The sequence below is a fragment of the Electrona antarctica genome, assembly GCF_951216825.1.
Source record: "Electrona antarctica genome assembly, chromosome: 3".
In the NCBI taxonomy this organism is placed as follows: domain Eukaryota; kingdom Metazoa; phylum Chordata; class Actinopteri; order Myctophiformes; family Myctophidae; genus Electrona; species Electrona antarctica.
In genome coordinates, this window is record NC_136808.1 from 29,231,798 (window position 1) to 29,303,886 (window position 72,089).

At 42.7% G+C, this 72,089-nt stretch overlaps 3 protein-coding genes across 11 annotated transcripts; all 3 read left to right on the forward strand.

Annotated features, from left to right (window-relative positions):
- The first annotated feature begins 8,367 nt into the window (after positions 1-8,367).
- On the forward strand, positions 8,368-20,887 carry cops2 (COP9 signalosome subunit 2). The gene is made up of 13 exons (XM_079497887.1): positions 8,368-8,580; positions 9,306-9,419; positions 9,584-9,661; positions 9,761-9,886; positions 9,965-10,054; positions 10,208-10,285; positions 10,804-10,978; positions 14,839-15,017; positions 15,308-15,360; positions 17,015-17,112; positions 17,203-17,285; positions 17,759-17,817; positions 20,262-20,887. The coding sequence occupies exons 1-13, from the start codon at positions 8,527-8,529 to the stop codon at positions 20,404-20,406; spliced, it is 1,332 nt and encodes a 443-aa protein (XP_079354013.1). The 5' UTR covers positions 8,368-8,526; the 3' UTR covers positions 20,407-20,887.
- A 3,796-nt stretch (positions 20,888-24,683) lies between these two features.
- Positions 24,684-47,586, forward strand: secisbp2l (SECIS binding protein 2-like). 9 transcript variants are annotated; one of them, XM_079497335.1, is made up of 18 exons: positions 24,684-24,927; positions 30,440-30,639; positions 34,331-34,688; positions 34,793-34,940; positions 36,051-36,274; positions 37,211-37,235; positions 37,889-38,004; positions 38,242-38,370; positions 39,084-39,194; positions 39,308-39,475; positions 39,600-39,741; positions 39,957-40,117; positions 40,247-40,379; positions 40,521-40,683; positions 43,148-43,368; positions 43,641-43,795; positions 44,196-44,484; positions 44,751-47,586. In XM_079497335.1, exons 1-18 carry the CDS (start codon positions 24,907-24,909, stop codon positions 45,386-45,388), a joined length of 3,402 nt encoding a protein of 1,133 aa, XP_079353461.1. In that variant the 5' UTR covers positions 24,684-24,906; the 3' UTR covers positions 45,389-47,586. The 9 variants fall into 9 exon arrangements, with proteins under 9 accessions (XP_079353461.1, XP_079353466.1, XP_079353462.1 ...); XM_079497340.1 differs by having other exon boundaries at positions 44,265-44,484; XM_079497336.1 differs by having other exon boundaries at positions 34,796-34,940.
- Positions 47,587-56,865: 9,279 nt separating this feature from the next.
- LOC306919728 (SHC-transforming protein 1-like) lies at positions 56,866-71,142 on the forward strand (the record flags this gene model as incomplete). The annotated part of the gene is made up of 13 exons (XM_079496282.1): positions 56,866-56,914; positions 56,989-57,545; positions 58,982-59,052; positions 60,200-60,263; positions 62,034-62,153; positions 62,711-62,764; positions 63,855-63,906; positions 64,303-64,429; positions 64,732-64,903; positions 66,681-66,753; positions 68,818-69,163; positions 69,598-69,745; positions 71,014-71,142. 13 exons carry the CDS (start codon positions 56,866-56,868, stop codon positions 71,140-71,142), a joined length of 1,962 nt encoding a protein of 653 aa, XP_079352408.1.
- Positions 71,143-72,089: the final 947 nt, after the last annotated feature.

Below are 72,089 nucleotides of genomic sequence, written 5' to 3' on the forward strand. Positions count from 1 at the left end.
TTTTCCATGGCAAGGTTCTGTATCTTTGTCCAGATGGCATGAGCTTAAAACAGCAATACAGAGGATGATCAGTGTCATTTGATATTGAAAGTGCTAGCCGTGTGACGGTCTTATTGTTCATTTCAGAAAGTGTCTTGGAAGCAATATAGTAATACTGAGAAGTTTGTTTCTGTTAGGCATGGACAGTATGGTGTAGATTGTAGAAACATGCAGAACAGTACAACAGAACAGGTTGAATAATGTACTAAAAGGCACATGAAGTCATTTGAAGAATGACATTGTGGCATATGGGCTGTGACCTGCATCTGCTTTTATTTTCATTGACAAAATTGAGCAAAAACGCACTGTGATGCTGTTAGTCGTTTCAGCATCAGGGAGAAATCACAACAGTGAACGGGATAGGGGTGGTCTCATGTTCTGTGTTGCATGCTATGCTTTAAAGCTTTGTCTCTAGCTGGACATAATAGTAGACATCCTACTATACACTAAATGCACCACGTCTCTGTACGTGTGTGTGTGTGTGTGTGTGTGTGTGTGTGTGTGTGTGTGTGTGTGTGTGTGTGTGTGTGTGTGTGTGTGTGTGTGTGTTGCGTGCGTGCGTGCGTGCGTGCGTGCGTACGTGTGTACGTCTGTAATCTACGTAACTCGAGAACCGTTTGCCCCGCCGACTTTTCAAATTTGGCACACATGTTCCACACCACAACAGGGAGTGCAGTGCCCGGCGTCGAGTCAGATACACACGGTTGTCCAGAACCACCACAAAAGGCTCTGGTCAGGCTCTGGCAATGGACCTAATGAGCCTAAGTCCCCTCACCTGTAGATTCCATGACGTCACATTGAACTTAGGCAACACACTTCATATTTGGGCATGCCTGACACAGAACTCCATATATAAGAATAAAGGGACACAGAGTGACATATACAGAAATCTCCATATGGGCATAAAAGGGACACAGACAGATGGGTGGAACGGGTACTCTGACACAGGTACAACGCATAGCCGGGTGGGGCATGGAACTCCATCTTCCATTGTTATCGACTCGGTGCTCTACAGCCGGGAACCGGTCTAGTAAATTATACAAGGCACTAAAGAAGAACGCACTTTGCTAAGACGTTTTGGTGTTTCTCATTGCCTCCTATTGAATACCCTCTCAGTAAAAATAATTGAATCTCAGTATCCACATGGGAACAGTGTGGTTCCAAAGTGGTCCCACCCACACCTATTCACCTATTTCCTGTCATATGACATTCATCAGGGTAAATATGCCCATATATTGGAATGCCTATAAATGGGCATATGGATGACAACTGGATATCCAAACTACTCAATGGCAGGCACCACACTTGAGTCCTTGTCACTCGCACACCGAGTTTGAAGTTGGCCGATCCCATATATGCACATACACATACAGTACACATACACGTATGGGCATAGCGGTCGGATCTGTGGCTCTGGACAACCGAATTTCTGTATCTGTCAGTCCTTGTCCCTTTCATGCCCATATGGAGATCGCTGTTGTCATCAATACATACATGCCCATATATCGGCATGCCTCCTTTTGTGCCCATAATGTGGAGCTGACTGATTTGTTTGCGCCTGATCATGATGCCATCCCAGCAAGCACGGTCAGGACCTGGACGAATTAGTGACGTCTCTATTGTGGCCAGATCAAGTCAAACCAAGACTAGTCAGATCTGGCCCAGAATATCACCTGATTTCAACCAACATAAATTCTGCCCACTAAGACGGATGTCCCTGGATGAATCAGAGAGTCCGATCGAGTCCAGATCAACCTAAGTCATATCACAACTAGTCAGATCTGGCCCAGAATAAGCTATATTATTTCAACTGGTGAAGACGTCCTGGAAATGACGTAAAGATCATCCCCATATGGGCTGTGATCTGGCCTAGTCCTGAACGTCCTGAACGTCACCGGAGGAGGTTGTCATAACGTCGTCATGACGTAATTTGGCTTGCTGGGATATTTTGGTCGTACCTGCATTTATATGGTTATGGCTGGGTCATAGTGACATCACTGACATGCCATGCATGTGACGATGTGGTCCGTCCGTCCGCACGCCCACCCGCCGGTCCTCCCTCCAGTGGGAGATCCTCAGTAGCAGGTGAGGCTCAGTAGGGTACAACAGAAGTGGCAAACAGTTGGAGGAATTAATTGGCATAACAACTAAATTTGGAGAAAAAAGGGAGACAAAATAAATGGCTACTATAAAAAATGTACATAGAGACACACGCGGCCACGCTGCTCAACAGTGCACTTTAGGTCACCCAGCGGTATTGCAGCTGTTCGTACTCAAACAGACATACATAGTTGTTCATTGGAGACGGTGTGCACCGCTCAAAAACACTGTAGGCTTCTGGGCTCTATAGAGCTACTCTGCTACATTAGGCTCCCTTTGACCTTTGACCTCCACCCCACTGGGAAACACAATCCTAGATGAGCCTCCGTTGAAGCCACCTGGATTGAAACCTGGTTCTCCTGCATGACAAATCAAGCATCTACTGCTGCTCAGCTGAAGGGGATCCTCCTTGGCAAAGAGCAGTGGTGGAAAAAGTATACTGACATTTTTACTCAAGTAAAAGTATCAATCCCCCTAAATGCCCTGACTATACCCCACCAAACATGATGGAAAACAATTAAATGGCTTTATTGGCTTATATTTAAAACTATTTGAAACACTATGCTACTAACTATAGCTACAACTGTCGTACCACCAAACCAACACCATTTCATCATCCAAAAAATAAAAAGCTCAGTCAGACCGCTCTCCGCACGTAGGGGGTTTGGGGAGATAACCCCCCCCCCCTATTGGCCTCTGAGATGTGGTGGAGTAGAAGGAAATGTACAGAAAATTGGAAATCCTCCAGTAAAGTAGAAATGCCTCAAAATTTTACTTAAATACAGTAGGCTAGCTTGAGTAAATATACTCAAGTTACTTTACACTACTGCAAAAAGGAGGATATAGTAGTAGGCTTCTGGGCATCAGGCATACAGTAGGCATCAGTAGACTTCTGCTATACACTCACAGTTGTGTGGGGAATTTGAGTTTTATGTACTTTGTGTCACAGGAGTAAATTGTTTTTTTTGTTATATCAAAACAGTTGCCCTATTCCAAATGCCATCTGTACATTGGGTAAAACAACAATAACCCACTTCACCAAACTGAACACTGACCAAGCAATAAGCCATCCACAGTTGTGTGATAAATAATTTGGGATATATTTACCTGAGACAAAAGGTTTCAGATCTTCAAATCTGGATGCGTAATGTTCTCTGTGAAGTTGGGGTTAGAAGCTCTCTTTGAATTTCTATTTTTACATATATCTTCTAGGTTATCATTTACTAGATGACTAGTAACTGGACCAGAGCCTACCCAACGTCTCCACCCATCATTTCAGTCTATGCCTACCCACGTTTAGAATGACAAAGGCTGACTGACAACCTCTGTCTATAATACACACATGAGTCATTCCATGAAACCGGTACGATTTGGACTTTTTTTTGTTGAAATTTTGACCGAAAGGTTTTACTTTTCTGAATACCCCACAATATTAAGGGCATCTTTAGCTATCAGAAAAAAACATAATTTCCCATCTCAGGCATTCAATAATTTTTTTAATGTATTTTTATATGGGATAATATGATAACGGGGTTGAAAATTATAACGGGGTTGTGACAACCCCGTTATACACGGGGTTGTGATTTTTTACTGAAGATGGCCACTACACTACCTTTGGTGATTAAGAGGAGACAACATGGCATGCATTGGATTAAAAAATCAGATATATTGTTGAAATAACAAACATAAATTTCACAAATAATTGTTTTCTATCTTTATTCCATGTAACGGAGTTGAGCTGTTATGCTTTACGACCACATGTGAGAGTATAAATTACTCTAAAACATTGTAAAATAAGGTGTGAGATTGCCTCTTTCTGTAGCATGTTATTCAGAAGACTTGTAGAATGCCACTTCCTGTAGTGTGATGTCACTAAAGGGCCAGTTAATTATTGTTATGGAGGGGAGAATGGCTTGTGTAACGGGGTTGAGTGCGATTGGGGGACAGAGCTATATAATGCTATTTTAATGATGAATCATCTATTTATTCAAAAACTAAACATGACCAGCAATAAAGTACCGATAGATGTATATGTGAATGGCATAATTTATGGATTTTTGTACATTTTTAATAGTCATATCTCAAGTCCACTTTCATCGAAAAGGCCATTGGGGACATGAAAAAATGGACAAAATAGGGGGTGTCTACTGAAAGAAAACAAGATCATTTCTGATATGAAGATAAAGTCCATGTAATTTTTACACAATATTAAAGGGAACATTTAAATTGATTAAAAAAGCTTTTAAAAATATTTTTTGGTGACTCAATCGATAAAATACACCTTAAAAGGTAAGAGGGACTGCAAATCGTACCGGTTTCGTGGAATGACTCACATACTTTCCAGATACCCAAACACACACAAACCCAAACTCCAACCCCCCACACACCCCACTCAAAGCACATACCACACACATACTGTACCACATTGTGCTAGCGTGCGATGCAGAGAGGGTGCGTGTGGACTTGGCTGTAGCATGAGTTTCAGCTCTTGGAGTGGTTATTTGATGAGCAATAACAGCCCCACTAGACAAAAGCTGTTGTATAAAATCAAGACACGCTTCTATGTACCTTGTAAAAACAAAAGAGAAAAGCAATAAGCAAATAAAATGTCTAGTCACGCATCGTGCACAGCTTGAGGAGTACAGAGTGCTTGTGATGACCTCAGGGGTAAATTGTACGAGGTCAATGATGTGCGTGGCTTTTGCAAAGTGTATGTTTGGCACACATGAGCACGATTACCGCAGATGTGCATGGTATAGTGTTTACATGCAGTACATTTTGGTATGCATGTCTGTGTGCATGTACGTAAGTATAATGATCTTGTTGGCACAGGAACGCAGAGTTAGGGCCCTTACCGTGAGTTCTTTTATGGTGACGGCCATTTAGGAAAAGCGTAAAAGCAAGCAGCCTGCTGAGAGAGAAAGGTGCACAGGCCTTCTCTGCCAGATGCCACGCTGGAGGTGCATTAAAGCCTCAGCTCATGTTTAAAGAACTGTCAGAAACAAGATTACATGAATTCTATTGTGGCCGTTGGGTACCCCATAAAACAGTTTTTGGCAACCAAAAATTAAACGGCTGATATAACCCATTGTATATATTAATGCCAGGGGACTATTACCAGTGTAAAGGCTTTATCAAATGAATTGTCAGAGATTGTTTGAGAAGAGAAGGCCTGCTGTGAGATGTTTATAACGCTTCTCACTAATTAAGGTTAGTAGGTTTACACTGAGAAATAGTCAACACTGAGAAATAGTTTGAGTTTATCAGACTTACGTTGTCCTCCCTGAGTAGGTTTGATAAATGAAAAGGTTTTTGGACCAGAATCAGGTCCTGAGGTAGACTTAGAGATGGTGGGCCGGGGTGTCCTTCTTTTCTCTTGACTTCCCACAGCTAGTGCTTTCCCACCAAGGTTATTACAGTTTTTAAATAAAGCGGGTTAACTAGTTAAATGTAAAATTGGGTAGTCGGGGCGAGATTCAAGAAGTTCGGATTGCAGATCTATAAGTTCAGAAGCTTATTTTCACATTTCTTTGGATACTGACAAAGATTAAAACTAAGGACATTTTCTCTATATGATTTTAGTTAGTTTTAATTATTTTGTAAACACACAATACAGTTTCAGTTAGTTGTTTTTTTCTTTTTGTAAAGCCTGGTTTTTATTTATATTTTGGTTCCGTTGTTTTGCCCTGCTTCCCACCGTGCTGCTTGCCTCATGCTGTCTTTTGAGTGTCTGATTATGTGTTGACAGCGGCTCAGTCTGTAGTGATAACACTAAGTGCACGCTAAGCGTGACGCCTTTTAATTTGAGGAACATCTGTGCAGGTGTTGTGATGACACAAAAGCAAATGACAAGCGAGCCTTATCTCTTTGTCCCAGATTCACAGCTCTTCTCTACTATAGCTGAGGGCAGCGGTGGCCGAACGGTTTGCGGAGCGGTCTTGATACCGGAAGGTCGCCAGCTCGAATCCCCGGACCGGCACATTCAAATTACCACCGCTGAAGTGCCCTTGAGCAAGGCATTGAACCCCTACCATGAAATGTTCTATGAGCAGGGTGTGGCTGTAAACAAGCATCTTGAGCTTAGTCCACTTCCCTGGGTAAACAAAGAACTTTGCTTTGCTTTGCTTTGCTCCTGTTGATGCAAACCCAATACATACTGTATGACAGAAATGCTGACAGATATCACACATGTTAGATTTTAATGTACAGTATTTGTATGTGCACACACATTCACAGTATTCTTCTTATCATTTTGTTAATTTAACTGTTGTTACTAAAAGAGAGCTGAGCCAGAAGGCAAAGCTCTCTGTTTACCAAGCAATCTCCGTACCTACTTTCACTTATGGCCATAAAGTGTGCTACACAAAGTATGCTACACATTGGAAAGAATAAGGTTGCGAATACAAGCGGACAAATTTTGTTTTCATCCGACGGGTGGCTGGCATAGCCCTTAGAGATAGGGTGAGAAGTTCAGTCACGCAAGAGAGACTCGAAGTAGACCCACTGCTTCTTCGCTTGGTAAGGAGCCAGCTTAGGTGCTTCGGGCATAGTATAAGCATGCCTCCCAAGTCCTCGCTCGCTCGGGAGGCATGCTTACTATGCCCTCGCTGGAATGCCTCTGGATCCCCCAGGAGGAAGTTGTTAATGTTGCTCTAGACAGGGAAGTCTGGAGCTCTCTGCTGGGACTGCTGCCCCCGCGACCCGACTCCGGATAAGTGGTTGAAGATGCATGGATGGATGGATGGATGGAATATTCAGTACAGTATAATATTAACAAAAGATGTCTGCTGACCTTCCACTTGACTAAATGTAAGGCCTTGAACTCTGGGTTAAACTTTCAGAAAGTTAAATAGATGTCAATACATTTATTTCAGGTGTATAATAGATTATGTGACTCATGTCTGTGTAGGCTACACTAAAGCATATCACAGTACTCTGCTGTCTTAATTCACACATTAAATTATATATTTAACGACAGTGCACTTGTGACATTGATATACTCTTAATCGCTAAAATACTGATCTGTTTTGCTTACACACAAACACATACAGCACTGTACACAAACAAGAACATGGGTTACTAATGACATATGTAGTTATTATTATTACATTATGTTATCAATCAATCTTTGAGTACCTAAGTTCCCTCTTCCTTGGAGTTGGATTCGCTGCTGGATATTATAAATATTATGGCCAAACTGACTGCACAAGATGAAAAATTGAAATAAAAACAAAGTTAAAAAAAGAGATAAGGAGTTTAAGTGTATTACTCAGACTCATCTGGGTTTCGCAATAACATTATGACACATGTCTTAATGTGATTGTGTAATTTCAAATCAGTCTATAAAGAAATGCGAACCCCGTCACAGGGCCTGATGTGGAATGAGGACATCAGACCCCGTGGAGTGAGTGCGAGAGTTTGATGTTGCCAATGCCCCCCCCCTCTTGGTGTGGCAGCCAAGGCTGTTAAAAAGGCAGTCACGAAACACAACTATAACACGAACCTGATACACAGAGCTGACTGAAATCTCAAATACACCGGCTATTATCACGCTATATCTGTGTTTAAAAACTGTAGCTATATTTGCAGTTCAGTTGCTAAGAGAGAAAAAGACCTTGCCAAATTTTGATTTTGCTCATTACGTCTGAGCTGTTGACATTCCTGTGAACAAATTCTTAAACTGCAATAAAATGCACCTTTTATGGTAATGCACTAATGATAGGGTTGGGGTTTGAGTGAGTGAGTGAGTGTGTGTGTGTGTGTGTGTGTGTGTGTGTGTGTGTGTGTGTGTGTGTGTGTGTGTGTGTGTGTGTGTGTGTGTGTGTGTGTGTGTGTGTGTGCGTGCGTGCGTGCGTGCGTGCGTGAGACTGACTGCCTGTATGCATTGTTTCCACCCTTATTTTATGTACCGGTAATTTAGTCATGTAAATGTCATGTAGACAGTGCAAATCAAAATGATGAGAAACTATCCAAAGTTTTGGCAGAGGAGAAAAGAAAAAAAGAAATGCTACTAAAGTTCCATTAGAGCAAAGCACATAGTTAATTTTCGTGTAGTACAAATAATAGGCTAATACGGCAGTGCACTTCTTTAGATTTACAAGAACATTGTATGTGATATTGGCCTCTCTCTGGCCACAGCAGGTACAAATCAGTATTTCTTTTTTTGCGGCAAGAGTAGAGATGGCTGCAGGTGTATTTATTCACGAGTTCATTTGAGGCTATCAAACAGTGCCATCTATGGGCAAAACAATGTCATTGTAACTTGCTCCACACGGTGTCCACCTCCACCACACACATCAGTATAGCAGCAGCACAACATTAGTCTAGGCTGGTGACTTTTCCTAGGCTAGGCTGGAGCTTGGGTAGGAAGCAAGGAGAACCATCGAGATGTCTGACATGGAAGACGATTTTATGTGCGACGATGAAGAGGACTATGATCTGGTAACAATAATCGCACATAGCTGGGCTTATTTTTTTGTTCGCTTAGGCAGAAGGAGTGCTGTCTCACAGGTCGCTAGGTAGCGAGCAGGCTAATGTGAGCTAGCTCGCTAACGGTAGATGTTGAAGGTAGAAGGGCACCTAACGTGTGATCAGGCTCACTCTGGATATTGTACTAACGTGCTAAACCGTCAGTCGGATTTAGCTGCAGAGCAGCCGGGATAGTTCACATGCTAGATGTTTTGTTAATATTGGGAAATATTAACCATGCTCGTTGGCTAACTGGGCTAGGCTAGGCCTAGCTGTGTTTATGAGCAACATAGTAGCCGGCTAATGGTAGCTGGCAAGTGGCAACACTGAACACAAGATTGTGTGCACATCTCAATGACTATATTTAGGCCAGGTGGTGGAAGTCGGGCATCAAGGCAAACATCAAGGAAGAGAGAGAACAATAATGAATTGCATTTTTATAGCGCTTTTCCAAGTTATCAAAGCGCTTTACAATGGTTCATTCATTCATACATTGGGAGGAAGTAAGTCTCGGAGCTCTAGAAACTACTAGTGTTCTTTCTCTTCCTTGAACTTGAAGTGGCAACACTGAGCATGATGTTCGCAGATGTCAACTTGTCAAGGAAACTGTCAGCGTTATACGTGTGTGTGTTGTGTGTAACTTCAGTTCTACTTCTAACTACCGGTAGCTAATATGCAGTGCGTATGTGTCAATGTAGGAATACTCAGAGGACAGCAATTCTGAACCCAATGTGGACCTAGAGAACCAGTACTATAACTCCAAAGCGCTCAAGGAGGATGACCCCAAAGGAGCACTCAACAGTTTTCAAAAGGTATAACTATTATCATTAACATTTGGGCCGAAGATGAGCACCACTCTTCCTAATAACAGTTTACACACACACTGTCATTTTAAAGAGGACATTACTAACTCAAGTCATATTTTCAGTCTGCAGATGTTTAATGCTGACTTATGAGTGTGTTGTTGTGCCCACAGGTGTTGGACCTAGAAGGAGAGAAAGGAGAATGGGGATTCAAAGCACTCAAACAGATGATCAAAATCAACTTCAAGCTGGTATGCTGTGTAATACACTCCATCTCCTGCTGCTGACTACACGATCCAATTAGGTGACAATCATTGAAAATTTGTTTTCTGTGTGCCTCAACCTTGCAGACCAACTTTCCAGAAATGATGAACAGATACAAGCAATTGCTGACGTATATCAGAAGTGCTGTCACCAGGAACTACTCAGAGAAGTCCATCAACTCCATTTTGGACTACATCTCCACCTCCAAACAGGTACAGGTAACTCAAATTACGTCTTGTTTAACCGTTTTTAGAATGCCTGTGTGTTTCTCATGTATTCTTTGTCATTAGATGGACTTACTACAGGAGTTCTATGAAACTACTCTGGAGGCCTTGAAAGATGCAAAGAATGACAGATTATGGTTTAAAACGAACACAAAGGTATGTGGAGTGTGATTGCACCATGTATTGTTTGGGTAAACAGATGCTAAGGGATGTCATGTGAGTGTGATTGCACCATGTATTGTTTGGCTAAACAGATGCTAAGGGATGTCATTTTTAATTTTACATCTATTGTCTGCTGCTGCTCTGTAGTTGGGGAAACTGTACTTGGAGAGGGAGGAGTATGGAAAACTACAGAAGATACTCCGACAACTGCACCAGTCGTGTCAGGTAAATACACAAATTTGCCATTTTTATATTTTTTAACTATTAACTTATTTTACTATTTATTTATTGTTATTAATATTATTATAGCTACATATAATACTAACAATAAATAGCTCAGATTTATATAGTGCTTTTCTAAGCACCCAAAGTCGCTTTACATAAAGAAAAGGAAGGAACCAACTTTATTAAGAAAAACCGTGTACTGTGTACCGTAATTTGTAGTATCCAATTTTTCCAATTATCCAATTCATTATTAATTGGATCATAAATAATATAATAATTTGATAATTCATTAACAATTTATTAATTCATTAATTATTGCTCCTTTTATTGAGAGACTTGAATAAATGAAATGAGTTACTCTGGCCCAGATTATCCTTAGGTAATAGGCATCCACTAACACAAATACTCTCCTAATCACTCCTAAACATACACATTTAAAAAGACAATCTTGTCTCTATTGAGCATATGTTGGAAAGGTTCTGACAGTATGGAAAATGGTAATTCTGTGTTGAATGTAGACCGACGATGGAGAGGATGACCTGAAGAAAGGCACTCAGCTCTTAGAGATATACGCTTTGGAGATCCAGATGTACACTGCACAGAAGAATAACAAGAAACTGAAGGCCCTGTACGAGCAGTCTCTTCACATCAAGTCAGCGATCCCTCACCCGCTCATCATGGGAGTCATCAGAGGTATAATGGTGTCTCCATATACAGTATATCGTCCTCGTCAGGCGCGGAGCCAGGAATTCTTTATGAGTAAGGCATAGGCAATACGAGATAGGCAATACGAGATAGGTCGACGCAGATTGATAGACAGAAGTTACCGAAATACAATGTATATTTATGTTGTAACTTGTAGCTGTAGCTTATATTGTTATAGGCTGCAATAGTTGGATGATTGGTAAATGATTAACCATGACAATAATGACAACATACACTTTTATTTTGTACTTTGAACCACAAGCACTGGACCAGTCAGATATAATGGAGCCTACATGAGAGAAAAAGGGGAAGAAGCGTCATAATATAATAGCAACATAATCTGCCTGCCTATTAATAATAATAATAATAAATTTGTATAGCACCTTTCATGACATGAAATGCAGCTCAAAGTGCTTTACACAAAAAAGAAAAGAAAGGCAGGGCATAAACAATACAGTGAGGACATGAATAACATTTTTTTTAAAAGACAAATAAATCAATTAAAAGCAAGGGTGTAAAAGTGGGTCTTGAGCTGAGCTTTAAAAATGTCTACAGAGGCTGCCTGTCGAAGGTACAGTGGGAGTTTGTTCCACGCCGTCGGCCCGTAGAAGCAAAAAGCTGCTTCCCCGTATTTTTTTAGTTGCCATTTTTTTAGGCAAAGCGAGCAGGCCAGCAGTGGAAGACCTTAGGGGGCGGTTTGGGACATATTTCGGCAGTCATGTAGGTAGGAAGGTGCGAGACCATTGAGAGCTTTATAAACAAGTAAAAGAATTGTAAAATCAATCCTAAAAACAACCGGAAGCCAGTGCAATGAGGCCAAGACTGGAGTAATATGTTCTCTCATCTTAGTTCTAGTTAAGACTCTGGCTGCTGCATTTTGGACAAGTTGTAATCTGTCAGTTGATTTCTTAGGCAATCCAGAAAAAAGTGCATTGCAGTAATCAAGCCGAGAAAAAACAAAGGCGTGGATTAGCGTTTTTGCATCGTCCAGTGATCGTCTAGTTCTCTTACAAATGTCAGTGTCAAAACAGTCTCGTTTGATTTTTTTCGGCCTTGCGTAGCGGCTTGGCGGCGGCTTATAGGCGATATAATTAAAAAATAATAAATAATAATTACTTTTGTCGGAGGGGAGGCAGAAACGTAGCCTCGTGTATGATTGGATGTCAAGCCATGCTATACTAGTGTATGAGTTTGGCAGAGAAGCAGCACTTGTTGCCTGACAGCGCTACCTCCTTTGTGTTTCTCATGATTTCAATCCTCTTCTTAAAAACATTTATTTGTGTGTGTTGAGAACATGGCACACATGCTAGGATGCTGTAGTGGTCGCATTATTTTAACAACCGGCTTTGTGGATAAAAAGCTGTGTTGCTAGTTGAGATTTCAGCTCCTTCACCTCAGTCGGCTGGAAAAGTCTTAATTGATTTATGTTTTGTCAGAAAGTGTCGTACCAAGTGCACTTTTCCAAGTGCACTTTTCACTTTCTTTGCCATCGCTGCACAGTTGTGACAGATGAGACAAATGCATTTTCCATTCAGCATAATGAAAAAAACACATCTTCCTATTCTGGGTGGAAATGGTCTTCTGTCCCTTGATGTCTCTTCCCGAATTCATTCTCAACACTAGTCTTATCTTGAAAAGTAGTTTTTTAGTAATTTCTACTTATAATAAAGTGATTCCCTGGCGTGATTACTATAAGCTACAGTAATTACAGTATACAACAAACACTATTAGAAATTGTGGCCTGGGCCGTGGCTCAGCAGTCCAGGCACCTTGGCTGGTAATCCAGTCTGGCAGTGTGCTGCGGGTTCGACTCCCGATCCTGACGGCCTTCACTGCATGTCACCACCCCATCTCTATCCCAATTTCCTGTCAGCCTACTGTCTATCCCTCCATAAAAAATATAAAATAAAGGCGAAAGCCACAAAAAAAACATTGGTCAAAGTCCAATTGGTCATGTATATTTTCGGCTTTGGGTCGGGTGACCGGACTAGGCATTAATTAATATATGAATTAATTTGTAGCGTATTCCACAGGCACGCGCCATAGTCTCTTGCTGCTGCTGGCTGTACAGGCTGCTACACAGTGCTCCCCCGTCCACCACAGGGTGCAAACACACAGCGGATTATTATTGAGTGAGCAAAATTCGAGCCACGGCAGCACTTCAGCCGTTCCTTTGGCTATATCTAATAATAATAATAATGGATTTTATTTGTAACGCACTTTACATTCCATGGAATCTCAAAGTGCTACAGCAAAATAAAAGCAGAAGAAACAACACACCATTAAAAACATCTAATAAAACAGGAACATTTAAAACATAAGGAACATTTAAAACATAAGGGTAAGGCTATAAAAATGCTTTGGTAAAAAGGAAAGTTTTTAGTCCTCTCTTAAAAGTGTCAACCGACTGTGGGGCTCTCAGGTGGGCGGGGAGAGCGTTCCACAGTTCGGGGGCGACCCCCCTACCTCAAGTTCCTTGAGGTAGGGGGGGGCATTGCCGTGGATGCACTGGTGGGTTAGCAGGGAAATCTTATATTCAGTCCGGAATGAGATGGGGAGCCTAGGATGGAACTTGACGCGACTTGTAGCTTATGTCTGCTCGTGCCCAAGCAGCTTGATAGTGTCATGTGTGACAGTCACGCAGCAGCGGTGGTACACATATTCGGAGACTTGACCGACACAAACCACGATACATACATTGATTAGATACAGTTTCTGTGGAGAGGTTTTCTTGAAGTCAATGTGCTTTTGCACGAAAGGATTACACCCACTGGTAAAGTCCAACAACACTTCTGAGGACTTTTTCTGTTTGTTCGACATGCTGCTGTTTGTCTCCATCTGACCGTCTTGCTCAAAGTTTGCAGGCATACTGATTTAAGACTAGTGGGCGTACCCACCCCACTCACTCATGAAGGTGGCGTGAGGTCACCACAGCTGCTTGTATGCACACACAGCTGAGCCAAATGAAGACAGACGCGACCCATTTGCGGAACCGCTAATGCAAATTCGATGGAACCGGCTCTGGATCCGCAATCTCGGAACCGAGTGAAACGGAACCGGTTCCGAGTCCCAACCCTAGTCACACCTCCATATATGGCCACGCCTCCTGACATCACGCCTCCTGACACATCAAACCCTGTACACTCAAGACACTGCCCCTGCTGCCACCATTAGATCTCTATATATGGAGCAGACCTGTTCTGACATTGCATAATTGATCTGACCTCATCAAACCCTGTACACTGAAGACATGGTCCATATATGGCCAGACCTCATAAACCCTGTACACTCAAGACACTGCCCCCACTGCCACCCTTAGATCTCCAGATATGGAGCTGACCTGTTCTGACATTCCATATGTTGATCTGACCTCATCAAACCCTGTACATTCAAGACACACTCCATATATGGCCAGTACATAATTCATTCCATATGTTGATCTGACCCCCCATGCCAAAGCGCCAGCGCTCGCCCAGCAGTCTGCCGTCACCCAGGCGGATGCGTGCACGCAACCTCGCCCTTTATGGTGTCTTACTGGTGTACTACTACAACCCCAAGTACTTTTTTTTTTTGTGGCTTTCGCCTTTATTTTTTATTTTTTATGGAGGGACAGACAGGAAATGGGGAGAGAGATGGTGGGAAGACATGCAGTAAAGGCCGTCGGGATCAGGAGTCGAACCCGCGGCACACTGCCAGACTGGATTACCAGCCAAGGTGCCTGGACCACTGAGCCATGGCCCAGGCCACCCCAAGTACTTCTAGTAAACATTTGTATAATGTAGTCTTTATGTGGTACTGTGTTATATCATTTGTATAGTTACTTGAATGAGCTGTTCTTTTTGGCACAGAATGTGGTGGGAAGATGCACCTGAGGGAGGGCGAGTTTGAGAAGGCTCACACAGACTTCTTTGAGGCCTTTAAAAACTACGATGAGTCGGGGAGCCCACGGAGAACCACTTGCCTCAAGTACCTGGTCCTTGCCAACATGCTGATGAAGTCAGGAATCAACCCCTTTGACTCTCAGGAGGTATGTACTGTAGACGGTAGACACTTGAATTTGGAAACAAAGCAGTACTTACTGAAATGTTAGTACTTACTGAAATGTTTTCCTTTGGAAGCCATTCCCGAGATCCCGAGATTAATTTAATAATGCACAGGTAGCCAGGGACGGGATCCTGAGATTTGATAAATTAGCCTTAATCCAGAGTTTAAAAAAATATTTATCTTATTTTAGCTTCGGTCAGAATGCATCTTCTGCCATTGAGATTGTTTGGGCACACTTCCTATACCATAACCTTTCTCACTCTTCTTTCAAAGGCCAAACCCTATAAAAATGACCCAGAGATCCTAGCAATGACGAATTTAGTAAGGTAAGTTACAAGTGTGTTTTCACGATTCAAGTTACTATGGTTATCAGTTGGACCTTATGATTGTGTGACTAAGTAGTTCAGCATCTTGTATCTTGTGATTTGTCAGGCTTCTCCTTGTCTACTGCTTCCACTTTCGATACTCTGATGTCCGGAATTTCCATATGCATAATGTCCCTCTCCAGTATTTTTGCTGTAGTTCATATTGTATCGTTGCTGTCCGGAGGAAACCTCATAACTCCATTTTTTAGGTTTTTGATTTCATTCCATAAATCAGTGCTATTGAACACGATTTACGTCTGTGTGTTGTTTCGAACATATTGAACCAGGGGAAAGTAGTAAAAAAAAGCACCCTCAAACTGTCTGCTAAAACGGCTAACTCCACCACCTCTCTCCTTCTCATGCAAGTAATTGACAATATCTAAAGTCATAACACCAACTTTGATGTGGCAGTATTGCATCGTTTAAAAAAATATAAGGTTTTATTAATTTCCTTAAACTTATATTTTTCATTTCCTGTAAAATGAACATTTTGGAGTTATGTTTCCTCTGGACAGCAGAGATATTGTATAATGCACTGGCTTTAAAAGTACAGGTTGACAGTGTAGTCAATTGGAAGAGAGAAAAATGCACACAAGAAAGAAAATAAAATATTGATCATTATTATTACATACTGTAAACTACATCTCCCATTGTAATTGGAGATGTAGTCTTTGTCATTTTTTAAGCCTGAGAAGTTTAGTCTAGTAGACGGCCCTTTATTTTCAAACTCTTTGGATAAATTAGTACCTTTCATCGTCAGTTGATGATTCATATCATATGAATGAAATTACCAGACTCATGTGTTTACTTTAGGGACACATTTCTTACATGACGTGATGTTGAAAACACGTATGGGACTTAGAATGGGGAAAACAACTCTAACCCAGAGGGGTGATGTCAGACTTTGTTACCCTATTACTGTCAGCATGAGCTGCTGCTCACTCGTTTCTCTTCTCATGCTCTGATTTGTTCAAGCTTAACAGCCAAACGGAGAGCTCTCTCCTCATATAACCTTGCGTATTCAGGTTTTCTGTAACTGTGGGAAAAGCCTGGTTTCCAATACAGTTTAACCAGAGCCTCTGAGTCTGCCTAAAACTAACTCCAAAACTGTATTTAGTAATTTCCACCCACACATGCAAGCACGCACACAGATTGCTTCCGTATCCACCGATTTGTAGAATTTTGCTAAAAGTGACATACTATTGCCCTCACTGACATACCAACTTAGAATCAACAGTTCGAATAGACTGCCTGCTATAGTATTGCTGAATGTAATTATGTTTACAAACCACAAACATCTACGTGGCTTGGCAAGAATATTACGGGGGAAAGCAGGAAGCAAAATTAGCTGGAGGGCGGTTTTAAATGAAAAAACAGGCATTGTCTGCAATTGCTTTATTTCCTTGCATGCATTTTTAGCTTTATTGTTTTTAATTATATAAACAAATGACTGAGAACACAACTCAACACTGTAGAAGAATAGGGTGTTTACATAGTTGACTTGCATTTGGAAATGTGGCGTGGAAACTTGTCTGGATGAGAAAGTTTGTTGTGGGTTGTGAGAACACAGTGTATATAGAGTATAACAATATAACACTTTTTTTTGTACTCTCAGTGCGTACCAGAATAATGACATCACTGAATTTGAGAAAATCTTAAAAACAAATCACAGTAACATAATGGATGACCCTTTCATCAGAGAGCACATAGAGGGTGAGTGAAGTAGTGAACGTGACTTCAGTCCATATTGACGATGATCATTGTGTGTGTGCTACTGAAACTAATACATGTCTTGGTTTTCAGAACTCCTCCGGAACATTAGAACCCAAGTACTTATCAAACTCATCAAACCATACACAAGAATACACATCCCATTTATCTCCAAGGTGAGCCTAGATGACATACCCTCAAGTTCCTGACACACTGAAAGCGGCATTGACGCCAGCGAGTTTGACTGTTCACGTCGTCTATTTAATCAAAACTGGTTTCTAGAACCAGTCAGTTTGCAATGCAAGTTTAGAATAAAAAGAGGTAACACATTTTGGATGGTGTGCCACGCATAAATGCTTCTGTCCAAAATAGAACTGAGCTCTGAAAGGCACGTCTACTCGACGCCTCCAGTATTGCAACAGCCACGGTAAACAATGGACACATTTGATAACACAATCATCTTGGTGCTTTCAGTGTGTCGGGGCCTTTATATCCTTTGGTAGTCATTTGCGTTAGTATTCATAAATATATAAATGTATACACTATATACATATTTGTTTTAATTATTATTTTACATAATACGTTTTGTATTTCGAAATTAGATTTATTACTATTATGAGATGCATTGTTTTTCTCCCTGCTATTTCAGGAGCTAAACATTGATGTATGCGATGTGGAGAGTTTGCTGGTGCAGTGCATATTGGACAAGTAGGTTGCTACACTCACAAATCCACTGTGAAGCTCATAACAACAACAATAAGTTCCATTATCATAAATAGTGTCAGTTCCTCTTAGTGTGTGCCCCTTGGTCTACAGTCAAACCAGGAGGCATGAGTCTGCAATTTAGTTTAGATTTTCTTTTATTTAGTGGCATTTAGTATGTAGGATCTGGTGTGATTATCTACATTATTAGTCTACCATATTTTGAGATGTTATGGTAACGGGAATTACATTGTGATTACAAACACATAATGCCATTGTTTAATATGTTTTGACGGTTGTAGGAGTGAATAAAGGGTCAACTAATGACATTCATTATGAAAAACATAGAAAAATGTGACAATTAAGAATGGGTGGAGGTTAACTGTATATGAAAGTAATTCACTATCAGGACTGATTAACCAAGTATTATATTTATAATTCTTCCTCATACAATACCGTGCTGCTCTAGGCTAGCAGTACTGCATGCTCATTCTGTTCAAATTGTCTGCCAGTTCTCAGATTGGATGCACCTTAATTGTTTGTAGAAGCGCTTGGTTCTAATATGCTGCTTTTTCTACCAAAGTGAGGAAATGTAGTCGATGCACCAGGCTTTAGGTCTCTGATAGGGTATGAACTAGGGTTGGTGCACTAATGTTTTTTGTAATCAATTACACAACTAATCTAAAATTAACTCTGTAAATAGCCAAAACATCTCCAGAAGAAATGATTGTGAGACATAAAAGCTATTTGGAAATCATCATCATAACCTTTATTTCAACTCTGAGTACAATTGAGGGGCAGGCCCTCATTTTCAATGTAGCCGAGATACAGAATACAATCAACAGGAATATAGATATACAGCAATATTAAATACATGAATCAGAAGACAGAAAATACTCAAACTAAATCAGATAGGCCTGAAAATGAATTAAAACTGTTACAATCTTGAACAAAAGTGCTGGAAACCATTTCCCTGATTGACCCAAGTAAGGCTGATTTTTAAAGACTTGTGGAGCTCTTTCCAATACATACAGAGAAAGAGAGAATGCTGCTTTGCCTAGCTCTGTGTGAGCAAAGCTAGGCAAAGCAGCACGCTTATTATATAATATTCAAAAGCCCACACATTGTGTCTGTCCTTGTCCCTTTATGGCCCGACCCTGTACATCATTTTATGATATAATATTCATCATATTGGTCGGATCAGCGGCAACCACATCTCTCTATATGCATATATATTATGTCAGTTGCGCAACATAAAAATCAGTGATGCAGTTTGTACGTCCAACGGCTTGTGACATGCACTGCATTGTTAGATCTATAAATATGTTGCATGCTGCAGTTAACCACAGACAAACACCAACATTCACAAGTGTACATATTTATCAGGAACTCGATTATTTTAGTTGTGTTAAACCTTTAACACAACTAGAACTGCACTCTGTCGAGTGCCTACTTGCTTGTAGGCACTCGACAAGCAGAGCGTGCAAGTGCTGTAGACCGCTATAAACTTTCAAATCTTAGTCTCACATATTGAATTATTAGATTTACCTATTTGCTACGTACCTTGCTTCTGAAGGAAAAAAAGTAGTATTTTTAAGTATGGTAAAATCATCGTTACGTCACCGTCAACTATACCCTGTTATTGGTACATATATTCATCACGTCATATGCTCATATGTCCATATATGTGTACATCTATATGTATGTATATGTAGTTTTCTGAGTGGTTGGTGGTATAATGTGATCGGCTGGGTGGTTTGATGCGTATGTACTTGACACTGAAACGTATCATCATTACGTCACCATCGTCAAACCAATTATACCCTGGCATTGGTACATAATCTTCATCACGATTCACGGAAAACATACCTGCACGGTCAGCTTCCGTATGTCCGTATGACATCATATCACGTGCATTCTAAGGGACATTGGTACATATCTTCATCACGTCATGGGACATATGCTTCGTAGCATGACAAAAACACACATGCACGGTCAGCTTGGGGCCAGCATATGACGTCATAACATGTGCTGGCCCCAAACACGCTCATCGTAGCACGTGATTGAAAACATGACTTGCACCCTCTGCTTGCGCAAGTAATTAAACCCGGAAAAGCATCTATTAATCACTTGACGAATTATTTTATACTTTGGGTAATCAAATAGCATAAACAATCCCATAGCGCGGCACAAAGAGCTTGTAGATCTGCTACTTTTGAAAATTTGAACATAATATTATGTGCAAATCTTTGAATTTATATATTTTTAAAGCATTTATAACTCAAATATTTTGGGGGGTCCTTCACATGAAAAGGTTTTGAGCAACCTTGGTTTTTCAGAAAACTGTTAGGATTAGAAGATTTGTAGAATCGGCTTCAGAATGTTGTTGTAATGTCACTGTTTCTCCTCTGTTCTGATGACTCCCCTCTCCTTTCTGTACTTTGTTGCAGTACAATCCATGGGCGCATCGACCAGGTTAACCAGCTACTAGAACTGGACTATCAGAAGAGAGGAGGAGCTCGCTACACTGCTTTAGACAAATGGACAAACCAGCTGAACTCACTCAACCAAGCTATTGTCAGCAAACTCACATGATAGATATTGAAAATAGATGTGGGAAATGGCATGTTTGAATGCATCCATACAAATATATTACTGTGCTTCTCCATGTAGATCTTAAGAGACATGTGGCACAGACTTTGAGAGTCACGTCAAAGAAAAAACTTCCACACCTGATAAGAATAATCTTTTAAAAGTTTGTTGTTTTGTCTGAGCAGAAGAAAACGTTCTGTTCATGATCTAGCAGATTTGGAAAAAAATACGTTTCGTATACAGCACCCAGTTGCTTCAGTTGTTTTTTGGGGGGAAAAAAATCCAAACTGCGTATAAAATATTTTACAGAGTATTTGATGTACATTGTTAATTTGTTGGTAATAAACACGACTTCTCCAGCACAGATGTTTTGATTAGCCACAGTGTTTGAACTGATGCATTGTATGATGGATTCCAAATGTTGTCCACTTTAGTTTGGTTGGGACTCGGGAGTGGGACACTAATAAAACAGTATTTGAATATATGCATGATGAATATGCAACAGTCTTTTATCTGCGATTATGCTATATACAATTATACATTGAACACCTCTTTTTTTTTCTATCATGTTTATCACCAACCAGCATAGCAGAAAGCCTTATCGGCTTGCTTGGTGTATGTTGCTGGGATTATTGAGCTGACATGTTCTGTGGTGCGTTGAGGCTCTCCCTCGCCTTCCCTCATCCCCTACTCTCCATTACTCCCGCCTAGAGTTGTTCCGATACCAGTATCGGAAAAGCTGCCGATACTGCTTAAAATACTGGTATCAGTATATCTGAGTATACCAGTCTATGCCATTCCAATACAACCTGATTTATCACAATTTCATTTACAGGCATATTTTGCTTGCTTCAGTTGATGTCGAACAACTGTTTTATACACTTACTGTACTATTTTCATTATTTTACTAACTTGCTCTGCACTATATTATCAATGGAATTTTGACTTATTCCTAGATTAGCCAATCCCCAAATGTAACTGGTTCCATTTGTACACTCAGTTACAGACCTGTAAGGGTCCACTTGGAACGAACCCAGATAGTCCCAGGACCCGACTTTGAGAACCACTGTCCTGACCTAGATTTGTTTAAATTACACACTGTGGATCTGTACTCAACAACAATACGCAAGTTAAAGGTATCCGTATCGTGAAGGAAGAAATTGGTACCGCGGACCCCCTCCACCCCGCGCCGAACTCCTTGGGGACCTCCACAGCCTCTACCCGTGGACCCCCACGCAGGCTACTGCGGGACTTCTTTAGACCTGCCAAGCCTGCAAATGGACCCATAACTCTACAACATTTTAGACTCGTTTTAGGAAAGATGGACATGTCAATGTGTTCGGGTGTCAATCAAACCAACTGCGTGCTGTCAAGTGGAAACCTCATACTCATAGTAGCCAATTTGAATGCAATCTGGTCAAACTGACTGATACTGATACAGTCAGATATATTGCTGTCAGGTGAAAACCTTGTATGACAAAAACCATTCCTTTACAAAATATATAATAATCAAAAATACATAAAATTGTTAAAATAGCCTATCTACATATTCATATCTTCACATTGGGAGCTTGTAGATCTGCTATTTATTTTTACTGTGGACCACCACCACCGCAAATATAAAAGCTGCTGGTAATAATATGACGAAAGTCATCATTTCTTGTTTTTTAATTGGCCTAAAATATTGTCTAATATTGACATACATTCATGAATCCACTTGCTGTCGGTATTGAGCAATTTGTTTTATAGGGGTTTCTTGTGACGCTCCCACTTAACATCCTGTATAAGGCAAAAATGTTGGGAGGTCAGGGTTCAATCCCCGGCCAGGTCATACCAAAGATGGGACCCAGTGCCTCCCTGCTTGACACTCAGCATCAAGGGTTGGATTGGGCGTAAGACCCTGCGACATACTAGCGTCATGTCCAGGGGGTGTACTTGTACATCAAGCTGCCTCACGCTACAGAAACAGGAGATAAGCTCCTGCCCTATGACTACTTACTTACTTCCTTATGCTTTAGGTAGCATGTGACATGTAAAACTAGGGGGTTTTCATGATTCTGAATCCATTCCAAGCATTAGTTTTGCACAAAAAACATTCCTTGGGCTAAAAACAGCCATAGCCACTTGCCCAAATGTGCCCAAAATGTGCTGACCTCAGTCACCTCATCACATTTGTCATGACGTCTATGGCCGTTTTTAGCCCAAGGAGTGTTTTTTTGTGCAAAACTAATGCTTGGAATGGATACAGAATCATGAAAACCCCCTAGTATGACATGTCACATGCTACTTAAAGCATAAGGAAAGTTTGACATTTATGCCTTATACAGGATGTAAATGGGATGGTCACAAGAAACCCCTATAAAAAGATCACACCCGTGTGAAGTGAGTGGTGCAACTCGTGTGGGGGTCCCCGGAACTTCCAGACCCACAGGAACGAGCCCAGGGTGCCAGGCTGGGTCCAGCGACCCGCCCCGCGTCCGAAACGGTCGAGAAATGTGTTTTGATTGATTGATTGATGAATTTATTAACAGTTTTGGAGAATTCCAAGCACATACATTTCAAGCACAACTCAATACAAGACTGTTACGTGCACAGACAAACACACACACACAGACAGACTTTAGACAGGTACATGGGTATCTTGGTGGTGTAGCGAATCTTGTGGACCAGACCCATTGCAAGATCTGTCGTCAACCCTAAGCCATTCCAGCCTGTGAGGCCAAGTAGTAGCCTGACCAGTTTGTTTGGGAAGTCTGGAGCCTTGTTTTAAGGGCCTTTGAGGTGCTGTGGTATCGGTGCATGCATAGTCGGAGAAAACTTGTATGAGGGCTCCTGTTAGGGTCTTCAAGGTGTTTTTGTTGACCAGTGAGGAGATCCTGTATAGGAATCTTGTTCTTTGGTTGACTTTTTTTGATTACTTTGGTGGCCATTTTATCACCGGAAAGATTTGCCTCCAGGATGGAACCTAGGTACTGTAGGTAATTTCATCTTTTCGTGTGATAATATTGTCATCTACCAATTTGCTCTATTTGATTCAAATAGAATGGATTCAGTTTTTCCTAGGTGTAAAGATAGTTTGTTATCAGCGAGCCAGGTGCAGATTCTACCGAGTTCAGAGCTGAGGGCCTTTTCAACCTGCAGTTTGTTCCTGTCTGCCACTGCTGAGTCATCTGCAAACAAGAACAAGTTGCAGTCACAAGCTGATGACTGAAGTCATGTCGTTTAGGGGGGGGGGCAGTTCACCTCCAGGCTCCACCATCTGTTCTCTCCCCTCCAGGTAGGATTGCATCCAGCTCACTGATGTGCTATCAAAACCAATTGCTTATAGCTTGTTAGTGGTTCACGGTGTCAAAAGCCCCCCGGGGGTTCCCGGGGGGTCCCCGACTCCCCGGAACATTCAGACCCACAGGAACACACGTCCAGTGTGCAACCACCTTTACCGTGTGGGGGTCCCCAGGGGGTCCGGGGTCCCTCTACTGTACTGTACTGTACTGTACTGTACTGTACTGTACTGTTTTGATTGATTGGAATATTTATTAACAATTTGCAGAATTACAGTACATTTCAAGCACAAACTCAATACAAAGGCTGTTAACTGTGAGTGGACGACCCAATTAAGCATTACACTTGTTTACAATAGGGTCCACCATGTTCAATTCATCAAAACATTAAGAGACGTACAAATAGACACTTCTATATAGACAAAGAACAGAACAGGAATTCATCATAATGGAGGTAAAAAGGGAAAAGAAACATATACAGTGAGTGAAAAAAGGGGGGGGCGGTGTGGGGGGGGGGGGGATTCAGATTTTACGGGGGCCAGTTTCGAATTGCAGTACTGTACTGTACTGTACTGTACTGTACTGTACTGTACTGTCACACCCAAAATCATCATAGTGTGTTAGGCTGCACAACAGTGACACTGACACTTGGTGATAGAAACCAACCAAACGCTATTTTCGTGCTCGGACAGACACAGGGACACAGCCAGCCAGGCAGAGACACACATAGCTCCGTATAGGAGTGGTTGCACCACTCAAAAATTGCTCAATGCCGACAGCCGGTCAGCAAGTGGATTCATGAATGTATGTATATAGACAATATTTTAGGCCAATAAAAAAGACTATATACCAAATGTCCCACCCGTCCACCTCGGCTGCCGGACTAGTTGAGGAGACCATCATGGTCTATGGTCCAGACCGACCAGACGGTTTACTCCCATTTGTTACGTACTATAGAAGACTGTAATCTCGCGTAGCCAGAGGCTGGCGAGATTCCGTTGACAGCGGCTGAAGTGCACAGCGACGTTCATGTCAAAGAGCAAGCCAGCCAGGAGCCAGCAGCACAGCAGCAGCAACAACACCGTGCAGTGGGGAGGGACTGGGAGTCTGAGAGGAGCACGGTTCGTTCCATATTTACAATGAAGAGAATAAAAGAGGAAACCGTCTCCTGACGTCCACGCTGTGTGCTCCATGAGGTTCTACGGTGGCATCAGTGACTGTCATGGATGCAAGTGACAACAAGGTAACGCATTTCTTCTGGAGGATCATTTCAATGTTTTATTAAAGGGTGGCTGTAATGTTGGTAGCGTTAGCTTGTGTATAGTTGGTACTGTTGTGAACAGGCCCCAAAACACACCATTTTTATAAAGCAACTACTCCCTTTTGACTTTTGATGCGAGGTATTTTCAGTTCAATGAATTAAGGGTGGCAGTGCGGTGACACTCGGGTCGTGTCTTTATGGCTGTCACTGACAATAACAACTGAATCAGCTAGCTGGCTAACTTCATAGCCGACAAGGCTAGCAAGCTAACCTAAAAGAAAAACGGCTAGCCTGCCTAAAGTGTGTAAACAATTATTTTTCTACTGTCTGTGCCGTGATCTGTGGAGGTATCCGTTATCTGCACAGCCCACCCCACGGCATGGCATGGTGTTTTAAAGTTTTATTTTAGTAAAAATGTATGTGGACGGCTTTAGCTTTTCCAGCTAGCCGGGGTTTAGCTGCTACAGTGTGTCCATCCCAGCTGTCATCTGACGGCGCTTGTCCGTCACAACTACAGCCAGGGCGCGTGACAGCGGAACAGGGTTGGGGGGGACCTGAGTTTCTTTGAAGTTACTGATACTGATGGAGAACTGAATCGTGCCACTGCCATGTTTGCTTAGTTTCGTGGACATTCTGTAGAAGAATTTCTGGTTCTCCTGCATTGATGGCATTCCACTGACATGTTCCTCCTGGCTCCTGTGCAGCGCACTAGCACTCTGCCATGTTACATGACTGGATTAGGATTAATGCAATATGTTTCCTTGAATGGGTTCATGATAAATGTTTCGTTTTCTTCAATCGGTTTATGATGTATTAGAGTTTATGATGTATTGGCACAGGCACCCAAGTTCAGAAGATTGTCTCCAGGAAGCAGTCAAACTGTCTCCTCCTAACCAGATTAAATGGTGCTCTATATGGTGCTCTCTGGTTGTAAGGTCTTGTAATATTGTTAATGTCACCCTGGCCTAAATTAATTAACATGCAAGCTTTGCTCGTTTGTGTAGTCTATTTTCCTCTGCCCATCCATAGAATTTCCAACACGGATAACAGATCTAATGCTTGAAAGTGGTGCAAGAGTGAATGTCAAAAGGCTTGAGAAAACAAAGCTTTGTGAGATCAGTAGTACTCAGGCTACCCATCTCTACTTCTGTCACAACCAGTATGGCTGCACAACACATCTGGGTGTGACCTCAATGCCTTTTCCACAATCAAAGCCACACACACACACACACACACACACACACTCACTATGTTTGCTTCTAGCTTCACCACTGGCTGTGAATAGAGCATGAATCAAGTGTTGCCTTGATTGACTCTATTACTGGCTACGGCCGGGGATATGCTTTTATTAGTGTGCTTCAGAAGCTCTAGCTGATGTGAGCAAGGCCTCAGCACGCTACACTACTATGGCTTGTGTAATTAGCTTATCCCCTCAGATCTAATCCTGTAACAAAGCCCTATCCTATCAGATAAACTCTTCAATCATAGAGCCCCAAACCTCCTCAACTAGTCTTGATCCACTGCTCTTTTTTATTTCAACTCTTATCTTTCTCTCCCTTTCTGCTGAACTGGCAGAACTGTCTCTGTCTGCCACAGCTCTGTGTGGATGGGTCGTGATCATTTAGGTTAGCCTAGGGAAGACTGCCCACAGATGGTAGCAAAGGGAAACAATGGTCATCTGTATGACAACTGCTGGCTGTACTGATGCTTGATTCATGCATCCCGACCTCTGTTTCAGAGAATGGAAGGAGCGTCTTTGTGCTCTGAACCCTGTCAACCTTTCCTCATCCTCCCCTCTACATAGCAGATGAGGGTTGGATGTGACCTCTCAGCCAAAGCTGCCACCCTGGCCTGGCCCTGAATGAGAGCTACACCAAATTTTTCTTTTCTTTATTAGTTTATTTAGCCGGGACAGTGTATATTAATGAACATTACATTAAAAATGCAGTGTAAATATGCCAGATTTAGCAAAACATGCTAATTCCCATCTGCAGTCCCCAGACATCAAACATCAAACAATACAAACAGGACTGACATACAGGACATAGCATACAAATACCTAGTACATTTCAAACGTAATAAGACTAGTAAGAATAAAAAATAAGAAAAGATTAAACTATTTTGATTGATTGATTGACTATTTTGATTGATTGATTTTTTGGGATTGAATTTTTTATTTCACAGTATGTAGACTGGGTACATTTCAAACTAAATACAAGTCAATACAAGAACTGCTACTTTGCGGACGAAGTTCACGAAACCATGAATGGTACCATTCTCTATGGTCATGTGCTCAAGTCGGATCTGTCCGATATTTCATATTCCATCCTAATTGGCTATAATTGGCTTTCACAGTTTGCAAGATTGCCCCGTTTTGAACAAAAGCCTCAAATCATGAACGCAGCATGCAATTTACGTGAAATCTTTCACACATTTTCTTACTAGGCTGAGGAATATATCCCACCCTTTTCACATTGGCCTGTTATAGCGCCACCAACAGGTTGATTTTTGAAAAACACATTTTTGGAACAAAATGCCTCAAGTCATCCAATTGCCATCAAAGGCAAACATGTTTATATTACTCCTAAACATTTTGCCAAACATCTCACACAGTCCTATCCTCCTGGTGGAGACCTGTGCCCAGAAGGGCACTTTTTCTAGTTCCCATCTGCAGTCCCCAGACATCAAACATCAAACAATACAAACAGGACTGACATACAGGACATAGCATACAAATACCTAGTACATTTCAAACGTAATAAGACTAGTAAGAATAAAAAATAAGAAAAGATTAAACTATTTTGATTGATTGATTGACTATTTTGATTGATTGATTTTTTGGGATTGAATTTTTTATTTCACAGTATGTAGACTGGGTACATTTCAAACTAAATACAAGTCAATACAAGAACTGCTACTTTGCGGACGAAGTTCACGAAACCATGAATGGTACCATGATGGGGATCAGGGGTGATAGCTTTGGCAGACGTGCACACAGGACACAGCCTGCAGTGGATTAAAAACAATACGAAAGTCGATAGAAGTAGAGCAAGTTTGGCACAGTATAGCGACTCTTTTGGCCATGAGTAACACCTCCTCTGTGCTTTCAATCAGCTTTAAATTCATAATTCTCCTGCCTCTGTCACAAGTTACAACATGATCCAAAATCAGCTCAGCATTTCCTCTGGTTGCAACTTGGCACAAATCCCAATTTCTTTGGTAGGATTGGCAAACAACCATGGCCCTATCACTAAATGTACAGTCAGTAACATTTGATTGGATGAGTTTGTTGGGTGCAGTTAGTATATGGCCTGGGAGTATAAGTACTGCCTGAGAGGCTAAATTCAGGTAACGAAAGTCCCTTAACTGAGAAGGCTGGTCACACCAGAAAACTTGAGGACCTGGCAGTAAAACTACTAGTGAATTGCATGTACACAAACTCAAGAAATTGATTAAAAACATTTACAATAGTTTAATTTATTTATATTGTATTTACTCCCCATATTAGGCCTGTACACGACACGATTCTCTTGTCTCCAAGTAGCTGGATGTTCAGAGATGTTAGCTTACTTACCTAACTAGATATTTAGCTTTATTATTTATTTATTTATTATTATTTAGTTGTATTCTTCCAGGCTGAAGTCTAGACAGTTCTGGCCTCTGTGGCCTGTCTGTAGCCTGTCTGCTCCCTTTCTGCTCCCTTTCTGCTCCCTTTCTGCTCCCTTTCTGCTGACCTACTGAATTAGTTCTACTAGACTAGAGACCCACAAAACCAGACAGACTAGTCTAAGACCATTCCTAAACATAGCTTGCAAAAATGTCAGACCGTTCTGACCAGATGGCAACTTTGATTAATGGGTATGAACTAAGTAACATGTATTTATGTATGCCAGATGATATGTATTACAGTAGATATGGTCACATCTACTACTCTGTGTTTGGTATTTTTCAATTATTCATTCTAAGAATATACATCATATACATACATCAAAGGATACTATCTAATCATTTAGGACGTAGCATTCTTGAAGAAAAAAGATAATTAATATTATTATGATTATTGCATTTGCAAATGAGCACAGGGACGACTTTGAGGAAGACATAGTACATACTACATACATGCATATATTAGATCGGAATAATCAGATGTTTTTTTATTTTAGTCTGGTGGTTATCACTGCTTAACCACTGATAAGCACCTTCTTTAAAGCTAGTAGCCTATTTTTTTATTACTTTTTTGCAAGATTGTGTGACATACAATTTGTTCAAGTTTGGACGTGCAATGAGCATGGTATGATACGTTTGGGCTATGATGACACATACCTCTTATTAATTCTAGAGTTACTGGGAAAAGAGCTGTTTCAGTCTACTTAGTTTTATTAATGTTCACCTATAATGACATGGCCAAATTAGAGCTCGGGTCTGATTGTCATCTGACAAACGAGGAAGCTCTGTTGTTTTTACATTGTGACAGTACACCCACACCTAGGCGACAAGGCGCGACCAAAAATCGCCCACATGGGAAAAAGATGTGTTTTCTGGCCGACGCAGCTTTTTCCCACGTGGGTGGAGCTTCATTTCCATCCACCAGCTGTCTAAAAACCAGGAAGAGACTCCTGCCGTGAGCGATTGTTTTGTCGCGCCTTGTCGCCTAGGTGTGGGTGTACTGTATCAGGATAACCACATTATTTTTGAGTGACGGGCAGTTTACATAAACTGTCCTGAATGTCATGTCATATTGAATAACACCATATGTTACAAGACGTCTTAGTCATTATCAGTGTGATGTTTTTCCATGACTAGGCTGATATTAATTGTTTTGGCTCTGGCAACACCTTGAAAACCATGTTCTCTCAACATGGTCTAATATATCATTTTGAGTACAGTACCTTTCCACCACTGAAGTCTAGCGGTTTGACTTTGAATCCACTTTACTTACTTTATTGGTTTATTTGGACTGTTCAGAGCATATTAATGAGCATATTAATGAACATTACATAAAAATGTAGCGTAAATACACCGGATTTAGCAGAGATGCTAATTTCCATCCGTAGTCCCTACTGTGGAGCATCTACACTACAGTATCCTGGCCAAGTATCTACTGTATGTGGAGAGGGAAGCTGGGTGGGTAGGGTGATCTTTGTCGCCACACTAGCGACTCCTCCTACAGACTGTTACATGGAAGATGGAGGATGGCGGCACTACATCCTCCCAGTGGGGGCTCCTCACTGGCAGGTGAACCTGCAGAGTACAACACACATGTGTGGAGAGGAATTCATTGGCATAATGACTAAACTGGGAGAAAAGTGGGATAATGTTTTTTGATTTATTAGGTTTTAATATCACTATCTTCAATATTATGGGAAAATCAGCACAGGCCTGGTGCTTATGCATAACCATATTTCTCTTTCCAGGACATGACCTCATGAAGTTCTTCACTAGCCTACATGGGGAGAGTCATTGCTTAGCAGTGTTTATTTTTTTCTGTGTGCAGGATGTGAAGCTGTCAGCTGAAGTTGAACCATTCATCCCGCAGAAGAAAGGTCTGGAAGGGTCCCTTGTCAGCATGAGTCTCTCCGGTGATGCAGGAGGAGGAGGTGGCGGTGGAGGAGGCGGAGGTGCGGTGGAGACCACTCCCATCCCCAGTTACCTGATTACCTGTTACCCCTTCGTCCAGGAGAACCAGCCCAACAGGTACTGTTATCACTCTGTCACACCGGAGGGCACTGAGGGCAGCAGGGGGGAAATGTAGAGCGGCAGTCCAAAGAGCTCAGTTTAACACTTAAACCCTCTATACTTTGGCTCTGAACTTGGTCCAGTCTTTTTTCGCTCTACACCTAATTTCTTAGCCGAAAACAGCCGATACAAAAGCTCACACCACTTTATATTGCAAGTTTTTGCGACTCGTTGCAAGCTTCTAGATCAGCTATTTTCGGCAAATGTTTCCCTGGGATGCTAGGGTTCAAGTGGCTAAAGGACCATTCTTGTCTAAACACGACATTGTCTACTCACAGCTTTGGCCATCTATTGTACATTTAATATAGACCATTTTGCAGTTAATTTTAGAGATGGCAACTGTTGTTTTTAAATTATTTTGAAATTCCTAAATGGCTGTACAAATGTGCAGTTAATAAGTCACAAATGTTTGAATTTAGTTTGTAAATATTGTTTATTTTTTTGTATTTTCAGTTGGTTTTTTTGTAATAAAGTTATTTCCTTTCTGTTTTGTAAAGCCACTTTGAGTACTTAGAAAAGCACTATATACATGGCATTTATTATTACTTGCACAAGCAGAGCGTGCAAGTACAGCGATCGGCTCTATATGTATGTCGGTGTTGTCCACCGGCCAATAAGTATGTATGTATGTATGTATGTCGGTGTTGTCCACCGGCCAATAAGTATGTATGTATGTCGGTGTTGTCCACCGGACAATAAGGGACCACCATTCTTGATGACGTAACTAACACAGTATGTATGTATGTATGTCGGGGTAAGAATGGTGGTCCCTTATTGGCTGTTGATGGTGACGTAACTAGGTTGGTATAAGGTCAATAACGGGTTGTAATAGACATTAGTTAGCAGCAGTACTTGCGCGCTCTGCTTGCACAAGTTGGCACCTCACAGAATGCACAGAGTGCATTTCTAGTTATTATTGAACAAAAAAAAATCATTACGTGCTTTAAAATGCACTATAACACAACAATAATGTAAGGTTGTGTTCACACTATCGCAGACAAAGTAATGAGCTTCAAGCAGTGGTGCCGCCGGGGCGTAAAAACTGGGGGGGACAATATTCGAGAGTTGAGACTAGAGAGCAACTGCAGTTACTGCACGTATGTCTATATAGCCTATAGGTTATAGACAGACTGGTTATTACGACGAGAGGCAAGCATGCACCGGCAGACAATACACAACGACGACTGCGCAACAAAATAGGAACTGTGCTAGAAAGATCACCAGCGCCAGTCAGGAAAAAACAATTAATTATTAAATGAATAAATAGACCAGTTATTCTCCAACAGTGCGGGGACATTCAGACCCAAATGACCCCACTCTCCGGCCTATTAATATATGGCTACAAGTAATTGTCAATGGAAGCCAGCAACATTAAGCTGCAATATGACGCCTGACAAAGTTGAGCTGTCACCAATTTCTATCAGCACCGATGACGCTGTGAAAAGTCAATCAATCATATGTTTTGTTTCACCAGTTCCCCCCCCTTCTCTCTCTCCACAATTCCTGCTCAGTTCCATAAATGGAAGAACATTTTATTCTTGCTGTTATGGGTACTATTAACCCATTTCTTGTACGCAATGTGGCTGGCAACAGTTGACCTTTTTGTGATCTTTTGTCGCCGCTAGTGTGTATGCAGCATAACTTTCATTAAAAACACCCACACAGTTATATTCAGTGTATAGATGGCGATCTCAAGCTATAGTGTTTATTTTGACAGCAAATTTTGTTTAGTTTTAGTCATACATCTTTTGAATAAATATTTTAGTCATCTGAAATGTTTTAGTGCAAGTCTAAAACCAAATCTACAGTTGATTTTGTTGACTAAAATGTATTTTAGCGGGCCTTGATGGCATTGTAATGAGTGATTTTACACTTGGTTCATGCTGAAAATAGCCAATCTGTGCTGCGACACGTTGTGAGCTTGCTTGCAACCAAACATAAAATGACTTGTCTTTCAGTTATACTGGATCTCCTTTCCACTAGTCCCTCCCTAACATTTTAGTCTAGTTTTTATTTGTTGACAAAATTGTCAATATATTTAGTCTTAGTTTTAGTTATTATAGCTTCGTTTTTATTTAGTTTTCGTCAGTGAAAAATAATTTTTCGTCATAGTTTCAGTCTGCAAAATCAACATGGTCTCAGCACTGTCTCAAGCTTTCAAGTTTCAAATCCCCACAAAGCATACCATACTGAAATGAATGGAAAACATTGGCTTCCTCAAAGACCAAATAAACCACAGTATGCACTATGCTACAGTATGGAAAATGGTCAGCAGTAAAGTATATAGAGAGTGGTAGCCAATAGGCTAAATATGCCAGACTACTAGAAAGGTTCGTTGACAATGAGCCAGTCTATGGCTGTGGGTTGTTGCTTTGCGGCACATCACATCATTCCACGTACACATGGCAGTAGACCTTTATTGATCCTGCGACGGAAATTCAGTCACCAAAGACGGTACAGCAGTTTAAGTCAAGTCTGCTCCTCTTGGGCCATTGTCATATGCTGCCCTGAATCTGTTCCATCTACTATACTGCTCCTACAGTATGTAATGAGCAGAGTACCATGCATCCTGCAGCCTGATTACTCCTGAGTCCTGATGAGGCTGCAGAGTGATCAGATACTCAGGCATTAGGGCGTACTGTCTAGTATAGTGTACTGATTAGAGTCATCAGAGTGCCTCTGTTGTCACTGGACTGCTCGGCTCTGAATGGGACACATTCCCTTCCACAATTCAAGTGGAACTACAATCTGAGCCTTCCAGTGGTTTTCTCTTTGTCTGCGGTGATCTGCTGCATCCTGCACTACATCCGTTCCATTGTTTCCTTCCTCTCCAGTTTGAATACCAGGAAATGCCCGCTATAGAGCGCTGGCTGTTTAAAATGTCGTCTGGATCCTTATCAACGAGGAGCCACCCTATAGTTGCGTACACTTATCCCCCACCACTATTAAATCAAACAACATTCACACCATGGGGAGTCACTGGCCGTGGCCTTGCCGTCACCTTTCTACATTTGTATTTTTTTAATCTTTGTAGCTTCATTTCCCCCCCCTAAGCATAGTTTGTGGCCTCGATTCCTCTGCTTGTTTAGAGAATCTATGATCAAAGAGTAGTAGCACACATCCGGCTTCTTGACGGTAGGTGATGGACCCGATGTGAATCAAAGAATAAAAGTGGACGCTTCGAGTGTCTGAAAAAGAGCATGGGCTCGAAACATCACTGTAGCATTTTTTGTTTTTGTTTTTAAAGATATTTTGAGGGGCTTTTTGGCCTTTATAGTTGTACAGTAGAGACGGATAGGAAACGCAGAGAGAGAGAGATGGGGGGGGGGGGGGGGGGGAGAGAGAAAGTTAGTCAGGAATGGGACTCGAACCCGCAAAGACCTGATATTGTAGCCTAGGTGCCCGGACCGCTACGCCAGCCGCTTGGGCCCTGTAGCAATTTCATAAAGTTTGGTAAAGGGAGCTATATCGTACGACTCTATTTTTATTGGAGAAACTAAATTGAGACATCTAAAAGTTCATATTGCAGAACTGTATTACTGTTATTCTCCTGAAGCATACCATATATACAGTATATTATGGGTTGTAATGATGGTATGCCTTGCTCAAGATACATCCCTTTAACAAGTTTAATAATGAACACGGACAGACCTCGGTTATTCCTCTCTGTCTCTCACAGGCAGCACCCAATGTATAACGGAGGGGAGCTGCGCTGGCAGCAGACCAACCCCAACCCTAGCGGTCCATATCTGGCCTACCCCATCCTGTCATCCCCCCAGCCTCCAGTCTCCAATGACTATGCCTACTACCAAATCATGCCTGCCCCGTGCCCCCCTGTGATGGGCTTCTACCAGCCCTTCCCTGGCCCATATGCTGGGCCTGTGCAGGCCGGGGTGGTAAACCCTGTATCTGCAGATGTCAATGACAGGCCCCCCCCTCTCGGACAAAACTTTGGACTGGCAAGTCAGAGGGGGAGAGGAATGGTCCGACCGCCTCTTCTGCCCAAGGTAAGAACAGATCAGCTGATTATCACATTGATTTTGCAGGGCATATGTTTTGTATTATCTACAACAGTGCCTCATCTCCTTTTCTTTTTCCCCCTCATGTGCAGCAGCAGCAACAGCAGCTGGGGATGTGTCAGACCCCACGGAGCCGTCGGCCCCCTACCAGGAGTGTAGCTGTGCAGAAGGAAGTGTGCGCCTCAGGACCCGATGGCAGAACCAAGACAGTTCTGCTGGTGGATGCGGCGCAGCAGACTGGTAATTATTACTGCTACAACAACACGGACACACCTAGCTCAGAGAGTCTTCCCGTGCCTATTGAATGGTGTAGCTGTGTTTAATAAAACGCCTCTTTATTTGATGACAGAAAGCCTTACTGATGTTCGGTAAGGCAGATGGTGTGTAGACAGGAATGTAGCATACTTAAACCTCAGTCTATAGACGCACTGCTGCAAATTCGATCTTTTGAAATGTACACGTTCATCAGTCTCTTATCACTGATGGGATGTTAGCAATAGCAGTGTTCAATAATGGAACAAAATACTGCAGTTGTCAACAAAGGCTCAGCAGCAGAAATGCAAAAAGCACAGATTATGGTAACGTAATTGTTCAGAGACAAGCTTACGATCATTGATGTTTTTTTAACGCCATCTTGTCATTGGAGGTAAACTTAATAAACTTTCCAGAACTACTCGAAGTGATGTTGGCCTGCAGGCGAGGAAATCTGCTTTGTTAACGAGAAAAATAAAGGGGATAGTTGGTATGAGCCAATGCCTGCAAGAAGGTCTCTCGACAACAGGTTTAAATGGCAGAGACATGTGAAAGAACAGGAATGCTGGGTTTCTAGTTGGATGAGGCTTTACGTGCAGGTGATGTGATGTGTGACGTCCCGTCGCTCTGAGGTCTCATGGTAATGACAATGGACTTGTTTTGGTGCTGCCAACACTGTTTAGTTTCTCACAATAAAAAAATGTCTGTAAAGGGGGCGAACATTTCACCAGATAATAAGCAGCTGCTCACCTACGCCTAGGGATTGGCATTGTTAGGATTTGGACGATTTGGACTTGAGTAGTGTACTGAAGCCGTATAGTCTTTGATCTCAAACTTGGTGTCAGTCCTGTGATGGCATTCTGCCTTCCTTTCCTGTATTCTGTTCACTCATCTATTGCAATCAGGGAGTTGGTTTTACTGATCATGTATTCTACATTACTTGTTTAAGGACCACATTGAGACGGTAACACTTTCATGACACTTTGTGGTGTGCCACAAACGTCAGGTGATTATTAGTTGAGGGCAAAATGGCCACCCCCACCACATGATTTGTATTGTAAATTAGGTGTAAAGCAAGGTCATCTCTCCTGTGCTCAGATTTCCCTGGTGAGGTGTCTGAGCGCGGCAGTACCGAACAAGCCAGCCCACTGCTGTGGAAGAACCGGACAAAAAGGAGAAGAGCATCCCACCCAGCAGAAGGCTACAGTGAGCCGGGAGCCAGCGAGGCAGACATAGACAGCGATAGCGGCTACTGCAGCCCCAAACACAACCAGGGTACTGGGGCTGCACAGCGTACAGCAGAAACCACCACAGCCTCCACGGTACCCCAGCACATTTTAATCCATTGAGACCTGGAACGCATCCATGTCACGTTAGCGTTTAACCACATTAACCATTAACCCATTTTGGGCGGGAACCCCTTTTGGTGTTTTAAACATTGTTATAATTTAGCTATTGAAAAATAGCAGATCTACAAGCTCATAGCGCGCCACCGAGTGGCGCGCTATGATCTTGTAGGTCTGCTATTTTTGAAAAATCGTTAAAATGTGCCTCAAATCTTTCCGAAAATTGTCATGATTTAGAAAAAAAAATTTTTTAATTTCGACGTCAGGCCTGAATGGGTTAAATATCTGACCTATACTGCTGCGTGCTGCGTTCACACTAGCGGCCACACTAGCGGCGAGTAGTAATTAGTCATTTATAATTTACTATGTAATTTTGGCAGCCTGCGACATGAAGCTACAAACTGACGCAGTGACGCCCGACACTTGTTGCTGCAAGACGGGCGTGACGCGTTACAAAAAAAGTTGAGCTGGTTTCAACTTTTTTCAGCGCTCCAGTGACGCAGTGAAGCGTCAATCATATGTTTTGTTTCACCATTTCCACTCGCCTTCTACCTCCACACAATTCCTACCCTGTTTCATGAAAATCTCATTCTTGCTGTTAACTCATTGACTGCAACTCATCTGCCGCCTTTGAAGGCTCCAAAATTCACCCCAAAATGAACTGGAAGCAAAATGGCCTAAAGTCATTTTTAAAAGTCATCAGAATGTTCCTAAGATTGAACAATGTCACATAGATCACTATTTACAACCAAAGAGACTATATATTTGTTCTGTACCATTTATTATTCAAAATAAATGCCATATTAATGTTTAAAAAACATTAGCACCCATTATTATCAGCATCAGTTGCATACACAATATTCTATTTACTACTGTTCTTATTTTTTTTTCTGTCTCTTGATTTCTGTGCAGGGAGTGGAAGCAGGCGTAATGACAGGTAAGCTTAATCTAAAGAAGGGATCAAAGTGCTACTTTTATCTACGTATATGGAGTCATACCCATCATTCTCTCATGTCCCCTTTAATATACTGTATTATTCTTCCATGACATCATTCTGTTACTCAACTGCTTTACTTGTTGTAAATCCTTTCCATTCTCTCCTCTTGTCCTCTCCAATGCACATGTACTTTTCAGTACTCTGCTTGTTACCTATGTTTGTATTATAGATACGGTATGTGATGAGGTGAAGAGACATTTCATTCAAAATTCAACCATAAAAAGGTGTATATAATTCAAAATTGGCACACAACAGGCTGAAACGGAGTGCCACAAATAACTGTACATACCAGAAACCTGCATTCCAAGCAGGTGTTCTGATCAGCGGCCAATACTTGTAAATAAAAAGAGGGAAACACTTCATCCCAAACTTTAATCCCAAACGTTAAATTAACTTTATATTCCTAATTAAGAACAGCTTAAGTGCTTATACTGCTGCCCCCCTAGACCCATTGGGCTTGCCTGTTTGTGGTCACTCACGAGGGTAGGGGATCCATTTTAGTTTAAGTTGAGTTTTGGAAAAAGTGACAGTCCTAAATGTATACCGGTACTGTAATGGTAGAGTGTATAATAACACTACTTGCATTTTTTTAGCAGTGAGTTGGGTAAACGTTGCCTCTCAGGCTACCCAGAAGCCCTGGGGGGAGAGGAACAGCCCCTTCCAACGAGGAGACCAGAGGAAGCATCCTGACCAGAGGAACTTCTCACAGGTGCGACCGCATCCCATTTGAACATTGTGATTTAGTGTACACATAGATGAGTAATAAAGAGGCACAACATTGTGATTTAGTGTACACATAGCTGAGTGAAGAGGCACATAATATTCCCAGCCTCTCCACTATCCTTTACTGTTTCATAAAAGGGACTATCTTGTGTAGATTCATGAGGCTTTGCCAAAAATAAAACCAAAGCTTTCTTCATAAGCCAACCTCCTCTTACCCACTTAGGATTTCCACGGTGGCTACCTAGGACGTGTGCACCATAACCTGAACATGAACCCTACCCCAGGCGAGAGGAGGCTACAGACAGGAGCGGCCTCTGGGACAGACCTCACCCCAGAACCCCTCTACTTTGAGGTAACAGAAGAAACATGAACAAACTCTTTTTTTGTTTTTATATATATATATATATATATATATATATATATATTTTTTTGCTTTTTGCCTTTATTGAATTAGTGAAGACAGACAGGAAAGTGGGAAGGAGAGAAGGGGGGAGACATGCAGCAAAGGTCGTCATGATCGTGACTTGAACACGCGACACGCTGTCAGGCCAGAGCATAGAGTATATAAAGGATAGAGACCGAACTGGAGCACTAGCCCCGCCCCCAAGCTATTCATTTCGATGGAGTTGCTCAGTGGCGTTTTGAAGCACCCGGAAGACTGCCGGAAGTACCTCCTCCGGACCTCAAATTTGAGGTCCGGGGTGATGTAGGGAGTGATGGTCCTACGTGTTAAAGCCCAGCTGCACGGGGTTTCCTCGTCATGAATCCACGGGTCCGCCTGCAGTCCTTCCTCATACCACTAGGGCCCAGAGCTTCAACGTTGAATAGCCTCACTGGCCCCTTGGGCCAGAGCCTATATGTGGCATGAGCCTGGACCACTAGGCCAGCGGGCACCCCACATGAACAACATGAGCCTGGAGCACTAGGCCAGCGGGCACCCCACATGAACAAACTCTTAATGCTATTGTTAAGCTGGCACATTCAGACTACACATAGTTGATTCAAGCACATTTTAGTTGGAGTATATTCTGTGTTCTTAAATGCATGGTCCTCTGTGTCTGTCAGGATGAGGATGAGTTCCCCGAGCTTGCCACAGGAGCGGTGGTCCAGCGCAACACCAAACTAGAATCCACCCCAGCCCCAACGCAGACACAGCCTAAACTCCTCAAGAACCTGGTATAAGAAGTTACACAAACTTTAAAAAAAATCTTCTCTTTTTGATGGTCCTTCGGAGGGGCATTTTACTTACTATGCATCTTAACTGAATGGTGTTTCTTTTGTCTGCATAGCTGGATAACCTGCCAGAAAACTCTCCTATCAACATCGTTCAGACTCCAATCCCCATCACCACCTCTGTTCCCAAGAGGGCCAAGAGCCAGAGGAAGAAGGCGCTCGCTGCTGCCCTGGCCACTGCACAGGAGTACTCTGAGATCAGCATGGAGCAGAGGAAACTACAGGTACCAGCATGCACTTCATTAGAGTGGAACGGTGTTGATTTGACTTAAGTTTGACTGGGCCAGTGATGTGACCCAGGTTTAATACATTTTTTCTCCCTCCCGGACAAACAAACACACCTGGTAGGAGGCTATCACCAAAGCAGCAGGGAAGAAGAGTAAAACTCCAGTCCAGCTGGACCTGGGAGACATGCTTGCAGCTCTGGAGAAACATCAGCAGGCTATGAAGGCCAGACAGCTTACCAACACCAAGCCATTGACCTTTGCAGGTATGTAATATATTGAATTGGTATATATGTAGTGGAGTAGCCTTACCTGGCGGGTCAAAAGCCCTTAGACAAGGGGGGGGGGGATTCCACTTTGGGTGAGCAGTCAATGTTAGATTTCCCATATTGGAGACCTTAATCCAGGTGTTTACATATAAACACCAATACAGTAGATATCCACACAAACACACACATGCCTGCCTTGCTCTCTTCTCCAGTGGGTACGACAGCACTGTTCCATGGTTCCGGTTCAACCAATGTGCCACCGAAGCAGCCGTACTCGACTCCTCACAACCCCCTGGACTCCACCACACCACGCGTCAAGAGAGGGAAGGAGAGGGAGATTCCCAAAGTCAAACGGCCCACTGCCCTCAAGAAGGTAACTAGAGTTTATAATTTCAGTGATTTGGGAAGGACACAGAGAGACGACGTTAACTGCAAGACAAATAATGGCATCATGTTTCTGTAACCTTTCCCCTCACCCTTGCTGGGCATTCTGTGTCCGTAGATTATCTTGAAGGAACGTGAAGGGAAGAAGGGGAAGCCGAATGTGGATCAAGGATCCTCAGGCCAGGAGGAGCATGCAGATGAGGAGCAACACTTCACAGATGACCTCACGCAAGAACCTGCCTCCCAAGAGGGTGATTGGAAAGCACATTTTTTTTTAATTCTAAATCAAGATGATTTGACTTGACTAAGTATATCAATTGCAGCCATGTATGTTTTCCATGATGCCATGTAGTCATAGTGTGTCTAATGTCTATGCCTGGGGTTTCTTGCAGAGAATGGTCTGAGCATGCCCAGTGATGCGTCCCTGTCTCCTGCCAGTCAGAACTCTCCTTACAGCATCACTCCAGTATCACAGGGCTCTCCTGCCAGCTCTGGCATTGGTAGTCCCATGGCTTCCAACGCCATTACCAAGATCCACAGTCGTCGCTTTAGAGAGTAAGAACACACACACACATACACTTAAATGCAGCATCCTGAGGAGATGGGAATTTGTGTGACTGAAGCCCAAACCACACCAATGGGTCGTCATGCAACTTCTTGCAACCAAACGGTTGCGAGTAGACTCATGTAGTTGCAAGCAACCACAGCTCCTTTGAATTGAATCACTTGCGTCGACATGCGCCAACGTGCAACAGGACATATCACACCGCTGCGACCAACGCTAAAACCGCTGTTGTGTCTCGTCCCGTTGGTGTGGTGTGGGCTTTAGAAACAGAATGGCCTGGGGCGCCCGCTGGCCAAATGGTCCAGGCGCATGCCACATACAGGCTTTGGCCTGACAGCGTGTCATGTGTTTGAGTCCCGTTCATGACGACCTTTGCTGCATGTCTCTCCCCTTCTCTCTTTCCTGTCTATCTAAAGGCAGAAAAGCCAAAAGCAAATCTTAAAACAAAAAAAATAAACCAAATTTTTTCATTCCCTTGTCAAAGTACATGTGGCGTCCACAACACGAAATCACTGGCAACAGAATCTACCCAAAAATCACAGTATTGGCCGTGCCACACATAGACAGAGAGCTGAAGATCTGGAATATACAATAAAGAATTGTAAAGAGTATGGCACAGATGCCCAGCACATTGCCCTTCTCAGCACAATGTATGCCAGCGCTCACAAACAGGCCTTTGTCCCTGGGTAGGCCCATTGTCTCAGCCCACCCTGCTCTCTAACACATACTGCATTTAAAGACCTCTGGAAGGCCTTCCCCTCAGATCTGACCACCAGGGCTCTCCCGTCCTCAGACCACACTATACGTAGCCCTCTGATGGATAAATTATTCAAACCCATGCCATACTCTGCGTGTAAATGCTATAACAGTGTCTGCTGTTAATAAACAACAATTTGGATGTTTTCCTGAATGAGAAAAAATACTTGGGTAACAGCTAATGTGTGCACATATTTTCCATGCCTGTCTACAGGCTATGTTGGGATTTAACCTTATTAACTGTAATGGATAATTTTATATATACAGTATATTGATGTGTATGCATCAGTTGAACGAATAAAAATAAAATAATCTGTTGCAATTTGTATAATGATGCATCATTTGAACAGGATACATTGGTGATTATGTAAAAATGTCACTTAATGCCTCTGCTTGCAGTGCTGCAACAAGCCACAGGCAAAAAGAGAATCTCACTATATCCAAGGAAGAATGAAGTATCATGACAACTTGGTAAAGTTCTCAACGGGCCCAAAAATTAAGGCCCGGCCCTACCCTACCCTAACTGGGTCGGCCCGAGGCTCGGCCCGACCCTAAAAATTACCATAATGTTAGGCCCGAAGCCTGATAAAGCCTGAAAAAGAAAGAAAAAAAACGCCAGTATGTATCTGTGTGAGAACAGAGTTCAATGGACTTATCGCCGAAATAAAGGATTTATGTAACTCAAGTTAGACGCTTCAGCTATCGTGTGATAATCCGATTGATCTTATAAATAATAATAATTTTAGCATAAGGCATGGCAAGTTAACTGGTTAGAACTCAGTTGGTGCGCAAACCAGAGGCCAGCCAGCGGTATAAACAACCACCGTTCACTTCTCTCTGCTGTGCTGCCTGCGTGCAGTGTGTGCTGCTGAACTGAGTCTGAAATGCCAGTGCGATGCGCCCCCCGCCTCCACTCGTCCTCCTCCTATGCCAGTGCGATGCGCCCCCCGCCTCCACTCGTCCTCCTCCTATGCCAGTGCGATGCGCCCCCCGCCTCCACTCGTCCTCCTCCTGTCACAAGTGAATCGCCTATAGCGCAGCCCTCTTCAGAATAAATACATACATGTAGGCTATAGCCTACACATTACACAAATAACAGAATTGCTTTTTTTTATTATAACACTCTTAGAAAAAAGGAGGGAAAAAATCACTGAGCCCGAGGCTCGGCCCGGCCTGACTAATTAGCATATTTTTTGGGCCCGGCTCGGAACCGGTTGGGCCAGGTCGGGTTCGGGCAGAGTTTGAGAACTTTACAACTTGGGAGGCTTTGTGGGGGAACAGCTGAAGCAACTCTGGGTTATTATACAGTTACTTTAAATAATTGTAGTTTTGAGTATAGAGGGTATGATAGAGGGTATGATGGAGGGTATGATAGAGGGTATGCGCATGCATAAAGTGAATGGTAAATTGAGTGGCAAAGTGAGTTTAATGTCGTTTAACTTAGTTTAATGCAATCAGATTTCCAACAAAACATTCTGTTTGGATGTATGGGCTGTCAAGGCCAGAAAGTAGTTTTTTGCCACTCAGTAGGCGTTCCCGCCATGCGCATACCCCGCCATGCGCATACCCTCTATATTGTGCTATGCTACGTTTTGGGTTATCCTTTTAGCGTCCTTCTGTATAGATCTGTATCTCTGTGATTTGTTTTGTTTGTTGCATACTAAAGTAATCAATCACTGTATATTTACCTGCCCCCAGGTACTGTAACCAGGTGCTGAACAAGGAGATTGATGAGAGTGTGACCATGCTTCTCCAGGAGCTGGTGCGCTTCCAAGAAAGAGTTTACCAAAAGGACCCCACCAAGGCGAAGTCTAAACGCCGCCTGGTCATGGGCCTCAGAGAAGTCACCAAACACATGAAGTTGCAAAAGATCAAGTGTGTCATCATCTCCCCCAACTGTGAGAAGATCCAGGCCAAAGGTAAGGAGGAACCCCTTCTGCAGCTGGAACACAAGTTGTGTTTCTTTTACATGACATGGAGTGAGGAGTATTTTGTTTGTTGGACACAACCACCAGAGGGCAGTAGAGTTTTATTGAAAAGAAAATAAATCTACATGAGACCGACGCCAATCCTTCTTAAAACTCTATATAATCAGCATGCTTACTTTATTATTCAAGTAGTTGCCATTCACTTTACATTCTATCCTTTAGAATCTTGTACTTGTGAAGGTGCTAATTGTTGTGTATTGCAGGTGGCCTGGATGAAGCACTATACAATGTCATTGCCATGGCCAGGGAGCAGGAGATCCCATTTGTCTTTGCCCTGGGCAGAAAGGCTCTGGGCCGCTGTGTCAACAAACTAGTGCCTGTCAGTGTGGTGGGCATCTTCAACTTCTCTGGAGCTGAGGTGAGTCAATATAACATACTCATTTAACCTTTATTTAAACTTGATGCCATTATTGTTAAATGTTAATACGGCATTATTATTAGTAGTAGTAGTAATTTATTAATGTATTTATTAATTTAACTGTTATGCCCACAGGACAATGTATGAATGTGGCAGTCTCTTAAGTATTATTATGATTGACTGTGACTTAATGGCCTATCTTTTTGTGTCGTACAAATATTTAATGCCTTTATGTTTTCACCCATCTGCACCTATTTTTTGCATCTATCATGATGTTTGTTCCTTTTTTCCCCATCGAGAGTTTTCCTTTTTTCTTTAGAGGTTTCCTTTGTTAAATGTGGGCCCATAACGGCCCCTTGAGTCAGTAACGGTGATTAAAGGCTGTACAAATAAATGTTAGATCTTTTTCTCCCCCCATGTCTTTCACTCCTCTCCCCGACCATTCTCAATGCCACACACTGTCGTCCAGGGACTGTTTAACCAGCTGGTGTCTCTGACGGAAGAGGCCCGGAAGGCCTACAAGGACATGGTGTCTGCTCTGGAGCAGGAGCAGGCTGAGGAGGCGCTGAAGAACGTCAAGAAGGTTACACACCACATGGGCCACTCCCGCAACCCCTCCGCCGCCTCCGCAATCTCCTTCTGCTCTGTGATCTCTGAGCCCATCTCTGAGGTCAATGAGAAGGAGTACGGTAAGACTCCACACATTCCACCTGTGTATAGGTCACTCACGTCCTCCAGAAAGTTCTTTGAACATTTGACCTCCACTGTCTCAGTCAAAGCTTAAAGGGGCATCGTGGCATTTATTTGTCCGCCCTGAGGCTGTTGAACAAACTAAATACTTAGGTCTGCTCCTACCACTTGACACTAAAGCCCTGACCTTTTAGTCTACTAGAGGTGCCATTTGGTTGTCCTTCCTAGGTGCATTGAAAACTAACATGTGGTCTCATCTTTGCAGAGACCAACTGGAGGAATATGGTGGAGCCTACAGACGCCCCGGAGCCAGCAGAGGCTCAGCCAAGCCGGCCTGCTCCCTCCTCGGCCTTACAGAGAGACACCAATGGCCCGTCGAACGCCACACCCGCTAACACTAGTAGCATTAGCGGTCCTGGCACCGCCGCTCCCCAGTCCAGAGCAGCGGCGTCAACCCAGGGCCCCGGGGACAGAGAGGAGGGCCGTGCTGACGACCGCCTGGAGCTGGCCTCCCAGCAGAGCACGGAGACAGGCTCCCTGGATGGGAGCTGCAGGGACCAGCTGAACTCCTCCATCACCTCCACCACCTCCACCCTGGTGCCCGGCATGCTGGAGGAGGCGGAAGAGGAGGAGGAGGAGGAGGAGGACTACGCACCCCAACCCATATCTGTGGAGGTGCCGGCCCTCAGCAGCCGCATAGAATCCTGGGTTTCCAAGACCCTGGAGAACCTGCAGCTGGGGAAAAGCCGAGACAGTACAGATGAGGAAGACGACGAGGACGACGAGGAGGAGGAGGTGGGAAGGCAGAGCGAGGAGGAGGAGGAGCTGGATTCAGCCGACCTCCCAGAGACGTCAAGAACGGATGGCAAGGAGCAGACGGAGGTTAAGAAGAACAACGGTTGATGTTGCCTCATTATTCCTTTTTTGTTTTTTCCCTGCTCTATCCTTCTTTTTTTTTGTCTCATACTCATTCCGTCTCTCTCACATATCCTCTCATAAAAAACCAGCAACTCTCCTTTTTAGTTTTTAGCCCCTGACACCAGACATAATCTCAGGTATCCAACCAGCTAAACAACCAACCAACCAATCAGTACATTTGTACACATACATGCCCACAGACCAATAACATGGTCACAGACAGACACAGGAGTGCTAGACAAGCCTTACAGCTCACGTGGACTGAATACCAACCTCTCTTCTAGAACACATATGTTCCATTTCGTCAAACTTGAAACACCTGTCTATTTTAGTTTTGGGTGGTGACGGTGGTTGACGTCTTCAGCCCACAACCTGTTTACACTTTAAAGAAGAGGAAAAGGTTCGGTCTCCTCCTCTGAAACTGCTTATGCATGCAGAGGAGGCGGGTAAGGGAGGGAGTGTTGCAGATCCAGTGCTCAAACACAAATCTGCACTCTCTCTATGACAACTGAATTCCCCTTGTGGGATCAACAAAGGTCTGTCTATTGTTACTCCAATGGTTTGCTGTTCAGGTTGGGATGGCCTCGGCTCGGCTCCATTTTACATGTTTGTTTTGAGCCAAGAGAAGCTCACACTCCCCACAGCTGTGTGTGTGTGTGTGTGTGTGTGTGTGTGTGTGTGTGTGTGTGTGTGTGTGTGTGTGTGTGTGTGTGTGTGTGTGTGTGTGTGTGTGTGTGTGTGTGTGTGTGTGTGTGTGTGTGTGTGTGTGTGTGTGTGTGTGTGTGTGTGTGTGTGTGTGTGTGTGTGTGTGTGTGTGTGTGTGTGTGTGTGTGTGTGTGTGTGTGTGTGTGTGTGTGTGTGTGTGTGTGTGTGTGTGTCGCTGTGAGTGTGTACAACTGATTACAGGCTCATAGTTGGCATTGCCCCTTTGCTGTGCTTATTAGCTTTATCTCCTAATAACAGGATGCATTTTGCCCCACCGTTCCAGCACATAAAAGGTGGCATGCATATGTTGACTATTGACTTGATGCTTAGCCTTTGTTTTCTACTTGTAGAATATGACAGTGTCAGGGGTTCTGTCATTCTACCGAAACCACTCACAGTCTGCACAGAATATTTGTATTTCTTTTTATTTTATTTGTATAATTATTTGCATCCTTTTTCTCTATTCAAATGAAATAACATAGGAAACAACGACATGATGACTTACTAATAAGAAGTAAGACACACTTCATGTGTATATAACATGTCTAGATGGTTCTAATACTAATAATAATCTATCATGTTGATCTTGCCTAGTGTGAAACTGTTTGGGGGTGATTTTTCTTTTTTGTTTTCTGAGTGGAATGGTCTTGAGTTGCTAGCTGCTTTCTGTGTAACGTATAATGTTCCTGTCCTGGTCCATTCTATTGGTCTGTATTTTTACACAATCTGTCATTGCGTAAAAGAAAAGAAATCAGTGTTCTTTTTCTAAGCTTATCTGATTTATCACCTGTAAGTTGCTTCCTCCAAAATGCTTTAGCTAATATTAATGCTAGTCCCTCTCAACCAATTGTGAAGTGATGGAAGTAACCTACCTTCTGGATGGACATCGAGAACTGCAAGTTCGTGGTGAGTAAAAAGTTGGGCATCTTAAAACTTGAATAATCCTTTAACAGCTGTTGACCATCGATTTTAATTGACCAGAGAGGATTGTGCATGTGTACATGCACACATGGGCCAGTTGACGGCATTCAACCTCTGAATTACATCCAACTTATTGTCCACCGCCCAGCACTCCACAGCAGAGCCACGCTCTTATCAGTACGTCCATGTCTGTATTACACTGCCCTTGGGCACATATTATGGTTTTAAACTATTTGTATGAACAGAGAGGTACGCTGTGTTTAGGCCTTTTATTTCTGGCTATTCCATCACCGTGTGTTCAAGTACAGCAAGTGTGTTCTTTGCACTATGTAAATACAGTAATAGTAAAGATCTTGTAACTAATGTGAAAATATGTGGTTGAATGAAGTACCTTTTTCAGCGTGTTTCCTTGTCTTTCTATGGCTATTTAAGGTTGTCTCTTTCAGACTGTACAGCACTAGCAACATTGTAAGAGGCTATTTCTCATACCTTAACTGTTATCATAATTAAACTATCTGGACTGGTAATTAATATCATTAAAATGTTGTTTACATAAATCTTTTTTGACCTCTTTGTCAACTGATCATTTTGAAGTTGTGCACTCCAAGTGCAGTTATACTACTCCTCCACTAGGAGGAGACAATATGTAGATCCTAGTAAGCTCATACTGTATGAACATACATCTTTTATACATATACAGTATGGTTTCAACTGGAGGGTGTAGACAAGTCTTTATTCTATTAAAGTTAGGGTAAGTGATGAATTGATGATGCTTTGTTAAAATAAGCGTTAAATCGCTCTATATTAATTTAAAATAGTAGGCCTACTCATTGCTTTAAGCCCAAACCACACCAAAGGGTCGGGTTGGGACAAACGGTTTTTAAGCACACCAATGCAAAACGGTTTTTAACCACACCAATGTAAACTCCTTGCAACTCAATGAGTTGCATTGGTGTGGTTTAGCTTAAAACAGTTTTGTCCCAACCTGGCCCTTTGGTGTGGTTTGGGCTTTAGACTAGGGTGTTAGTCTCCCTGTCTACATCATCTCATTCTGGCCAATCACAATTCGCTTCCTTACTTTTGTCTTCATTGTTTGTTTATACAAACCCTCAAAGCTGGACATAGGAGGGGCTAGCGCCCTTCCAATTTTTTTATTTTAGGTCGGGATACCAATTTTATCCTGTCAGGAGAGAGAACTCACACAGGATCCACATTCAACAAATTGGAAGTGTGATGACAAAGAAGGGAGCAGACAAAATTGGAATTGGAACACTATAAAACAAAACTGAAGCTGATAAATGGAGGTCTCGTCTGAGGACAACTTAGAGAGGATGGAATTGGCAAACGACCTGAAATTTTAATTTCTGATCAGGGCTGGAGAGACAGGGAGACCCCTAGTTACCGAACTAATAGTCTCTAGCAAGTATTACTATCAGAATACTCGTGAATGCTTTTCACAACAACTTCGTTATATAATTTACCCTAGGTAATATCACTCACTTACCTATCTTTAATATGAGAGGGTTATTTATTTATTGGCATTTTTATACTTTATTTTAGTTGGGTCAGTATAACTAGAGAAAGGAACTATCGGTGGCTGCAAGGGAAGCTTTCTTGCCTTCAGTCAGCTGATCACTCTGTGTCTCACTCAATTCTTCCTTTTTTTTTCAATTTATTTTTATTGAGGCTCTGAAATTTCACAGCTGAACAATCGCCATTCAATGTATATAGAACCACACTCTAACAAAAAAACACAACATAGGAAAACAACCACAATACGGACATTACAATGCACAGACAAAAAAAAATACAAAAAAAAACAACGAGTACACCAGTCTTGACATGATTGTACATTACAGGTCACCAGAGTCTTTGTTATTCACTACCGTTCAATAAGGTACATTGAAGCGCAGTCTAGAAGGGTCCACTGTAGACTGGTTCCCATACCTTCGTGAACCCGTCCATGTTATCACGGAGGAGATAAGTCAGTTTCTCCAGAGGAACCACAGTCATTACCTCCTTGTACCAATCATCCAGTGTAGGAACGTCTCTATGAATCCAAAGCTTGAGTATAGTCTTTCTCGCTATGTATAAGAGTATTCCAACCAATTTGGCGTTGTGTCTGGTCCTTGCACTGGATACCTTAGCTGCTAGTACACACTGGAGAGGTGACGAGTTCAAATTATATCCAAGCAAGGTGTCCAGCTCATTCTTCACCTCATTCCAAAACACCTGTATCTTTGTACATTTCCAAAGCATATGTGCATATGTACCAACTCTCACTCAATTCTTAAAAATCACACCTGTGTGAAGAGAGGGGTGCTCTAATCATACATCATCTCATTCTGACCAATCACAATTTGCATCCTCACTTTTCTATCTTCACTTTTCTGCCCTATACATGCAAATAATTATAATAATATATTACCAGTAAGGTGCCCTGAGGGCGAGAAGCGACCTCGCCCTAAAGCGCGTCCGTTTTTTATTATTTATTTTTTTCGGGCTGGGTAGTGCGTAAAATGTGTTCTAAAAAGGATCAACATATGGAATGTAAGAACAGGTCGGCTCCATACAGTACAGTGGGAAGAGGGGGGTATCATGCACCCCCCGGAAATATACTTCTAATCAGTGTTTTCTTATTGGAAAAGATGTGCTGAAAATGATGAGCTATGATAAAAAGTTGTCAAAATGTCCCACCTACGTCAAAACCCCCTTTTTGGTATATGGCTCTGGCGAAATTGTGTAAAGGCAAATATTAATTCACTAGAATTACATAAATAGACATGGAAGTCTGAAATGGAGTATCCTGACACATAGGGGTAAGTAGAAGAATAGGATTTGGGGGGTTGCTACCATTATATTTTTAAATATGACCTACATTATCCCCAGAAAAACAAAAATATGCTGTCCGCTTGACTAATAATAACAAAGATGGTTATTTTCCAACACATTATGGTGAAAATCACTGCCTCACTTCCCATATCCCTAAGCTTCAATTTAAGCCCAAGATAACCTTTCTATCTTGAAAATTACTCTTTCTGTAGCCAAAACTCTGAACTATACCTCAAATCGGTGAAAATTGTATATTCAGTCAGTATCAGCTATACATTTGGAATACATTAATGAATGACTGAGTTTGAACTGACTCCACATTATGGAATATTTCTTACTTGAATAAGCTATGTTAAAAAGTTGGAAAAGTGTCAATACTGCACTTAAATGAACAAATAAGGTGTATAGACCTATGTTTTGAGGGTCGAGGATCTCAGTGAAACTATTCTTAAAGTGACCACATGTGCCCATGGCATGCTGGTGTGCAAATCAGTGCCGATGAAATCAATTTCTCTATCTCGTCGGCTTCTTGTCCATGCTTTCCAGTGTCAAGGAGATCAAGCCGTGAGGTTGGTATAGGACTGCACCACAGGACACACTGGATTCAAAAACTATTTGGTTTTCAACCATCCCTGCCCTTCATCATAGGGTTTTGGTTTTTCCACCATAGCTTCATCAGCTTGCTTGTATAAGGCAACGGTGGCTCTCTTCAGAGCAGAGTAGCATGTAGGAAGGCGAGCCAGGTCAACTTTAGATTTAGAAATTAGTTTGTCATCTGCCCCCACCACTCTTTCACTGAAGACTCACAATTTAAATAGCATATATTCTGAGCCTAGCCAAGCCATATGGCCCATAGGGCAGGAGCCTAACAAGTACACTCCCTGGCATGACTAGTATGTCGCAGGGACTTACTCCAATCCAACCCTTTGGTATTCCCCAGCTGGGGATCGAACCCCTGACCATCCAGTCTCAGGGCGGACGCTCTAACTACAAGGCCACTGAGCTGTTGATGATATCCAGAGCTTCTTACGGGTGTGTAACTCTAGACTCGACTGTACAAAATGGAACCAAATTGACCTGTAAGTAAATGGTAAATGGTGCATTTATATAGCGCCTTTATCCAAGGTAAGCCTAAGTAAGCCTTGTGTAGCCATGAGGCCCATAGGGCAGAAGCCTATCTCCTGTTTCTGTAGTATGAGGCAGCTTGATGTACAAGTACACCCCCTGGACATGACACTAGTATGTAGCAGGGATATGTCCGACTTAACGACTGAGTCTTTGGTATGACCCGGCCGGGGATCGAACCCTGACCTCCCAGTCTCAGGGCGAACACTCTGACTACAAGGCCACTGAGCTGTTGATATCTTACTGGTGTGCAATTCTGAACGTACAAAATGGAACCAAATGGACCCGTAAGGGTTATGGGGGACTGGGGGTCCTTGAAATGTGCCTTGTGTGCCACTATAGACCGATTCAGAAACGGGTCTCATGGTCGCAGGCAACGTATTTCTTTCCAAAGTTGAACGTTGCCACCACTGTTGGAGCAGCCTACACTACACAGGTTCATCCTGATGTTCTGGGCATCTTTGTAAAGTTAGTGTTATTAAAAAGCAGGTAAAAGAGTAACGTTTGAGCACTCTATCCATTCAATGTAGTAGAAGAGCCGACACCGCAGATATGTCGTCTCCGTCCACAGGAAATACGTTTGCTTGCGACCATGAGACCCGTTTCTGAATCGGTCTATATGGAACAGATCCTTAATTAGTATAGTTGCAGCAATTCATCTGTCTGCTGTATGGACAGAGTTGCGAGTCTTCAGTATGGTAAATGGTGCATTTATATAGCGCCTTTATCCAAGGCGCTTTACATAGATTGTGCATTACATTCACCCATTCAAACACATTCATACACCGATGGCGGAGGAAACCATGTAAGGCACCAACCAGCACATCAGGAGCAATTAGGGGTTCAGTGTCTTGCACAAGGACACTTTGACACTAACTCTGGGGGAGCCCGGGTTTGAACTGGCAACCTTGCGGTTACCATCCGTCACTCTACCCCTGATCCACTGCTGCCCCAGTGGCAAGTTGCTGGTGACAATGGTGGGGGCATATGACAAACTCACTTCTTAAATCTAAAGTTGACCTGGCTCGTCTTCCTCCATGCTACTCTGCTCTGAAGAGAACCACTGTGTTGCCTTATACAAGCGAGCTGATGAAGCTATTGTGGAAAAACAAAACCCTATGAAGGGCAGGGATGGTTGAAAATCGAAGCGTTTTTGAATCCAGTGTGGTCCTGCGGTCCAGTCCTACCAACCTTTGATCTCCTTGACAAGAAGACGAAGAAGACTCTGACGAGTTCTAACACGACTGATTAATGTGACTGTGCATTTTGTTCTTTATGGTGCAGGCTAGTGCACCATAACACTATCAACCAACAGGGTGGTCACTGTTGCTTACATTTTTGCCTTTGAGTGTGTATATGATGGAATACTGTTACAGGATTGTGTGACTGTTTGTATTTTGTACTGCATAGTGCAGGCCATTCTATAGTGTGTATACTGCCGCCTACTATTGTTCATACTGAGGATGTTTTTTGTGTGTGATGTTATGCTACAGTGTATATATTATAAATTATAAAGCTAGCATAAAAACACAGCACCTGTCTAGATACTTTATTTGTAAAGTTATATGCAATATTGGTATCTCTTACTTGGTATAAATGTGACTATATTGTAATGGCAGCACTGATTTTTACACCAGCATGCCACGGGCACATGTGGTCACTTTAAGAATAGTTTCACTGAGATCCTTGACCCGCAAAACATAGGTCTAGACAACGTATTTGTTCATTTAAGTGCAATATTGGCTGAGATATAGTAAACATCGATTGTTTTGATAATGGTGACACTCATTTGCATAACAATGGTAGATTGGACACATTGCCAACTTTTTAACATAGCTTATTCAAGTAAGAAATATTCCACAATGTGGGGTCAGTTCAAACTCAGTCATTAATTCATTCATTCCAAATGTATAGCTGATACTGACTGAATATACAATTTTCACAGATTTGAGGTATAGTTCAGAGTTTTGGCTACAGAAAGAGTAATTCTCAAGATAGAAAGGTTATCTTGGGCTCAAAATGAAGCTTAGGGATATGGGAAGTTTTCTATATACAAATGAGGCAGTGATGTGTTGGAAAATAACCATATTTGTTGTTATTAGTCAAGCGGACAGCATCTTTTTTTATGTTTCTGAGGATGATGTGGGTCATATTTAAGAATATAATGGTAGCAACCCCCCAAATCCTATTCTTCTACTTACCCCTATGTGTCAGGATACTCCATGACAAATGTCAGACTTCCATGTCTATTTATGTAATTTTAGTGAATTAATATTTGCCTTTACACAATTTCGCCAGAGCCATATACCAAAAAGGGGGTTTTGGGGTAGGTGGGACATTTTGACAACTTTTTATCATAGCTCATCATTTTCAGCACATTTTTTCCAATAAGAAAACACTGATTAGAAGTATATTTCCGGGGGGTGCATGATACCCCCCTCTTCCCACTAGACTATAAGGGTTTGAGGTTTGAGTTCAGATGTAGAGTTGCTGGCTGGCTCCATTATGCAGATCTAGGTGATGATACAGTCTTCTCCATGTATGGATATCCAGGGTTTGTTGAGGTCAGTGTCGTGATCTTCATATATGGAGACGGTCATATATGGAGCGAGGTCGAGGTGTAGCAGAGTGGCTCAGAGCCTCTGCCTGATGGCCTCAAGTCTAATATCTCCCCTGGTCCATATGGATGTCCCTTTGGTCTAGCGGCTAAGATATTGGACTTTCACGTGGTGTGGAAGACCCGAGTTCGAATCCTGGGCATTACAGAGGCACATATATTGTGGCATGGCGTGACATACTGACGGCCATTTATGGTGGCGTGACAGAAGGACTGTTTGACTGACTGACAGGTTTTGCAGGTTTTCATAGTAATCTGTGACCTATGGTCGCAATAATGTGCAAATATGTCTTTCTGGTGTATTCCCGAATTTCCCGGCTTCTTCCTGAAAGCTGAAATCCTTTGAGGCAAAAAACCAAAATCAGCCAATCCTCTTATCACACAACAGCCATGGGCGTAGCTTAAGAGGTCCAAGTATTGTATCTCACGGGTATTGCGCAATGTCTGACATCTCTCTACCAGCCATATACAACGGGTGTCCCCCGTGGCACAATCGTATGCGATGCTCAACCAATGGCACATCTCCCACCCAATCACGCCGGCCAATCACAATTTGCGTCATCACATTCCCGTCCTCACTTTTGTCTTGAATGTTTGTGTTTACACAAACCCGGAAAGCTGGGCATAGGAGGGGCTAGCGCCCCTCAAAAATGCAGCGATAGATGAGGATATTCTCATCTTCACTGTAAAAGCACACCTCCAAGTGCTGCCAGCCAAACTGAATCTGTCCATCTGGTACCCCAATAAACATGACTCCTATACTAGCTCCTACATGGACCTCAGAGGTACCCCAATAAACATGACTCCTATACTAGCTCCTACATGGACCTCAGGGGTACCCCAATAAACATGACTCCTATACTAGCTCCTACATGGACCTCAGGGGTACCCCAATAAACATGACTCCTATACTAGCTCCTACATGGACCTCAGGGGTACCCCAATAAACATGACTCCTATACTAGCTCCTATATGGACCTCAGGGGTACCCCAATAAACATGACTCCTATACTAGCTCCTACATGGACCTCAGGGGTACCCCAATAAACATGACTCCTATACTAGCTCCTACATGGACCTCAGAGGTACCCCAATAAACATGACTCCTATACTAGCTCCTACATGGACCTCAGGGGTACCCCAATAAACATGACTCCTATACTAGCTCCTACATGGACCTCAGGGGTACCCCAATAAACATGACTTCTATACTAGCTCCTACATGGACCTCAGGGGTACCCCAATAAACATGACTCCTATACTAGCTCCTACATGGACCTCAGGGGTACCCCAATAAACATGACTCCTATACTAGCTCCTACATGGACCTCAGGGGTACCCCAATAAACATGACTCCTATACTAGCTCCTACATGGACCTCAGGGGTACCCCAATAAACATGACTCCTATACTAGCTCCTATATGGACCTCAGGGGTACCCCAATAAACATGACTCCTATACTAGCTCCTACATGGACCTCAGGGGTACCCCAATAAACATGACTCCTATACTAGCTCCTACATGGACCTCAGAGGTACCCCAATAAACATGACTCCTATACTAGCTCCTACATGGACCTCAGGGGTACCCCAATAAACATGACTCCTATACTAGCTCCTACATGGACCTCAGGGGAACCCCAATAAACATGACTCCTATACTAGCTCCTATATGGACCTCAGGGGTACCCCAATAAACATGACTCCTATACTAGCTCCTACATGGACCTCAGAGGTACCCCAATAAACATGACTCCTATACTAGCTCCTATATGGACCTCAGGGGAACCCCAATAAACATGACTCCTATACTAGCTCCTACATGGACCTCAGGGGAACCCCAATAAACATGACTCCTATACTAGCTCCTACATGGACTTCAGGGGTACCCCAATAAACATGACTCCTATACTAGCTCCTATATGGACCTCAGGGGTACCCCAATAAACATGACTCCTATACTCCTACATAGACCTCAGTACCCCAATAAACATGACTCCTATACTCCTACATGGACCTCAGGGGGGCATGTTTTTTCAATTACTTTTTTTGATTGATTCAAAGAAAAAAAATGGTATTAGAAGGACAATATATCAGTCACCAGAACCAATGACAGGTGTTTCAAGTTACAATGGGAATGGGTTTGTATAGGAAGGGGGCGGTGTAGCTAAAATGAATATCAAATATCTAAATACTAATCGAGCAACTTAAAAATTGTCCGGTGTGTTCACAAAAGCCTAGAGTAGACGATTTTTTGGGTGAAATATCCCTTTAAGCATACAGTAACACAGTAACCTAACCGTACTCTTCAGTTTGCGCTGATTTGAATCATGTCATACGGAAATGCAAATATCATCGGCCCCTTCCTCTTACGCAGGACATTTGAATATTGCATGTCTTGGGCAGCCCACACAAATAAAATGTCTATTGTCCAATTTATATAGTCATCAATAAGCAGTATTCTGAAAAAGCTTTAAGATGGTTAACTTATTTAATGGGACAAGGCTAAATAATGTGTTAATCTCACAGTGCATGGCCACTCAGGGGCTCTGTAGAACAGCATCTCTGAAGTACTGAGAAAACATTTGATGATCGAGTAGCCTATACAGAGCATTCACCTAGCCTATGTGTGTGTGTGCGTGTGCTCACTGCATGAGTCACCCTGCCCGGCTGTGATTGGGTGATAGTTTATGAGGGAGGGGAGGGAGGAAGAGTGCCTGAGGGGCCGTCAATCTCTCTTCTGCCCCATTCACACATCCTTCTGCATGGAGAGAGATTCTCATTCATAAAACGGAGAAATTCATTCATGAAACACAAGCACAATGCTTCACCTTGTAAAGAGAGAGGAAGAGAGTTAACAGGGTGGGAAGTGTAGCAGAGAGAGAAGCCTGGTGAGAGAGAGAGTGAGAGAGTCAGTAGGATGGTGGTGGGACTTTATTCAGCACTGGCCTGACTGGATCTCTCTGGACTGTACAGTGCACCGGACAGCACCCATCCCACCACTTTTATTCTGCTACACATAGGTGAGTGTTTTAATTCAATATTTCAGAACATAAATGGGGGCAAAACCTTTTTTTATATATCAAAAACCTTTTCAGGCAATATAGTCGATAGAGAGGAACTTTATTCATGACACCAATCTTAGCTTTCCTTTCCTTTGTTCCTGCAGTTTAGATATTGAAGCCACTTTAGATGAAAACCACTTGGCCTGATTGTTTAATTTCGTCTATTTGTACCAGTGTTCTTCAACAGGACTCTGACTATGAGAGAGCAGACCCTGCCCAGGCTCAAAGGACAGACAGGACTACCAGGTATATAGCCTCATTATTAATGACGAATTAAAATCACAATCGGGTTTCTAACTATTCTCCTACGACTTTAATAGGCATGCTGCAGCGTACTAAGTACAGCCGTTTGCGCAACGATTCTCTGACCTCTCTGGAAGACCGTCCTCTGGGACCACTGAAGACTGACCTCTGCCTGAACCACAACTCTGGCCGGGTGAACTCCCGGACCAGCTCTGATCATCAGGGCACCTCCACCCTGAGGGGCTTCATCCCACGTATGGCCAATATCAAACTCCACAGCCCCGTCTCCTTACTGGGCTTGAGAGGACAGACAAACAGACAGGGGGACAGAAGTTCAGACGTACATGTCGACAAACCCTCTCCCGGGACAGACTGGAGCTCGCAGCAGCCTGATCAGAGACTTGGCAGTGTGACCTCCCTTCCTGCACCCCTCCACAGGCAGGCCCACCCTACGCTTCTACAGTGCACCAAGCGACCCATCACTTTGCACTGCATGCAGGCCAGTCTCCCCTGGCCTCCGGGATATCCCCTTCGCTTACACAGAGACTGCCGGCCTTGTTTGAAAATGTCCCCCAGAGCAAAGGAGAGCGCTGCAATAGTGCCAGAATGCAGAGTGGTTCATCGTCACATTAAGGTACCTGCATGTGTATGCTCGTACTATGCTTAAGCACACCCCATCATGCACAAACTGGCTCAAGATGACAATCTTGAATGTTTATGTATGGAGGCTGTACTAGAATATAGGAGTGCTCAGCTAGTATAGTGCTTATTCACTAAACCCATAATAACGTTTCACAGATTGAGATTCCTCACTTTAATCTGCTGTGTATATGATGACATCATCACTATGGTGTGATTCACATTGTCATTAGAGAGCTGAGTCAACGGAGCCGATATCCTACGCACGCACGCACGCACGCACGCACGCACGCACGCACGCACGCACGCACGCACGCACGCACACACGCACGCACGGCAAGTTGTTTGGCTTTGCTCTTTGTCATGCCAGCTATCGTTAGGCCACTCGTGGTCAGTTTGTGTACATGGCCCAGGCTTCCGAATGTCAGTATGGCGAGTCTACATCGACACACACACACACACACACACACACACACACACACACACACACACACACACACACACACACACACACACACACACACACACACACACACACACACACACACACCCCCTCCCTCTCAGACACAGCTTCCTGTGTGGGCAGTAGTGAGTCATCCTGGCTCTCCCCTCAAGATTTGCTTGCATGTACAGTACAGTACGTGTATGTGCTGTGCTGTGCGTCAGTGGCGTGCACAGATAGACACTAGGGGGTGCTAGAGCACCCCCTGCCCTTTTCCCTCTGGACAAATGTGCCCTTTTGAAAAAGAAAAAAATACATTTGTATTTAATTTTTTTGTACACTGTAGTGTACAGTATGTGGACCATGGTGACATTGATCAATTCTTGATAAAAAGCTTCTAATATATGATTTAGGCCCCAAAATCTATAAATCTCACACTATTATTATTATTAAGGCAACCGGCCGGTTCCATGCACTGCACAAGGTGCCCTTTTTTCACTTGAGCACCTGCCCCTCTAAATGTCTGTGCACGCCACTGCTGTGCGTGTGTGTATCTGGTGACGACACTTAAGCCCATGCAGTCCCAGAAGGAGAGGTGTCTGTATAACTGATTAGCCACTTAAACCCTCTAAACTCCACGCCAAATCTCTTAAGTTGTACATCTGCTATTTTTTGGCTAATGTTCCCCCAAGAATATGGATGCTGGGGTTCAAGTGAAAAAGACAACTCTGTGGAAAAAGCAATAGCCTATAGGCCAACAGGAGAGATGACCTAGAGAGACAACGAGTATTCTTTTAGGAGACATATTGCCTTAACTGTTCCTCATTTGATCCCAGTCTGTAACTGGGTGAATGCAGTGGTGTAAAGTAACTGTACTGTACTTAAGTACATTTATTTTGCATTTGTAAACAATGAGTACTTTCTACTTTTGGTACTTTAAGTACATTTTGATTTCTCACCACTGTAAGTGGTCTTATGTTATGTTCCAGTACATGGGCAGTGTGGAAGTGACCCAGTCCATGAGGGCCCTGGACTTTGACACAAGAATGCAAGTCACACGGTAACGTCACCTCTTTCAGTGTCTCTATATGTGCAATACAGAGGTTCAATTCTTAAGAATCACCATGGTGGAAAGTAACTAAGTACAGTACATGTACTTAAGTACTGTACTTTCTTTTACTTTACTGGAGTATTTCCATTTTTCTACATGTGTACTTCTACTCCACTACATCTCAGAGGCAAATATACTCCACTACAATTATTTTAAAACTTTAGTTACTTTGTAGATTTTCAATATTATTACAAAACATACATTTATTACTTGGGCCCTATTTAAACTTTGGCTATTTTAAAATAGCCGATCTACAAGCTCACAACACGTCGCGATAACAGAGTACTTCTGCATTGCAGTATTGATTTTTTTTTTTACTTAAGTAAAACATGCGAGTATAACTTTCCACCACCACTGATGAACAGCAGTTAGATTATTAAGAGTCACCAGCTAGGGAACTATGACTGAAGTCTAATTCATACTTCGTCATATGACATACTTTGTGCTTCTCATGGAAAAGGGATGACTTTCTTTTTTCGCTCGCAAGGGATGCGGTAGTGCAACAAAGTATGAATTAATCTAGACTGATATAGTGATATTCATATTTGTGGTGCTGATACTAAGAGGAAAATGCTTTAATCATGTTCATTTATTTCGCTTTGGCAGATCTGTAATTCGCAAATAAAGTCATAAGTGTATATATTATAATACAGAGCTTTCTGCTCATGTTTTGACATCATCATCATAGCCAAACATACAAGTACACAACAACCTCTGTTCACAATATCACTACTGAATGATGGGCTGGAAAATTCAATTAGATGAATTTCCTCAAAGAGAGAGAGAGAGAGAGAGAGAGAGGTCTCATCCTTCATCTGTAATTTGTTTTCAAGGAGGAGAAAAGTAGTTGCTTCCTGGACAGAGATAAGTGTGTGTGTGTGTGTGTGTGTGTGTGTGTGTGTGTGTGTGTGTGTGTGTGTGTGTGTGTGTGTGTGTGTGTGTGTGTGTGTGTGTGTGTGTGTGTGTGTGTGTGTGTGTGTGTGTGTGTGTGTGTGTGTGTGTGTGTGTGTGTGTGTGTGTGTTATTAATTAAGAATAGAAATAAGTTTGATATAACTACATGTTCTTATGTGCTTGTGTTTGTGTGTGATATGTAGAGAAGCAATCAGCAGACTGTGTGAAAGGACATCAGAAGCCAAGATAACAGCAAGAAAGAAAAAGGTATGGTATAGAGAGACAAACACACACACACACACACACACACACACACACACACACACACACACACACACACACACACACACACACACACACACACACACACACACACACACACACACACACACACACACACACACACACACACACACACACATTGTGAATCAGTCAGTCAGTGATTGACTGACTGATTTCACAATTTTAAAGTAAGGAACAACGCACATACTGTAAGCATAGCAAACTTATTTTTTATATGGTCCAACTCTGCTGTGTAGAACCAATTCATCAGCAAAATATAGGACCTAACAGGATAGTATTACAATACAAACATCCTTAAAGGAACACTTCACCCATTCTCAATGTTCTCTTCATATACGTGGTCCTTACTAATGCTCATTATAAGATTGCACAATTTCCGTCTACTCACTCTGCATCTCGTTGATGGGCTGTGGACAGAAACTTTCCTACCAATATCATCATCAATGGGGATTCCATGCTATAGAAACTACAGTCTTTATCTTCCTGGAAGGTTAGCATGGCTGCTGAAATAAACGCCACTCTTCTTGCATTAACAGAATTTTGTTTTAAAAGGTTTTAAATCGTATTTTCCAAATCTGCCTACCGATGATGTCACTGGTAGGCAGATCGATTTCATAATAAGCATTTGTGAGGACCAATTTTATGAACACGGGTTAATAAATACATGGCTAAAACATATCATTCTTAATAAATATAATTCATTCATTCATTATTCAAACCAATCTTCCTCATGTAGACCTGCCTATGCTGTTGTTTATCTGAATTCCCAATATAAAAGAAAGAGCTCCTTGACACACCAGTATAGAATGGCCTGCACCCTGAAAAACATGGAGGCTCCTTGCAACTCAAGGAGTTGCATTGGTGTGGTTGACCCTAAAACGGTTTTGTTGTTACAACTGGTGTGGTTTGGGCTTTAGGATGCAAAAATAGATTTATTATAATGAAAAAAGTGACACAGTGAAAAAAGGAGTGGACATTTCGGTGCTCAGCCCATCATCAGCATCATCGTATTTCGATCAGGTAGCTACCAGATGGAAATACGAGATACCTACAGTATGGAGCAGGGTTGATGCGACCTATGTCATCCGAGACTAACGTCCTGGACACTGTACAGAAACCAACATTGCCTGAAGCTGAAATTGTGATATCATTTAGTGTGGCTGTGGCTCAGGAGGTAGAGCACGCCGTCCAATGATCTGTGGGTCTCGTGTCTACATGTCGAAGTGTCCTTGAGGCAAGACACTGAACCCTACATTGCCTCCACTGAGTCGGTCAGTCCAATGTATCATATAAATGAATGAACCATTGTAAAGTGCTTTGAGCACCTGGAAAAGCGCTATAAAAATGCAATTCATGAACGGAACAGAACAGAACATATATATGTTCGTGTATATGTGTGTGTGTGTATATATATATATATATATATACACACACACACACACACACACACACACACACACACACTGTGTGTGTGTGTGTGTAAGGATGTATGTGTGTAAGGATGTAATTATCCTATTAAATTAAAGCATGGTAATGTAGTGTACAGTATGTAAGCTCCATATAAGGACAAGCGAGGACAAAGTGACATGAGCAGTATGATGTGACATCTCTCGAGGAGAGAATTTAAGACCAGATGAATACACAGAGGTAGCATTATCTCTGTCCAGGAAGCAACTTATTCCATGAAAACAAATTACACATGAGCTGAAATGGCAGTGGTTTTGTGATTACCAGCCTGTGGACAAGGAATCATCTGCTGTCCTGGGTCAAATCAACCTGCAGTTCTCTGGGAGCCAAGTCAACCTCACTGTGTCAACTGATAGTGTGGTTCTGACCACAGCCTGCTTCTTACAGGTATTTCAGGTTCAGACAGACAAGTAAAAATACCAATACTGCAATTTACAAATACCTTAGAAATAATATAACTTTACTGCAAAAGTATTGGTATCCAAATGTATTTAGAGTACAAAAAGTAGAAAGTACTCATTATATGCAGAATGTCCCATTTCACAAGTTTTCAAATGTATAAAATCTTTTGAAAATAGCAGATCTACAAGCTCACAATTTGTATTGCATCGCGACACATTGTGAGCTTGTGGATTGGCTATTTTCAAATGGCCAAAATGTATAGTATAGGGCTGAAGTGGGTAATTATGTTTGTAATAATAATCAAAATCTACAAAGTAAAGTAATTACAGTTTTCAAATAAATGTAGTGGAGTACAATATTTGGATCCGAGATGTAGTGGAGTGAAATTAAAAGTATTGGAAATTGGAAATACTCAAGTAAAGTACAAATACCTAAAAATTGTACATGTAATTAGTTCGTTTTCACCACTGAATAATGCTTAACGTATCATGGATTGACTGGAACACTGAGCTGAACCTGTATGTCTGTCCTCTCTTTTCCAGACCATAGCCCACCACCCTATGCAGTCCATATCATTCGCCTCAGGAGGAGACCCAGTATGTTTATTTCTTTTAAAGTCTCATTTATATCGTGTCTCACCGCAAATGGCAGATCTACAAGCTCACAGAGGTTCGCATTCCAATGCATTGTTCCTACTATTCCTGCTATTTTCAAGAGACCCCACACATAAATCAGACATAAGTTCTAACATGCCCAAACACATTCCATGACAGGCAGGCAGATAGACTATCAGACAGAAAGGCAGACAGACAATCAGACAGACGGACACGCACACCCGCACTCACGCACATTATTTAATTAAGTCTAATTACCGCTTGGTTGGCTTCCATCAGAGTGAGGTTGGGTTGTTTCCTGTTGACCTATGCAGTTCACATCCCTCCATAACTTGCTTCCCTTCTATACTTTGAATTTGCCATGTTCTGAAGATGTTCTTTTTCCTTTCTCTTTTCACAACAACCAAGTATGGCTTTTCAGGAAAGGGAGGAAGAGATATAGATAGAAGTAAGAAACCAGGCAAAATCAAGGATAGAATCAGGTCAAATAATCAAATGTTCTACTTCTAATATGAGTAGTAGAGTGACAAATCCTAAATCCTTGATGAAGTTATTACTCTGCTACAGCCCACAGACCTCTAGGAAGGTTAACAGAGTGATGACTGTAATTGTAAACATCTCTACACAGAAAACCAAACAGTGTTAATTTAACCCTGAAGAGAGTAGCAAGCCAAATTATGTCATGATGACGTCATGATGACATCCTCCGGTCACACCGGTGACGTTCAGGACTAGGCCAGATCACAGCCCATATGGTGATGATCTTTACGTCATTTCCGGGACGTCTTCACCAGTTGAAATAATATAGCTTATTCTGGGACAGATCTGCCAGCCACCTTACAGCCATTAATCAAAAAGGCACAGGCATGCACGCACGCACGCAAGCGTGCACACACACACACACACACACACACACACACACACACACACACACACACACACACACACACACACACACACACACACACACACACACACACACACACACACACACACAATGCATAGTGCACACTGAATTTTGATTTATTTGAATCATGCTTTTTCCCTTCTTTTCTCTTAATCTGTTTCGTAGGACATGGCAGATTACATTGCTTATGTTGCCAAAGACCCTGTCAACCAGAGAGGTGGGGGATAGTTTTGTGTCTCTCCCTGTCTGTCACATTACACAATACACTGACTGGATTGAATCACAGACAAAATAAACATTTTGTTACTACTTTAACCACATGAACCCTAGCATCCCTATTATGGGCATATCATAATAGGCAAACATTCAATGAAAATGGCAGATCTACAAGCTCTGCAGATCAGCTATTTTTCAGCTAGATTTGGTGTAGAGAGATAAATTGAGGAGACAAACTATAGACCCCTGGAGGTCCCCATAGTACATAGAATTAAGTTGTCAAGTTTGTTCATTATCTTAATAACACAATTGATATGGAGCTCATTGGCATTGCTTGTTGGACCTGCTGGTTTCATTATGCAGACATATGTGCATGTCTTCTCTCTGCTTCCCCCAGCATGTCACATCCTGGAGTGTCCCCATGGTCGGGCCTCTGAGGTAATCAACAGCCTCGGCAAGGCCTTTGAGACACGCTTTCACCAGCTGCTCTGTCACGGCCCCTCTGTTCTGACTACCATCCCGAGGTGAGCATGTTGTTATCCTCCATATACTGTTACTGTTATACTGTATGTAGTCTGACAGTGTAAAAATGGACCTTGATGTCAATTGTCTCAGAATGAACACAGGACAATCTAAAGCTGAATGGTTAGGGCACAGATGCCCTCGTCAGCGTGTCCCAGGTTTGACTCTGTGTTTGTGTGTGTGTGTGTGTGTGTGTGTGTGTGTGTGTGTGTGTGTGTGTGTGTGTGTGTGTGTGTGTGTGTGTGTGTGTGTGTGTGTGTGTGTGTGTGTGTGCGTGTGCGTGTGCGTGTGCGCGCCCCCACAGGTCAGGTCTAGAAATCAGTGACTGGAGTCCAGGGAAGCCCATAAAGAAGTGCGGTGATCAGAGGGACAGACACCATGACTATTACAATGACATGCCTGGAAAACTGCCACCTCCCGGCGGAATACGGGACATGCGCATCTCAAGTGGAGCAGCTGAACCGGATGGATTGATGGTAACACTGATGACACTTGACTGTGCAAGATGTATTGAATCCAGGAGGCAACCACGTGAACCCTACAGTATATTGACCCTATTCTGGGCATGTCGTAACTATAGGGAATGTCCAGTGAAAATAGTGCTTTGCAACTATTTTCCGCTACGAAATTTGATGTAGAGGGGACAAAAGGACAGAGCCGAGGACGGACACCTGGGGGACTTCGGTCAGGGTTTAAGTGGTTAAAAAAATCTAGAATCAACCATGCTCGCTCACAGTTTTATTTTCCCCCACAATTTTCATCTTCTACTCACAAAGAAGAGAGGGGGGTAACCAAATTATACTGTTACTGTGTTTCTTTTGGATATTTGGTAAAATAGTTTTACATGAGCATACTGTAATAAAAAATAGAAAATAATGACCAAACAACCAAATAAAAGTACAATTCAAGTTGTAATTTTCTCTATTTTATTCAAAGGTTATGATTTCCCCTTTTTAATATATAATTAGTGAGGTTTCAGTGATCATAAGACTCAGTCACATGGTTCCTCTCCAGCCCTAAATAGTGTGTTGTTCCATATCAGACTGACATGACGCCAAAGCAGGCACTGTAATGCTGTAATTGGTATTACTAATACCAAGCCTTTTGTGCATTTGTTGTTTTATTTTTTACAGTGTCACATGAGACATCATCCAGCTCCAGGGCAAGGATATATACCACAATGATGACAACGAGATTAGCTAGTTATTTTCTATAATGTACTGGTCTAGCCTTACGTCTAGTCTCTTATAAGATTATATGTCTCAGACAACCGAGCTCACTTTACCTCTGGCAATAAAGAGTATTTTTTGTCTTATTGATCCTACACTGTAAAATCCTCAGCAGAGTGTGTACCGTGTCTATTTGGTAACACTCAGGATTTAACAGCGTAGGCTTCTTGTCCTTCCATAAGAATGAGTCATCATAAACCATGCATTGTGGGATATATGGTAGATATAGAGTTACTGTTGAAAGGATGTTATATTCAATAACCCAGCTATACTCTAAAGCAGTGGCTCTGAAACATTTTCATGTCAAGAACCCCCTGAGCGATAAATATTAGGCTGCGGACCCCATTTGAAAAGCTTTTGAACCAATAGTATACATTCTCTCTTTTAGCTCGTGAAATGATAGTGAAATTAAACTGCTCCTCATTTTGCTATAGGGACCCCCTGGAACACCCTGAAGGACCCCTGGGGGTCCCCGGACCCGCCTTTGAGAACCACTGCTCTAGACGTCATCATGCAGGGTGTTTAAGCAGGTCTGGAAAATCTAAGTAAAATGGAGAATTATGTATTTATTCTTGAAGAGTGAGAATTAGCCCTTCACTAAGTCCCTCCCAAACCCATCCTTGTCCAATAGGCACGTTAGCAGCGAAGAAAGCTTGACCTGCATAGCAACCGTTGCTAAACTATTTGGATTGGCATTGGACAATCGCGTTTTGGGGTGGGATTCAGTGAAGGGCTAATTGCCCAAATATTTAAAGTCTGGGGCCAACTTTTATTGTTGTACACCCACTGCTGTGGTATTTGACATGTTGTAGTAGTTGTGAAAAATCTACACACACACACACACACACACACACACACACACACACACACACACACACACACACACACACACACACACACACACACACACACACACACACACACACACACACACACACACACACACACACACACACACACACACACACAGAGAGATAGCTTTTCCTTGTGTGTATGAGTCATGACTCATCTATTGTTCTTACAGATATGTTCCTTTGAGCCTGTTTCACTGTATGAGAACTGCTCCATCGCTGATGGCACTCCAGCTCCATCTGCAGGTAAATATGTGAGCAACCATCAATATGTTGCCAGACTGTTATTATGGATCAACTACTCTGCCATACAAAGCAAAAACTACATTTTTGGACACACTGACATTTATTTGTCTCAGGTCAAATCAGCCTAAACAATTAACTCATTAACACATTGAATTTACTGATAACCTATTTGGCTGGCCAATTGAAACACTTTAAAGCCTTTTTATATGTTAAAACACTATATAGCTCAGAACTTAACTCCTTGGCAGATGGTGCCCCTAGCTTTCTTGACCTAGTAAATGTTCCATCTTTTTTTTCTCTAAAGTTATTTTTGGGGCTTTTTCTCTAAAGTATTCTGACAGGAAATTGGGGAGAGAGAGATGGGGAGTGACACACAGCGAAGGTTGTTGGGATGGAGACAGTAGCAGGAGTAGCAGTCTAGGTGCCTGGACATCTACGCCAGCCGTCCTGGCCAATATGTAGCAGGAGTAGCAGTCTAGGTGCCCGGACATCTACGCCAGCCGTCCTGGCCAATATGTAGCAGGAGTAGCAGTCTAGGTGCCCGGACATCTACGCCAGCTGTCCTGGCCAATATGTAGCAGGAGTAGCAGTCTAGGTGCCCGGAAATCTACACCAGCTGTCCTGGCCAATATGTAGCAGGAGTAGCAGTCTAGGTGCCCGGACATCTACGCCAGCCGTCCTGGCCAATATGTAGCAGGAGTAGCAGTCTAGGTGCCCGGACATCTACACCAGCCGTCCTGGCCAATATGTAGCAGGAGTAGCAGTCTAGGTGCCCGGACATCTACACCAGCCGTCCTGGCCAATATGTAGCAGGAGTAGCAGTCTAGGTGCCCGGACATCTACGCCAGCCGTCCTGGCCAATATGTAGCAGGAGTAGCAGTCTAGGTGCCCGGACATCTACGCCAGCTGTCCTGGCCAATATGTAGCAGGAGTAGCAGTCTAGGTGCCCGGACATCTACGCCAGCTGTCCTGGCCAATATGTAGCAGGAGTAGCAGTCTAGGTGCCCGGACATCTACGCCAGCTGTCCTGGCCAATATGTAGCAGGAGTAGCAGTCTAGGTGCCCGGACATCTACGCCAGCCGTCCTGGCCAATATGTAGCAGGAGTAGCAGTCTAGGTGCCCGGACATCTACGCCAGCCGTCCTGGCCAATATGTAGCAGGAGTAGCAGTCTAGGTGCCCGGACATCTACGCCAGCTGTCCTGGCCAATATGTAGCAGGAGTAGCAGTCTAGGTGCCCGGACATCTACGCCAGCCGTCCTGGCCAATATGTAGCAGGAGTAGCAGTCTAGGTGCCCAGACATCTACGCCGCAGCCGTCCTGGCCAATATGTTCCATCCTTAACAGAGGAAGATAAAGATCTGTTATGCCGACCTATTACAATACCGTCCCTTCAGAGTGGCAAAGGTCACCAAGGTCAGATTGCTTTGACCCCCAATTTTTATAAAACATTTGCAGAACTGGTACTGTAGCAGAACCACTTTTACGCATGTACAATGAGTCATTGTACATCCTTATTCTTGTAGAAAAATAAGTCACCTGAGCAGATTAATGTGGATTTATAAGAAACAGGCAGGAACAAACTACCGTATGGACTACCGACAGGATGTCACTGAAAACTTTATTTTGGAAGTCTAGGATGGCTCAGGGTGGAGGAGCAAATTTCCCATCTTTTATTAGTGTTCAAGATCCTTAACGGCATAGTTCCCAGATATTTGCTGAATTGTTTGACCAGAGTGAAGGATACACATGCATGGGTACTCCACCTGGGAGAGTTCTGTTGACCTTGTTCCCCCCACATTTAAAAGACACTTAAGGATAAGAATATTTTGTATTACTCAGCCGCTGTTCAGTGGAATGCCCTAACAACAGATCTAAACTCCCTAGATTCCCTACCAAAATGTAAAACTGGTCTTTAAATCATGGCTCACCTACACACACATTTTGTTTCTTTTTTCTCGACGATATATTGCCACATTTAATATTATGATATATTGTGAAACCCTTACTAACCATTGGTAGGCTATAATTCCGTTCCTGCTCTTTCTTTCTACTGCACCTACAGCAAAGCCAGGGCGGTCGGGCATCATCAGTGTTGAACAGTGTGCGACAGAGCCAGGGCGGTCGGACATCTTCAGTGTTGAACAGTGTGCGACAGAGCCAGGGCGGTCGGACATCATCAGTGTTGAACAGTGTGCGACAGAGCCAGGGCGGTCGGACATCTTCAGTGTTGAACAGTGTGCGACAGAGCCAGGGCGGTCGGACATCTTCAGTGTTGAACAGTGTGCGACAGAGCCAGGGCGGTCGGACATCATCAGTGTTGAACAGTGTGCAACAGAACCAGGGCGGTCGGACATCTTCAGTGTTGAACAGTGTGCGACCCAGCTGGAGGAAGGCTGGTTCCATGGCAGGTGGATGTTCATTGATTTAATTTAAAGGCCACAGAATCTGATTCTTACACACACACACACACACACACACACACACACACACACACACACACACACACACACACACACACACACACACACACACACACACACACATCCAGTTTGAATCATGCTTTTTCAGATGCATTAAAAGTGATTGATCAATAAAATATCCCATCAGACACCACAAGAGCCTTAAAGGGATGTTTCCCTTTCAAACATGTTTGGGAATCGGAAAGTTGCCGGTTCGACCCTTGTGCTTGCCCAGTCTACATGTTGAAGTGTCCCTGGGACATTTAACCCCAGCTCCCCTTTGTGCTGAATCTGAACCATCTGAACAGCCATATGCTGGTCTCCTCGCCCCCAGGGATCAGTAAAAACCAATGTTCTCTTCTTGTCTGCTCCCCTCATCCAAGGCTAAGCAGAGAGCAGGCAGAGCTGCTCCTCTGCTGTAGTGGAGACTTTCTGGTGAGAGAGAGCAGCTCTGCGTCTAGACAATACGTACTCAGTGGCATGGAGGGAGCCACTGTGAGACACCTGCTGCTGGTTGATCCACACGGACAGGTACTGTGTGTGTGTGTGTGTGTGTGTGTGTGTGTGTGTGTGTGTGTGTGTGTGTGTGTGTGTGTGTGTGTGTGTGTGTGTGTGTGTGTGTGTGTGTGTGTGTGTGTGTGTGTGTGTGTGTGTGTGTGTGTGTGTGTGTGTGTGTGTGTGTGTGTGTGTGTGTGTGTGTGTGTGTGTGTGTGTGTTCTTCCAATGTTCTGTAGGCCTACCTTCAGGACCCCAGGAAGACTCAGGCTCAGTCATGTGTCTCTAATGGGGATCCTTCAATAAACATAAACATACTAGTTCTACTCATCTCAGAGGCAAATATTGTACTTTTACGCTTTTATTATTTTAAAACTTTAGTTGCAGTACTAGTTACTTTGTAGATTTGTAGAGGGTATGCACATGCATAAAGTGAGTTGAACATTGTTTAGATAGGACTTTTCTGTTTGGATGTATGGGCTGTCAAGGCCAGAAAGTAGTTATTTTTGTCACTCAGTAGGCATTCCTGCATAACTTCAGGGTATGATATGTCACACGAATACTATATTATATATTACAAAAGATACAGTACATTAACCACTTCAGCCCTCCATACATTTTGGCCATTTGAAAATAGCAGATCTACAAGCTTGTAGATCTTTCAAAAGACATTTTATACATTTGAAAACTTGTGAAATGGGGCATTGCAGTATTGATACTTTTACTTTACTTTTACTATAGTGCCAGATTTTTTTCCACCCTAAAACATGATCATCAGGTATTATTATAATATAAGGAGGAAGAACTTTTTCCAAAAAGTATTTGTAAAAATCATGCTTTTATGTGGACAGTGGACACGCCCACCAGTTCAAGTATGCCTGGTTTGCCTGGTGAGTAGTGATGGGTGGTGATCCACCTGAACTGAAGCCGCACCCACAGCTGTAGTTGTATGATAAAGGGGGAGGGGTTAGGGGAGGGGCTGATAGTGTGATGTCACTATATTACTGTTTATTTCATTGGCCCGTTTGACTGTCAAGGGTTCAGCCTCCAGGAAGAAACCCTAAATACAAAGTTAATACACCATTGCACATAAAAACGACTCCAGGGTGTCTAATGAAGTACTGTCACCTCATAGACGCATGAAAAACTGGAAAAATACAAAAATTGTGGCACTCCATCTTTAATATAAGAAATGTGCCAACTATTTCTACCACTGTCTGTGTTGTTTATATGTGTTCTTCTTGAACTTGTGGGAGCAAGCAGAGGTTTCTAAATGCATCACTGTATGTGTCGTTTGTGTCTAGGTACGAACCCGTGACCAGGTTTTTCTGAGCGTCGGTCACCTGGTGCGTTTTCACATGGAGAGCCAGGTGCCCATCATCTCTGGAACCAGTGAGCTGTGCCTGAAACAGCCCATCCTGCAGAGACACTGACACACACACACACACACACACACACACACACACACACACACACACACACACACACACACACACACACACACACACACAAATCTGGAGTTTTCATTTATGTCGGAGCGTAAGTAGGCGCATTTTTTGATTTGACTGTGTATGACTCAAAACCTGTAGTCTTGGTATGGGACACAGTAGTCTTGCGTAGCCAGAATGCTATATAGAGTCCTGAACTACACCTCCTGAAATCCGAGTATCCGAGTTCACGAAAGTATATTTTAAAATATCTTATCTTAAAGAGCTTATTTTTTTATTTCCTTTTCTGCTAAGCAGCAAGCTATTATGTTTAGATGATTTCTATTTATATTAGGATAAATTTGCGCGACTGTAAAGACGAAACAGAAGTGGGGAGGAGGCTCCACTTCCACTTTATATTTGAATCATGATAGAACTTCCGTTGCTCCAGACTGTATCATGGAAGCATTTGAAAATTGCGAGAGGCAACAGTCTGGTAACGTGAGACTAGGGACACAGTGGCTCTCAGAATCTTTGGTGATGAGGCACATCTCGGGCCAAATCACAAACATCCAAGACATGCAAAATTATGATCTGCATGAAATGATCCCACAAATCATTTATAATATTATGTTGAAGGTGGCAACATGTGCAACACTGAACAAATATTCAATGTTCCATGTTTAGATATTGCATTGCAGGGAAATGGCTGGGGTGTGGATTATGTTTTCACCCCTGTCCATGTGTGTGTGTGTGTGTGTGTGTGTGTGTGTGTGTGTGTGTGTGTGTGTGTGTGTGTGTGTGTGTGTGTGTGTGTGTGTGTGTGTGTGTGTGTGTGTGTGTGTGTGTGTGTGTGTGTGTGTGTGTGTGTGTGTGTGTGTGTGTGTGTGTGTGTGTGTGTGTGTGTGTTTGTCTGTGTACAGCTACTCTCTGACACCACTCTACCGATTAGC

Coding starts and splice junctions, on each gene's coding strand:
- cops2 (XM_079497887.1), top strand. CDS start 8,527: ATGTCTGACATGGAAGACGATTTTATGTGCGACGATGAAGAGGACTAT. Junction 10,055..10,207: donor GGTTTAAAACGAACACAAAG/GTATGTGGAGTG, acceptor GCTGCTCTGTAG/TTGGGGAAACTGTACTTGGA. Junction 10,979..14,838: donor CATCATGGGAGTCATCAGAG/GTATAATGGTGT, acceptor TTTTTGGCACAG/AATGTGGTGGGAAGATGCAC.
- secisbp2l (XM_079497335.1), top strand. CDS start 24,907: ATGGATGCAAGTGACAACAAG. Junction 24,928..30,439: donor TGGATGCAAGTGACAACAAG/GTAACGCATTTC, acceptor TTCTGTGTGCAG/GATGTGAAGCTGTCAGCTGA. Junction 34,941..36,050: donor GGATGCGGCGCAGCAGACTG/GTAATTATTACT, acceptor TCCTGTGCTCAG/ATTTCCCTGGTGAGGTGTCT.